At 42.3% G+C, this 60,965-nt stretch overlaps 1 protein-coding gene, 1 non-coding gene and 2 pseudogenes across 2 annotated transcripts; 2 read left to right on the forward strand and 2 right to left on the reverse strand.

Annotated features, from left to right (window-relative positions):
- The first annotated feature begins 6,852 nt into the window (after positions 1-6,852).
- LOC136160938 (intelectin-2-like) lies at positions 6,853-15,088 on the forward strand. Its single transcript, XM_065925232.1, is given in 9 exon segments — positions 6,853-6,864; positions 7,088-7,151; positions 7,766-7,876; positions 8,887-8,943; positions 8,946-9,127; positions 9,454-9,612; positions 10,016-10,136; positions 11,258-11,361; positions 14,936-15,088. Coding segments are annotated over 9 exon segments (963 nt in total).
- A 1,255-nt stretch (positions 15,089-16,343) lies between these two features.
- LOC136171810 (large ribosomal subunit protein uL13 pseudogene) lies at positions 16,344-31,341 on the reverse strand (annotated as a pseudogene).
- Positions 31,342-33,034: 1,693 nt separating this feature from the next.
- On the forward strand, positions 33,035-41,114 carry LOC136171879 (intelectin-2-like; annotated as a pseudogene).
- LOC136156669 (U6 spliceosomal RNA) lies at positions 40,013-40,119 on the reverse strand. The gene has a single exon (XR_010661158.1). It is a non-coding gene; the product is annotated as a U6 spliceosomal RNA (small nuclear RNA).
- Positions 41,115-60,965: the final 19,851 nt, after the last annotated feature.

Here is a 60,965-nt window from a genome sequence, read left to right on the forward strand (position 1 = left end):
GAAGATCCTGCAAGCCATGTGGCATGGCCACCGAGGCAGAAGTGATTACCATTATTTCTAAATTATTTTCTAGGTTTAGTAAAACTAAGAGCAAGATTCCACAAAGTCACCATTTTTCAACTTCATTAATAATCAAAGAAATGTAGATGACAAGTTTGCTTTTAAAAAAAATTGAAATTGACAAAAACATGATAAATCATAGTTTCTAGTAGCGAACTCAGCTCATCATTCCAATCCGTTTTCCCCCTTTCTTCTCATGTCAGTACAAAATATTAAAATTTTCAGACTCCTTAGTATCTAGAGTTGCCATGATACAAGTGCTCGTGAGTAGAAGTCTAAATGTTCTTTGTTCATCCTTTATTCTTCTTTATCCCTGGAAACAGATAGGATGATTGGAGAGACAGTAGCCATTCTGTGATCAGGAGGCTGAAAAAAAATTATGTGCAATAGAAGGTGAAGTAGGAATATCAAAGAAGTCAAGTATCCTCTTGAAGTAGTTGAGTCTCACACTAGTCCTTCATTGCCTGCCCCTGGAATTTTTATTTTGTGATAAATAAATCCACTGAATTATTGAAGCTGCTGTGATAGGTTTTTCTATTATTTGCAGCCGAATATAATCCTTGACAAAAGGTTCACAAAATGGACTCTTAGGAATTCCCTGGTGGTCTAGTGGTTAGGACATCATGCTTCCACTGCAGGGGGCATGGGTTCTATCCCTGGTTAAGGAACTAAGATCCCTCAAGCCACACAGTGAGGTAAAAAAGATAAAAAACAAAAAACAATGGACTCTTTTAGGACAGATTTTCAGTTGCCAGGGGAGGAGTGGGGTGGGAGAGTGAGATAGATGAAGGGGATTAAGATGTACAAATTTCTAGTTATAAAAAAAGTAAGTCATGGGGATATAATGTACTTAGTCATGGGAATAAAATGTAGGGAATTTGTTAACTTTGTGAGGTAACAGATGGTACCTAGACCTACTGTGATGACCATATTGCAGTGTACATAAATATTGAATTGCTATGTTGTATACCTAAAACTAATATTGCTGTAGTATATGTATATACTATACATATGTATAGTATAATATGTATATACTATACATATAGGATATGACTATAATGTCAATTATGCCTCCTAAAAAAAGAGAAATAAATGGATCCTCTAATTCTCTACAGGTAGAAACAAAAATTGGCAGAAATTTCCAGGTGGACAATACATTAAAAAATGTTCATAAGTGTATTTAGTCCAAATCATGGTTCCTAAAATTCACCTGACCCTTAGAAATTTATTCATATATCAGAGTCTTAGTTTTTTTAACTGAATACAGGTCATACAGACATTAAGAACGTACAGATAATAATAGTAGAGTCCTCACTTCTTTTTATAAATAATAAATGAAATAGCATTACAGCCCTTAAAAGAGTGCCTGGATTGTGATAACTGCTTGATACTTGTTAACTATTATATTCTTAAGAGTTTTGAAAAGTCTACTTCAATTCAGTTTTACTCAATTATTCAAAAGAGAATTTTGGGACACTTTTGCTGAATAATCACTATACTATGAATTGTGGTAAACTCTGAAACAAATGAAAACAATATGTTCATTGAGTTGTAGAGTACAGTGGAACGGAGGGTGAAGTCAAGGGAATGGCAGGGAGAGACATACACGTAAGCAAATTATTCAAACACTATGAGTATACTTTTTTTCCTATACAATTGAAGAGATTAATGCATTAAAAACATTATTAGTTTAAGTTTTAGGACACACAGTGTATAAAGCTGTAATTTTGTGACATCAGCAACAGAAAGGGGTGGGGGCAGAGCTATAAAGAAACAGAGTTGTATAATACTGAAGTTAAGCTGTTAAAATTCAAATATGGCATTATAACTTTAGCAGATTACATGTAATCTTCATGTTGAGCACAAATTAAATAGTATAGAATATACACAAAAGAAAATGAGAAAAGAATTTAAATGTTCCACTACAAAAAAATTACCAGCTGAACACAAAGGAAGACAGTAATGAGGTGATGAGAAAGGAAACTCTTTTTTTCTTTTTAGTTGGAGATTTGCTTTACAATGTTGCATTGGTTTCTGCCATACAACAATGGAGAAAGGGAAACCTGTAAGGTATACAGAAAACAAAACAAAATGAAAGGAGTAAAGCCCCCCTTGTCAGTAATTACTTTAAATATAAATGAATTAAATTTTCCAATAAAAAGACAGAGATGGCAGAATGGATTAAAAAGTCATGATCAGGACTTCCCTGGTGGTCTAGGGGTTAAGAATCTGCCTGCCAATGCAGGGGACATGGGTTCGATCCCTGGTACTGGAAGATACCACATTCCATGGAGCAACTAAGCCTGTGTGCCACACCTACCGAAGCCCACTCACCCAGAGCCTGCGCTCCACAAGCGAAGCCACCACAATGAGAAGCCCGTCACCATGAGGAGAAAGTAGCCCTTGCTCGCTGCAGCCAGAGAAAGCCCGTGCACAGCAACAAAGACCCAGCACAACCAAAAGTTAAAAAAGTCATGATCCAACTCCATGATATCTCCAAGATACTCACTTTAGATCTGAAGATGCAAATAGGTTGAAAGTGAATAAAAGTGAAAGGCAGGAAAAAGACATCCCATGCAAATATTCATACTAGTATCAGACAAAATAGATTTTAAATTAAAAAAAACAGTAGCAAGAGACAAAGGACATTATACATTTATAAAGTTCAGTACAGCAAAATTATACAGCAATTATAAACATCTATATAACTAATAACATACCATTACTAATATATAAAGCAAAGATGGACATAACTGAGAGATAGTTCTACAATAGGCATGCAACCCCAAAGGGAAAGAAGTGGGAAACTTAATAACCAAACCAGAACAGCCCCAGAATTCTCCTTCCAAAGAGCAGAGGAACTTTCCCTTCTCTCTCCCTCCTTTCATGAGCTTCTTGGAGTGAAGAATTCCCTGTTAAGTTGGGATCCTTCCCTTGTTTTATAAAGTCCCTGGGGATTGCTGCTGGGTCTTTTAGGAGGAAAAGCCGGTGGTGCCTCTGACCACGTATTTTGCCCCATGGAGATGAAGACAGGTTTTCTCAGGACTAGACCAGGCTCAACACAGAATCACAACTTAGGACTTGTCACAAAGTCTATGGAACTTCTATGGGAAACAAGAAAAAGTTGTTACAAAATTAAAAAAAAATTCCCATTAAAACTTAAAAAGCAAAAATAGAACATTTGTTATCAGTATTATTTTACATGAAAGGTATTTTAACAACACCAAAATAGAAAGGCCATAATCATGGAGTAAATGTAGTTTTTTAGCTTGAATATATCTAGTTCCACAGAAAACCTATATTTTTGTCCTTATATTTTTCATGTTGTATGCCTAACACTGTCATGACCTGCCCCAATCTTCAGATGGCAATTTGTGAATCTTTGGTTTAGTACAGACCCCTCTCATGATCAAACAGTGTGACATTATTCATACTCTGGAGACAGTGAGCTCTTCAAGAACAAATTTTTATCTCTCTTTTCCAGTGACAAACTCAACTACCTCCTTGTATGTAATTTCATAATTTTAAGACAAGCTTTTATTATGTACCTGATTTCATTGCATTTCAAATATTTATTTATCTTTTATGCAATTCTCAAGAAAACATTGGTTGTTTCCCTTGTTTGCTAAGGTAACATTTTCTATTTTGAGGACATGAAGGAAATGAATTAGTCAATAAGTATGGGTGAACTAACATAAAAAAGAGTTCTTAGATGTATAGGGGTAAGAATTAAACAAGTTGCAAGAATAGACTATAACTAGGCCTAAAACCTGGGTCTGCCACCAGGACGTAGTGACTAACAAACAAGCTTTCAGTATCCAAGTACACTGTTGTATTCTGTAAGACTGAAATGCTGCTGCTGCTAAGTCCCTTCAGTCGTGTCCGACTCTTAGCGACCCCATGGACCGCAGCCTACCAGGCTCCTCCGTCTATGGGATTTTGCAGGCAAGAGTACTGGAGTGGGGTGCCATTGCCTTCTCCAGACTGAAATGCTAGTGTGGGGTAAAACCAAGATGGGGTTTTAAGTGAAAAATGGGTATGGTGACAATTTTTTGAAGGAGTGTAGTTTTAATTTGAAATTTTAATGTAAATTGTTCCTTTGGATATATAAATTAAGATGTAAAAAATCAGATTTCATATTCTTGAAAAATACTAAAATATGTTATTATACCCCAAATATTGTTACTCTGGAACTTAAGAGCACAGTAATTCAGAATGTCAGTACGTGAATGAACGTCTGGAAACATGCTTAGTCTAAACGTAATTAAAAAGGTATTGCTTTAGTCTCCCAAATTTTACTAGCAAAATTTTAGAAGTTTGATATGTAGTGCAGGAACAATATTTCTCAGCTCCCTCAGTTGCTAGGTTGTGTTTTTGCCACTACTTACTATATTGCACATGAGATACTAAATAGTATATACTTGTTCTTGACTAAAGTGGATGGAGACAAAGATTTTGGAAGTGGTATATATCTATATCTTATCTATATCTATATATCTGGAGGAGTAAATGGCAACCCACTTCAGTATTCTTATCTGGAAAATTCCATGGACAGAGGAGCCCCCCAGGCTATAGTCTATGGGTCACAAAGGGCTGGACGCGACTGAGTGACTAGCATACGCACACACATATAATTCTGGGTGTGTGTGTCCTGGTAGAAGATGATTTAATGATTTGTCAAGGAAATTTTCCATACCATTTGCCTGTTGATGACCCAGGATTAGATATATTCCTTTCACTCCTGCTTGCAAGATGACCACCTTTTCTCCCAGACCCTCCCCGTTGTGATACAGAACCAAGACAGCCGCCTCGCAGTGCTGACACTGTTTCCGAGGCCTTCCTTTAACGCCCCAGTGCAGTCTGCACATCTCACAGCTCCTGAGACACCACAGGCAGCACGTTTAACATGTCCCCTCAAACAGAACACAGAACGCCATCCTTCCAACCTCCAAGATAAGTCACCTCCTCAGACATAAACGTGCCACCAAGCCAGGGCCCCGTGTTTGCCTTGCTTCCTGAGGCTGGAGAAAGGACGGTGTGGATTTGTGCCCTGTCTGGTGAGGGCTTCAGCCTGGAACAGACCCTTCCTGCTCACCTCACTTGGCTAGAACAGGTCCCAGGGCCCATTTAACTTCACAGAGGAGGGGGGCAGGCTCTCCTGTGCTCCAAACAGAGGGAATTAATCACAGTGAACAACCCAAATGATGACCTGAGAAATCCCCTGATTAAGGGGTGTTAGTGGTCATTTCCCTATGGCTGGAGCAAACAGCAGAGATGTATGGGTGATAGGTCAGTCCTCTCTCCATCTCCCCCTCCAACCTTGTCCTCTGTGAAAACAAATTCAGGTGGTTGTGATGTGGTAGAGTACACGGGTAAGTGTAAGTTGTGAATAACATTCCAGGCCTTGGATTAGATAGTGGTTTATGTGTGTGTAAAGCATTTGCCTTCCTCTGCACTGAACATGCTGGAGGGCTCCTATATCTTGGACAGCAAAGAGATGTGGGGCTGGAGGCCCAGGAATGAGAGGAAGTAATGTCCTGAACACCAGCAACTGATCCCCCAGAGCAGCCCCAGCAGCAGAGGTGGCGGAAATGAGGTATCATAGGGTCAGTGGTCAGCCAGAGTCTGGACAGTGGACAGTGCTGAAAGGAGTTGGGCTGGCTTGGGTGTGGAATGGAGATGTAGAACATTGTAAGCAGGTGTAGAACATACCCTGGGGATTATGGGCTTCAAATGTGGACAAGAAACCTCCTAATAATGGGAGGGAATGAAAGCCAGAGAAATTTCAGTTTACTATGGGTGCTAGTTGAACTGAGTGGAACTCCCAGGCTGGTGGACCCTAGCAAGTTACACTGTTACACTGAAAAGAGTTAATGATAATTGCACTGTGGTTATATATGAAAATATCTCTATTAGTAAAATGCAAACTTACCTATGGGCAAGAGCCTTCACTTATGTAACTTACTCTCAATTCGCTCAGAAAAAGTGTTGTGTGAGTTTGTGTACACGTATAGAGAGAGGGTATATATGATAAAGTAAATGGGTGAAACACAAACAATAGGTAGATCTAGGCAAAAGCTATATTTGTGTTTATGAACTATTTTTATTTTTGCAATATTTTCTAAATTTTCAATTATTCCTAACCCCAAATAAGTAAAAGAATGACATGACAGTATGACTTCACATAATTAGGGGTTGGAAAAAGCCCATAGTAGGACAGGAGAGTATCCATCAGCTTCTCCAAGGGGTGGTAGTGTCAGGGATGGCTTCATGGAGAGGCTTCAGGAGAGACTGGAAGGATGATGACCTGACAGGTGTGTGAGGCCCTGGAGCATCTGACTGAGGTAGGAGCAGGACAGGCTGCAGGGAAGAACCGTCCATCCTGAGAGTCTGTTACGGAAGGAACACTGTGTGCTCTGACCCAGCAGGGCTGGCCCTCCTCATGGCGAGTGTCACCTGTGTGCCCACGAGTGCTGCCTCGTGCCCCTCCAGCCGGTTACACAATCCTTCTCATTGCTGGGGGCCGAGGCTCAGGCAACTTCAAAGGAAGAATGCTCAAGGGTGGAGCCTGCAGCCCAAAGTAGGCTGGGATGGGAAGGGCCCATATGGTTTGCTCTCCCCAAAAGGCTCAGCACTTTACCTACCTCGGACCTCCCTGCAGAGGCAGCAGCTCTGAGACTTCTCCTGCTTGGGCGCTCTCCGCTCCTGGCATCTGCGAGGAATGAAGGCTCAGCTCTCTGTGCTGTGAGGAAGCTGAGTCTGAGATAAGATCCGAGTGTGTGGGGAGCCACGATGCCAGCTCAGGTCTGGTCTAAGGGAGGGGGAGTTTCAGAGAAAGGAGACTGTGGTCCCTTAAGGATTTGTAGGGTTGGATGGGGTGGGCTCTATTCCAGGAGGTTCCAGAGTGCCCAGAATCCCATCATTTTACATTTGAGGTTTTCCTTACTCAGAGAGTTCAAAGAGAAAGGATGGAAGGGAGAGAAAGGATGAACCAGCCAGTGACTGTGTGCATCTTCTTTCTACTTAGGGGACAGGAGTCAGGTTTTACCTCCTGCTGTTCCTCCTTGTGGCCACCAGAGGGCCGAGTGCAGGCAAGTCACTCGGGAGCAGCAGTTTCATCCGCTCAGGTGTGCAGAGGAGCAGAGAGAGTAGAACCAGGTTGGATGCTGAAGTTCTGGCCCAGAGGGGGATTCATGGAGATGCAGAGAAGCCACACTTTGCAGCCAAATTGAGCTGTGGCAGAGTGTTCATTGCTGGTCTCTCTGGATGTGTGGTCTGAAGCTAAGGCCTGTCCTGGGGCTCCATCTGTGCCTCTGTGTGGCTGCTTGGGCTCAGGGGACTCATAGTGATGAAGACTGCTTCCTTATAGCTGCTCCTGCTCCTACAGCCTTGGCCTTGGGGTTCCCAGAGGGTGCTTGGTGGTCAGGGCTGTGTCCAGGGAACATCCTTCCCTAGTCCTCATCCTCACAATTCCATTTATCACAGTAGGCATAATGAGGGTTTTCATGTTTAATTGGTTGTGGAGAAGAATGCAAGTGTTGAGTATGTACTAGATTGTGGTCAGCTATTCTTAGCTGAGAGAATCCTGACCTCTGGGGCCTCACAGTCTAGTGATGAGCCTGTGAAGTGGGAAGGGGCTAGGAGCCCATGGCCAGGAAGGCTGGTGTGACGGCATGAGACTGAGAATTATCCTCACATCCTCTAGCAGGGACACTTTCTGTTGAGAAGTTCTGGGACAAGGAAACCTGTATTCCTTACCTCTCTTTCCTTCCAAGAAGCTGCAAGGAAATCAAAGAAAGTTGCCATAAAGCAAGTGGTGAGTAATAACCCAACTCAGCATCCTTTCCTCTTAACCACTTTTTAGCTAAACAGATCTTGGTCATGGAGGTCGAGAGGGGGTGTGCCTACCACTCCTGTATGCTGTGACTCCAACTTCCAGCCTAGGAGATTTCTATTGGGAATTTTGAGGCTTTTGGATCCAACCTAGTTGTCAGAGACATGATCTTCTGAACATAGGGAGAATGTGCGGTTCCTGGTGAGTCTTAGCATGGTGACCATAGCTCCAATGGGTGTAAGATTTTCCCCTTCTTTAAAGCTAAGAAGTTAGTTCTGTCTTAGTGTCATAGATTCTGGCAGAGAACATGAGCCTCCAGAGGCAGAGACATAGAACTTTATTACTTACAATTACAGAAGTAGCCAGAGCATCAGTTTTTTCCTGTGCTGGTGTTCTGGGTCCCATCCCATCACAGTGATGTGAAAAGGGCCAGGAGATATCTGCCCATGTTGTTTGTTTGCCAAGCGGCTCATAAATTGGGTTTGCCAAGCAAATGTAAGCCTTTTCGGAGAAGACAGTTTATTTTCTCTGGGATTGAGTACAAGGAAGAACTCTGCATTTAGGGAATATGAATCTCATATAATGGGCAGTGATCATGCCTGCCCTTAGCTCTGGGTGCAGAGGCCACATCCTGGTGTGGACTTGAGATGTGGTTGGGCATGATTTCTGGCCTCTTCTGGCCAGAAGGAGGCTCTATCCCGAGGGAGATACAGTCTCTGTCTCCGGGATGTTTGCTCTGCAGTCTTTGGAAAGGTAGCATGTAACAAAGGCAGAGATACCATCTCCTTCTCCTAGGATGTTTGCTCTACTGAGTCTTTGAAAAGGTAGTATGGAACAAAGGCAGTCAGTGTCCATAGAGAATTGTCCTCAACAAGCGGGTATTTGTGGGAGCCTTCAGGATGCATTTCTGAATTCCCAGAGTCTTTCTGGTTGTGGGTCTGAGATGGACCCTATGCTCTAGACACAGGGTCTCTGACTGGTTCCCTCTGCAGATGGCCTGTATCACCTCCGCACTGAGAATGGTGTTGTCTACCAGACCTTCTGTGACATGAAGGTGGTGGCTGGACCCTGGTGGCCAGTGTGCATGAGAACAACATGCATGGGAAATGCACTGTGGGCGATCGCTGGTCCAGTCAGCAGGGCAACAGGCCTGACTACCCAGAGGGGGATGGCAACTGGGCCAATTACAACACGCTTGGGTCTGCAGAGGCGGCCACCAGTGATGACTACAAGGTACTGAGCACCCAGGTGGGAAGGGGTGGGAGCTGAGTGTGGCTGGAGCAGAGAATGTGGAAGGGAGGGTGGGAGATGGGGATGTGGAAGTGGGGTTGGAGAAGATGAAAGACAGAAGTCCATGTCTTGAGTGACAAATTCCTCTCACCAAGGTTGCTTGTGTGGGGGGGTCTCATCATCTGCTGGAGGGAGGTAGGGGTCTGAGCACTGCTGGGCACCTGTTCTCTAGAGCCCTGAGCTCTCAGCTCAAGGGAGCGCTGTGTGTGTGGGTCTTTGGCTGGAGGTACCTCCTGGGCTGGTGAGGCTGAGCGTGCGTCCCTCTGCAGAGCCCTGGCTACTATGACATCCAGGCCCAGGACCTGGGCATCTGGCACGTGCCCAACAAGTCCCCCCTGCAGCACTGGAGGAACAGCTCCCTGCTGAGGTACCACGCCAACACTGGCTTCTTCCGGAGACTGGTACAGAATCTGTTTGGACTCTACCAGGTATATGGGGCTGCTGGCTCAGGGTGGAGGCACTTATTTTAGTGAACAGAAAGCCAAGTATTTGGAAAGAGGAGTTAAGTCTGCTCTGTCCCTATCACTAAATAGTGCTTCTGTTTGGCTTTCTTCTGCCTCTGGGTCACTGCAGACTAGGGTGCTGCCTCTCAGAAGAACTCTGAGCCAGGAAGTGGAAGAAGCCTGGGGGAGAAAATTATGGGTGGGTAAAGAGGTGGAAAAACAAGGGTCTTGAGGCTGGTTAGGGTCCTAGCTATGATTGCAGATGGGAACAATTCACTGTTATTCAGTCTGATTTCTGAATATGACACCCAAGGGCTTTAAATCTCTTACTTCCCTACATGGCAGCTTGCCTACTGTCGCACACAACCCTGTATTTTGGTCCCTGCAGAAATTCCCAGTGAAGTACGGAGCAGGGAAGTGCTGGACTGACAATGGCCCAGCCATTCCTGTTGACTATGACTTTGGCGATGCTGAGAAAACTGCATCTTATTATTCACCAAATTGTCAGTGTGAGTATCTCCCTCCAAAACCCAGTCATCAGTCCTTCCCTCCTCTCTTGGGGAAAGTGTAAATAACAATTAATGATTGCTAACATTTATGGAACACGTAGCAATACAGTATGCCAAACTGTTTTCTAGAAACTTGAGATGGTTTTGTGTCCTTTAATCATCATGAAAAACCTATGAAGTTACAATTACTGTCCTTTCCATTGTAGAGGATATAAAGCCAGGCTTCTTAACCAATATACTCCATGACTTTTATAATAGTTAAGGAAAAGGCAAGCTAATGTTCACAGGTGAGAACAACTTGGAAAGTATTGAGAAAAATTTTTGTTCTCATTTTATCAAGAACACCATGGTTTATCTGGAGAACCTTCCGTTGAGAGTAAGATGATCAAGGCTCAGGCTCACAACAGTCACTTGTCTAAGGCTCATAGGAAAAATTTGTTTTTGTTCTTTATCATGTAAAAAGAACCCCATATAAAGAGGTAAGTTCTTTTTACATGAGGCAGGTGTAAAGGTGCAGATGTGAAATACTGAGAACCCGAGCCAGGGTGTTCTTGATAAAGTGAGAACAAAAACAAATTTTTCTTGATAAATAGATGGATAGCTATTCTTGAAAGAAGACATTTTTTTCAGTATGATAAAGCCATACAACATAAGTCTTTGGTGGGAAAATACAAGCCATCAGTTTTTACCTTTACTGTTTCAACAAGAACAGTTAATGGTAGGTAGGGCAAATAAACTCATGGTAATTGGATGGCCGGTGTGGCTTCAGAAACAGGTGGCCGCCTCTGATCTTTGCTTATTCCTGCGGGACCTCTCGGGGTCTTCTTGCTGATCTCTCAGTGGAGTCTCATTTCTCCTATGAACCTTAGCAGAAAAGTGACCCTCATGAGCCTGAGACTTGGTCCTCTTACTCCAGATGGAGGAAGGTCTCTTCCAGCCAAGTTCAGAACCTAGATGTAGCAGCCACTGTTCACAGAGGTGCTAGGCTTCATCCTTGCAGCTTGGAGTGTTGGGATATAACCTGACCTGTTGATTTAGGGAATCCCTGGTCTGATCAGTGGAAAGCCCTGTCTAGTTCCTCCTTTGCATACTTAGGCCTTTCTCTGCCTCTTCTTTTCCAGGGGAATTTGTTGCAGGGTTTGTCCAGTTCAGGGTGTTTAACAATGAAGGAGCAGCCAATGCCCTGTGTGCTGGGATGAGAGTCACTGGCTGCAACACCGAGCACGTGGGTTTGCGGACGATCCCCGGTGTGTGTGTGTGTGCGTGCGCATGTGTGTGTACATGTGTGTGCACTGTGTGCACATGTGTGTGCATGCATGTGCGTGTGCGCATGTGTGTGCATGTGCACAGGCACGTGTGTGAGTGTACACGTGCACATGTGTGCATGTGTGTGCATGTGTGCATGCGCATGTGTGTGCATGCATGTGTGTGTGTGTGTGTGTGTGTGTGTACATGTGAATGTCTGATTGGGGTGTTGATGTATGTTCCTTTGGCTTGTGTTTTTATTCTTTTGTTGGTATTTTGTGGACAAACTTTTAAAATTGCTAATATTATTAGTTTTTTTGTGTGTATAAATATTGTGCTTTAATGAACTCCTTAAACAGAAATGTCACGACAAAAATATATTTGGAAGAGATAGGGTGTCCTGTGTATACTCCATATCCATAGAAAACTATAAGGGAAGAAATAGAAATTGGAATTAAGCAGCAAGAGGAGGTGAGAAGGAGGTCTGTAGGCCATCTTGTTGGCACTGATAAACAATATACCTGATTATCACAATTTACTAGCGTGATATCCAAAATTTCCATCCCAAAGGCATGGCATTGCCCTGAAAAAAGAAGTCTTCTGAATTGTTTTTGTTTCGAACTATTTAAAAAAAACAAGGCAGGGTAAGAGTTGGATAAGGTTAGCACCACTCATCTGCAATAGAAACTCAGGTCAGTGATCTTGTTTATGAAAGTTGAGGCAGCAAGACCAGATAAGAAAAACCGAAATGAAGTCGCTCAGTCGTGTCCGACTCTTTGTGACCCCGTGGACTGTAGCCTAACAGGATCCTCCATCCATGGGATTCTCCAGGCCAAGAGTACTGGATAAAACTGTTAATATTATTTAAAAACTGAGATTCAATGGACATATGGCATTATACTAGTTTCAAGCACATAACATGATGATTCTATATTTTTATGTATTGTGAAATGATCATCACAGTAACTCTAGTCAACACCCACCGCTACACACAGTTGCAAATATTTTGTCTTGTGATAACAATTTTTAATATCTACTCTCTTGGTAACTTTTTGATGAACAAAATAGTACTATTAACTATAGTCACCAGTCTGTACATTACATCCCCAGGACTTATTTCATAACTGAAAGTTTGTACCTTTGACCAATGGCTATAATTTACTGTATTGAAGTCCAACTTATCTATATTCTCAATGTATGATTAGTACTTTTATGCTGTGCTTAAGAAGTATTTCCTTATTTGAGGTCCTGATGATATTCTCTCATATTCAACATAGAAACTTTACGTTTTTATTGTTTTTCTAGTATTGAGAACACCAGAGTTTGGTTAGTGGAGACTGTCTCTGAGGGACATTCTAAGGCTGGGGGCAGGAGGAGGAGGGAGTCAGAGTTCTAAGAGCAAGGATGCTCACTCAGCACATTTTCCTTCCACAGCTGTCACTCTGAAAAATGTGACCCCGAAGTCAAGGACATCTTCACTTTCCCCTGCAGTTATCAGTTTGTCCATCTGTCAGTCGAGGCGTAATAGCTGTGTCTTCATGGAAGGGCCCCTGGTTATGATTTGGAGGATTATGCAAGTGTGGGCCCTGGGAGTAGGGTGGGACGTGTTCCCCCTGCACTGCCTTTCAGTGAGCCTTATCCTGTTCATTAATGCTCATTTGCACGTACCCCTACAAGCACTGATTCCTTAAAATACATGCTAGGGAACCTACAGAGTGCAGCTATTAGAGATGCAAAGCTGACAGAGTCATCTTAAGGAACTCAGACTGAGAGGGAGAGAGATATAAATGCACAATTGCAATTTCATGTGGTATCACCTGAGATAGCAACATAAACAAGGGGCCCTGGGGTCACAACACAGGAGCTTCTACCTCTGCTAATGGCACACAGTTGATTCTCCAGGACGTGACATCTTTGCTGAATCTCAAAAGATGTGTGTAGAGTTCAACAGGCAGCAAGGGGCAGAGTAGTGTCCTTTGAGCATGAGTGGCTAACATGTTCTGAATCACTGGGATTTGATACACCATGGTGTGTTGAGGGGGACATGAGCTGTTGTTTAATTTTGGAGCATTGTATGCACATGGGGTAGAAGCAGGGAGCTATGCTAATACCTACAGGAAGCAGGGCAATCAGGGTGTTTACATTATATCCAGGACATAGATTTTATGTTGCAGATGATGGGACATATCAGAAGAGCTCAAACTGTAGTGACCTGATTCACTTTGGTTTTGCTATGATGATGCATAGCCAGGTGAGGGACCTAGATTCAACAGTAAGGAATTCAGAGGCAAGGAGACCATGAGGCAGGTGTAGAGGTGCAGATGTGAAATGTTGAGGACCTGAGCCAGGGTGGCCTTGATAAATTTGAAAGAGCAAGCATGGGTGCGTAGACAGTGAAATCAGCAGTTCTTCATGATTAAATGACCATGGGGGATGGGAAGTGAAGGAGACTACAGACTTCAGGGTTTTGTTTTGGGTGACTGAATGTTATCACTTAAGATGGGTGACAAGAAAAGGAATAGATTTAAGGGCCACAAGAGAGCGAATTAGTTTTGTTTTGCTTAAGTGGAGTTTTAGATCTAGTGATATGTAGGGGAGATCTTCATCTGGCAGTTGAACATGGGGTTTCAACCACAGAAAATACCTGGTTGATCATCCAGATTTAGGATGATTATGCTGGTTCTAGCAAAAGTCAAGGGAGAAGACAGGCCATCATCGGGAGACTGAGGTGTGGACAGAATTGTGAGGAATAGCATTTGGGGGCTCCAGGTGACTGCAGCCACAAAATTTAAAGGTGCTTGCTCCTTGGGAGAAAAGCTATGACAAACCTAGACAGCATATTTAAAAGCAGAGAAATCACTTTGCCAACCAAGTCCGTATAGTCAAAGCTATGGTTTTTCCAGTAGTCATGTATGGATGTGAGTTGGGCCATAAAGAAGGCTGAGCTCTGAAGAACTGATGCTTTTGAACTGTGGTGCTGGTGAAGACTTTTGAGAGTCCCTTGGACTGGAAGGAGATCAAATCAGTTAACCCTAAAGGAAATCAGCTCTGAATATTTATTGGAAGGACTGATGCTGAAGTTGAAACTCCAATACTTTGGCCACCTGATGTGAAGAGCCAACTCATTGGACAAGATCCTGATGTTGGGAAAGATTGAAAACAAAAGAATAAGGGGGAGACAGAGAATGAGATGATTGGATGGCATCACCAACTCAATGGACATGAGTTTGCGCAAATTCAGGGAGATAGTGAAGGAGAGGGAAGCCTGGCGTGCTGCAGCTCATGGGGTTGCAAAGAGTCAGACATGACTTAGCGAATGAACAACATAACAATTGAGGAAAAAGAGTGAGCAATGGGTCTGAGAACAAACATTAAGGAAGATAAAAAGGAATTCAGGAAAGCATGGTTTCAGAGTCCACTGGAGGGAAAGGTTTGTGCAGGGGAACGGTCAAGGCACATAGGAAGAGGGCTGCAATTACAGGGGATTCGACCATTAAGAGCTCACTGGTGTGTTTACAGCCAACCCCTTACTGCCTCTTCTCCCTGCCCCCCAGCACTGCATCGGCGGAGGAGGATTCTTCCCAGAGGGCAGTTCCGTGCAGTGTGGGGATTTCTCCTCCTTTGACTGGAATGGATACGGAACTCACTGTCGTTACAGCTCCAGCCGGGAGATCACTGAGGCAGCTGTGCTCCTGTTCTACCGCTGAGAGCTGTGTGGTGTGAGTCGTGGAACCCAGCTTCTAAGTCCAGACCCTCAGAAAGGGAAAAATGGAATGCTATCAGGGAGGGAGGGGTATAAACGATGTCACTTTGTGCTGTCTGTGGTTGCAAATTTCACTGAGCTCCGGAAAGATGTTTTAAAATGATGGCTCCTCTTCTGGTGATTTCTACTTCAGACATTCTGTTTGGAACTTCAAGTCTCAGGTATCCCAGACGTGTTTGCTTGTCTTTCTAGGGGACCCCTGTGGGAGACTGAGGAGCAGGGGAAAATCGTTCTCCTTAATTTCCCCACCATACTGTTATTGGTTAGTCAAATCAAGCCCTCAACACAAACATCTTAAAGAGGAAAAGCTGTCTATTATCTAAATTCAGTAGAAAAAAAGAGAAATTGAGGTCATAACTGTGTATTTCCTCTAGCATGACAGTTGAGACAGTGTCCCTAAAATGATTTGGTACTATTTGCAACATCTCTGTATTGGGGAGGGGTCTCACAATATCAAGAAGTTCACTGACACCTAGCAGGATGTCCTGCAACTCAACCCCATTTTGACCCAATCAGGGACCAGCACCATTCAAATCAGTTTTGCTCAAGGGTCAACTGTGTTTACTTTTTTTCAGTATCTTCCTTTTTTTTTTTTCTTTCACTTCCCTAATAAATCTTTTCCCCTTACTAGCTCATTCCAGATTTCTGTCCTTCTCCTTTATCCCTTCTTTCTTACTTCTTTCTGTTACTGCTTCTCTTATTTTTCTGTCCTTATGTCAGAGTGTTACATTTCCAAACTTCAGTCTGCTGGCCTGTGTGTGTAAATCCAACACACTGACACAGGGATGTGGTGAAGGAAAGTGCAGCATTTACTGCAGGCACTAACCGAGGAGTTTGGGTAGCTAATGCTCAAATCCTGGCCCCTGAATGCCCCACTGTCTTTCAGGGGAAAGTTTTTAAGGACAGGATGGGAAAGAGGCTTGTTCCCTGCAAGATTAGAAAGTCAACATTCTTCTTCTTGGTTGTTGGTGAGACTTGGGACTCAACATCATCAGTCTTCTTGTCCAGCTGATCTGGAGTCTCCCTGCTTGTGGTCAGCACACAGTTAACTTCTTCTATCTATTGTGGGTTTCATTATCTGCAAATCATTTTGAAGGATATGGCTCAGAAGAGATTTGTCATCTGGAAGGAATATGTTTGGAGTCCTGGCAAACTTTTTTTTTTCTTTTTTGAAAAATAAGCAGTCATTTTTATGGGGCTCAGATGAGTTATCCAGGGGTCTTGAGGACCTCTGTGCATTTGTCAGTTTTCTTCTCTATGTTCTTTTCAACCTGCTTCTGTAGCCTCATGAGCTGCTTTTTAAAATTTTTTTCCAGTAACGGATGTTGCTCTTCTTTCTTTTCTCCTCCAGTGTGGCTGCTACTGACTAGGACTTCCAGCCAGCCTCGTGAGCCAGGTAGAATAGGTAGGCAGACTTGCACGTGGTTGTTTGTTTGCACAATCTGGCACAGTCCTGAGGATAGCAGGAATCACCACCCACTTTTCTCTTGTCATAGGCTGGTGGGATCCCATAAAATACCCGAAGATAGTCCAGAGTGACCTGGCCTTGCCTGGTAGCTGGGGCACCGTGTTTTACAATGTCCCCCAGAAGATGCAGCTGGGGGATTGGATGTGGCAGGGGCTGTGTGAGGAATTGGTATTCATGTGCTTGCTGAAGAAGGCCGGACACTTCAGCTTGTTTCTGTAGAAACTGCCAGACGTGTTGGTTTCCTCACAGTGCAGGAATACTACCTTCTGGCCCAGAAGCACCTGCTTGCCCAGGATGGCTGCCAGGCGTCCCAGGTGATGGCCTTGTCGTCAGGCATCAGGACCTTCTCCTCCACCATCTTTGGCAGCCACCTGGGAAAGAAACTTTTACTGCTTAAACAGGAGGATGAGCCTCTAGGCATTTACTTTTTATAATTCATTAGACTGTAGATTTATGTCTGATATCCCTTTCTGCATGTTTGCCAATTTTTACAATATTCTTTTTAAAATTTATTTATTTATTTTAAATGAAACAAAGATGAATATTTTTAGAGATAAAAAGTACAATTCACAAAGAAGATAGATACCATAAACCATTAGACACCTTAACAACAACAACAAAAATAAGGCAAAAATCAGAAGAAATACAAGGGAAAAGAAAAAATATATAATCATAGTGAGACATATTAACATTTCTCTGAGAATATTTTATCAAATGCAGAAAAAAGAAGAATAGGAGCATCTTGAATGATGTCATTAATAATTTGAATATAATAGATTTATATTTTATTAATTTATATTAATCACATCCTACACAAATATATTTAAAATTTTGTATCTAATGCATTAGATGTCCATAGGACATTTAGAAAAACTGGCAAAAAGATAAATGTTACTAAATTTCAGAAAGTAGAATTCTTTCTTGGTGGTGTGATTCAGTTATACATATACACATATATTATTTTTGAAGTTATTTTCCATTTAGGTCAATATAAGATATTGACTATAGTTTCCTATGCTATACAATTAGCTTTTGTTGCTTATTACATATCTATTTTTTATTTTTTATTTTTTTTATTTTTATTTTTTTTAATATTATTTTATTAGTTGGAGGCCAATCACTTTACAACATTTCAGTGGGTTTTGTCATACATTGACATGAATCAGCCATATAGTTACATGTATTCCCCATCCCGATCCCCCCTCCCACCTCCCTCCCCACCCGACTCCTCTGGGTCCTCCCAGTGCACCAGGTCCGAGCACTTGACTCATGTATCCCACCTGGGCTGGTGGTCCGTTTCACCATAGATAATATACATGCTGTTCTTTCAAAACATCCCACCCTCACGTTCTCCCCCAGAGTTCAAAAGTCTGTTCTGTATTTCTGTGTCTCTTTTTCTGTTTTGCATATAGGGTTATCGCCACCATCTATCTAAATTCCGTATATATGTGTTAGTATACTGTAATGTTCTTTATCTTTCTGACTTACTTCACTCTGTATAATGGGCTCCAGTTTCATCCATCTCATTAGAACTGATTCAAATGAATTCTTTTTAACGGCTGAGTAATATTCCATGGTGTATATGTACCACAGCTTCCTTATCCATTCATCTGCTGATGGGCATCTAGGTTGCTTCCATGTCCTGGCTATTATAAACAGTGCTGCGACGAACATTGGGGTGCACGTGTCTCTTTCAGATCTGGATTCCTCAGTGTGTATGCCCAGAAGTGGTATTGCTGGGTCATATGGCAGTTCTATTTCCAGTTTTTTAAGAAATCTCCACACTGTTTTCCATAGTGGCTGTACTAGTTTGCATTCCCACCAACAGTGTAAGAGGGTTCCCTTTTCTCCACACCCTCTCCAGCATTTATTGCTTGTAGACTTTTGGATAGCAGCCATCCTGACTGGCGTGTAATGGTACCTCATTGTGGTTTTGATTTGCATTTCTCTGATGATGAGTGATGTTGAGCATCTTTTCATGTGTTTGTTAGCCATCTGTATGTCTTCTTTGGAGAAATGTCTGTTTAGTTCTTTGGCCCATTTTTTGATTGGGTCATTTATTTTTCTGGAATTGAGCTTCAGGAGTTACTTGTATATTTTTGAGATTAATCCTTTGTCTGTTTCCTCATTTGTTATTATTTTCTCCCAATCTGAGGGCTGTCTTTTCACCTTACTTATAGTTTCCTTTGTTGTGCAAAAGCTTTTAATTTTCATTAGGTCCCATTTGTTTATTTTTGCTTTTATTTCCAATATTCTGGGAGGTGGGTCATAGAAGATCTTGCTGTGATTTATGTCGGAGAGTGTTTTGCCTATGTTCTCCTCTAGGAGTTTTATAGTTTCTGGTCTTACATTTAGATCTTTAATCCATTTTGAGTTTATTTTTGTGTATGGTGTTAGGAAGTGTTCTAGTTTCATTCTTTTACAAGTGGTTAACCAGTTTTCCCAGCACCACTTGTTAAAGAGATTGTCTTTTTTCCATTGTATATCCTTGCCTCCTTTGTCAAAGATAAGCTGTCCATAGGTTCGTGGATTTATCTCTGGGCTTTCTATTCTGTTCCATTGATCTATATTTCTGTCTTTGTGCCAGTACCATACTGTCTTGATGACTGTGGCTTTGTAGTAGAGTCTGAAGTCAGGCAGGTTGATTCCTCCAGTTCCATTCTTCTTTCTCAAGATTACTTTGGCTATTCAAGGTTTTTTGTATTTCCATACAAATTGTGAAATTATTTGTTCTAGTTCTGTGAAAAATACCGTTGGTAGCTTGATAGGGATTGCATTGAATCTATAGATTGCTTTGGGTAGAATAGCCATTTTGACAATATTGATTCTTCCAATCCATGAACACGGTATGTTTCTCCAACTGTTTGTGTCCTCTTTGATTTCTTTCATCAGTGTTTTATAGTTTTCTATGTATAGGTCTTTTGTTTCTTTAGGTAGATATACTCCTAAGTATTTTATTCTTTTTGTTGCAATGGTGAATGGTATTGTTTCCTTAATTTCTCTTTCTGTTTTTTCATTGTTAGTGTATAGGAATGCAAGGGATTTCTGTGTGTTAATTTTATATCCTGCAACTTTACTATATTCATTAATTAGCTCTAGTAATTTTCTGGTAGAGTCTTTAGGATTTTCTATGTAGAGGATCATGTCATCTGCAAACAGCGAGAGTTTCACTTCTTCTTTTCCTATCTGGATTCCTTTTATGTCTTTTTCTGCTCTGATTGCTGTGGCCAAAACTTCCAACACTATGTTGAATAGTAGTGGTGAGAGTGGGCATCCTTGTCTTGTTCCTGATTTCAGAGGAAATGCTTTCAATTTTTCACCATTGAGGGTGATGCTTGCTGTGGGTTTGTCATATATAGCTTTTATTATGTTGAGGTATGTTCCTTCTATTCCTGCTTTCTGGAGAGTTTTAATCATAAATGAGTGTTGAATTTTGTCAAAGGCTTTCTCTGCATCTATTGAGATAATCATATGTTTTTTATCTTTCAATTTGTTAATGTGGTGTATTACGTTGATCGATTTGCGGATATTAAAGAATCCTTGCATTCCTGGGATAAAGCCCACTTGGTCATGGTGTATGATTTTTTTAATATGTTGTTGGATTCTGTTTGCTAGAATTTTGTTAAGGATTTTTGCATCTATGTTCATCAGTGATATTGGCCTGTAGTTTTCTTTTTTTGTGGCATCTTTGTCTGGTTTTGGAATTAGGGTGATGGTGGCCTCATAGAATGAGTTTGGAAGTTTACCTTCTTCTGCAATTTTCTGGAAGAGTTTGAGTAAGATAGGTGTTAGCTCTTCTCTAAATTTTTGGTAGAATTCAGCTGTGAAGCCATCTGGTCCTGGGCTTTTGTTTGCTGGAAGATTTCTGATTACAGTTTCGATTTCCTTGCTTGTGATGGCTCTGTTAAGATCTTCTATTTCTTCCTGGTTCAGTTTTGGAAAGTTATACTTTTCTAAGAATTTGTCCATTTCATCCAAGTTGTCCATTTTATTGGCATAGAGCTGCTGGTAGTAGTCTCTTATGATCCTTTGTATTTCAGTGTTGTCTGTTGTGATCTCACCCTTTTCATTTCTTATTTTGTTAATTTGGTTCTTCTCTCTTTGTTTCTTAATGAGTCTTGCTAATGGTTTGTCAATTTTGTTTATTTTTTCAAAAAACCAGCTTTTAGCTTTGTTGATTTTTGCTATGGTCTCTTTAGTTTCTTTTGCATTTATTTCTGCCCTAATTTTTAAGATTTCTTTCCTTCTGCTAACCCTGGGGTTCTTCATTTCTTCCTTCTCTAATTGTTTTAGGTGTAGAGTTAGGTTATTTATTTGGCTTTTTTCTTGTTTCTTGATGTGTGCCTGTAATGCTATGAACCTTCCCCTTAGCACTGCTTTTACAGTGTCCCATAGGTTTTGGGTTGTTGTGTTTTCATTTTCATTTATTTCTATACATACTTTGATTTCTTTTTTGATTTCTTCTATGATTTGTTGGTTATTCAGAAGCGTGTTATTTAGCCTCCATATGTTGGAATTTTTAACAATTTTTTTCCTGTAATTGAGATCTAATCTTACTGCACTGTGGTCAGAAAAGATGACTGGAATGATTTCAATTTTTTTGAATTTTCCAAGACCAGATTTATGGCCCAGGATGTGATCTATTCTGGAGAAGGTTCCGTGTGCACTTGAGAAAAAGGTGAAGTTGATTGTTTTGGGGTGAAATGTCCTATAGATATCAATTAGGTCTAGTTGGTCCATTGTATCATTTAAGGTTTGTGTTTCCTTGTTGATTTTCTGTTTAGTTGATCTATCCATGGTTGTGAGTGGGGTATTAAAGTCTCCCACTATTATTGTGTTACTATTAATTTCCTCTTTCATACTCGTTAGTGTTTGCCGTACATATTGCGGTGCTCCTATGTTGGGTGCATATATATTTATAATTGTTATATCTTCTTCTTGGATTGATCCTTTGATCATTATGTAGTGACCTTCTTTGTCTCTTTTCACATCCTTTATTTGAAAGTCTATTTTATCTGATATGAGTATTGCGACTCCTGCTTTCTTTTGGTCTCCGTTTGCGTGAAATATTTTTTTCCAGCCCTTCACTTTGAGTCTGTATGTGTCCCTTGTTTTGAGGTGGGTCTCTTGTAGACAGCATATATAGGGGTCTTGTTTTTGTATCCATTCAGCCAATCTTTGTCTTTTGGTTGGGGCATTCAACCCATTTACATTTAAGGTAATTATTGATAGGTGTGGTCCCGTTGTCATTTACTTTGTTGTTTTGGGTTCACGTTTATACAACCTTTCTGCATTTCCTGTCTAGAGAAGATCCTTTAGCATTTGTTGAAGAGCTGGTTTGGTGGTGCTGAATTCTCTCAGCTTTTGCTTGTCTGTAAAGCTTTTGAATTCTCCTTCATATCTGAATGAGATCCTTGCTGGGTACAGTAATCTAGGTTGTAGGTTATTCTCTTTCATTACTTTCAGTATGTCCTGCCATTCCCTTCTGGCCTGGAGGGTTTCTATTGATAGATCAGCTGTTATCCTTATAGGAATCCCTTTGTGTGTTATTTGTTGTTTCTCCCTTGCTGCTTTTAGTATTTGTTCTTTGTGTTTGATCTTTGTTAATTTGATTAATATGTGTCTTGGGGTGTTTCGCCTTGGGTTTATCCTGTTTGGGACTCTCTGGGTTTCTTGGACTTGGGTGGCTATTTCCTTCCCCATTTTAGGGAAGTTTTCAGCTATTATCTCCTCGAGTATTTTCTCATGGCCTTTCTTTTTGTCTTCTTCTTCTGGAACTCCTATGATTCGAATGTTGGGGCATTTCACTTTGTCCCAGAGGTCCCTGAGGTTGTCCTCATTTCTTTTGATCCTTTTTTCTTTTTTCCTCTCTGCTTCATTTATTTCCACCATTTTATCTTCTACCTCACTTATCCTATCTTCTGTCTCCGTTATTCTACTCTTGGTTCCCTCCAGAGTGTTTTTTATCTCATTCATTGCATTATTCATTTTCAATTGACTCTTTTTTATTTCTTCTAGATCTTTATTAAACATTTCTTGCATCTTTTCAATCTTTGTCTCCAGGCTATTTATCTGTACCTCCATTTTGCTTTCAAGATTTTGGATCATTTTTATTATCATTATTCTAAATTCTTTTTCAGGTAGATTCCCTATCTCCTCCTCTTTTGTTTGACTTGGTGGGCCCTTTTCATGTTCCTTTACCTGTTGGGTATTTCTCTGCCTTTTCATCTTGTTTAGATTGCTGTGTCTGGAGTGGGCTTTCTGTATTCTGGAGGTCTGTGGTTCCTTTTTATTGTGGAGGTTTTACCCAGTGGGTGGGGTTAGACGATTGGCTTGTCAAGGTTTCCTGATTAGCGAAGCTTGCGTCAGTGTTCTGGTGTGCGGATCTTGATTTCTTCTCTTTGGATAGCAATGGAGTGCCCAGTAATGAGTTTTGAGATGGGTCTATGTGTTAGGTGTGACCTTGGGCAGTCTGTATGTTGATGTTCAGGGCAATGTTCCTGCGTTGCTGGAGAATTTGCGTGGTATGTCGTGCTCTAAAACTTATTGGCTCTTGGGTGGTGGTTGGTTTCGTTGCAGGTATGGAGGCTTTTGTAGGGTCACTTATTACTTAAAGATTCATGTAGTCAGGAGTTTTCTGGTGTTCTCAGGTTTTGGGCTTAAGTCTCCTGCTTCTGGATTTCAGTTTTATTCTTCCTATAGTCTCAGGACTTCTCCAACTATACAGCACTGATAATAAAACTTCTATGTTAATGGTGGAAAGTTTCTCCCCCGTTAGGGATACCCAGAGAGGTTCACCGAGTTACATGGAGAAGAGGAGAGGGAGGAGGGAGATAGAGATGGGCAGGAGGAGAAAGAGGGGGACTCAAGAGGAGAGAGACAGATCTACGAAGTTGTCTGATCCCAGAGTGTTCTCCGTAGCCCAGACACCCACAAAGATTCACAGAATTGGATTGGGAAGAGAAGGGGAAAGGAGGAAATAGAGGTGTTCTGAGGTAGAAAACAGAGTCAAGATTGGGAGAGAATAATCAACACACTCGTGAATAAAAATGGGAGCTGAATATTGGATTCTTAAATGTTCACAATTTATATCATATACTGAAAAACAAAAATTAAAAATCTAGAGTAGAGGTTAGACTCTTAAAAATACTATATTAAAAACAAAAACCAAAACACACGAAAGAAATTTTAGAAATATATATGAAGTTTGGTATAAAAATAGGGCTTCTCTTCTTTTTTTTTTTTTTTTTTTTCCCTTTCTCTTTCTTCTGTAAGGTTATAGTGGATTGAAAATGAAAATTAAGGCGTAGTAAAAGGAGTGCTAGAGGGCTTTAAAAGAAATAAGAGAAAAAGAAAAAGAAAATAGAAGAGAAGAAAAAAGAAAAGAAAAAAAGAAGAAAAAAAAAGAAAAAAGAAAGAGAAAAAAAAATTGTTTTGCCTAATTAAATCGTAAAAATCTATGAAAATGAAAGTTAAGGAGTAATGGGGGAGTAATAAGGAATTTTTAAAGGAAAATAAAAGAGAACCAAGAAAAAAGAAAGAAAAAAAAAATTTTTTTTTTCCTTACTTAAAAAAAAAAAAAGAAAAAAAGAAAAAAAAAGAAAAAGAAAAAATATATCTAGGAGTTTCCCTGGAGCTGTTGCGGTCAGTGTGGGTTCGGCTCAGCTTCAGATAGCTCCTCGTTCCAGCTTACACTTCTCGATATCTACAGGCCCTTCCGGTGTAGTCAGTCCGTGGTTTCTTCAGGGATTTTAATCTGTTACACCGGTCCCTTCTGAAGCGGTTCCCTTTGTTTATTTGGGTTCTGTTGCCGGTCTCTCTTCCGCGCCTAATTTCCGCCCTGACACACGGGGCGGAGGTGGATTCTTATTCAGGTAGCTAGTTCCGTCGCGCTGAGGCGAGGGGCTGTGCGGGGAGGGACCGGCGCTCCCGGGAGAGGCTTGCGCTCTTTTCTCGATCTGCGCTGCTCAGGCTCCGGGCTGCTCCGTCTGAAGCGCGCGCCAAGCTGCGCGTGGCTCCAGCCCTTGGGCGATTCACAAAAGCGCGGCACACAAAGCCGGCCCGCGCTCCGTCCCCACGCCGCCCGAGCGGCCCAGGCAGCCAGGCGCTTGACGGGCGCTCTCTCCCCGGGTGCGGCGCGTCTTCTGCCCTGCGCGGTCCCAGTCTCAGTCCCCGCCGGCGCCAGTCGGGCGCGCGCGCCCTCCGCCCTCCGCGTCCCCAGCCTCAGCTCCCGCCCGCGCCGGTCGGGCGCCCGCGCCCTCCGTCTCGCCACGACCCTCCCGGCGGGCTTCGGCCGCCCAGAATCTCGGTCCCTTTGTTCTGCGAACGGCCGGCAGTGTGTTCGGGCCGGTTAATTTTCTGTCTCTTTTGCTGTCCCACAGTTCAAGTTGGCAACTCACAAAAGCTCCCTCCGATTGTCCTCAGGGCGCTCAGGCCCGGATCCAGCCCCAAGTAATGCCGCCCGCTCCTCTCCGTTCCGTCCCCACTTGCTGGTGGCGGATGCGGGCGTCTGGGGTACTTTTCTGCTGGGAGTTGCTTTTAGGCTCTTAACCTGTGGGTTTTATTTATTGTATCCCTCCCAGTCAGATTCAAACTCTTGAGATTCCAACACTTCCCCCAGGCCCGCCAGAGCGAGGGTTTCCCGGTGTCTGGGAACGTCCTCTATTAAGTCCCTTCCCGGGACGGATCTCCGTCCTTAGCTCTTTTGTTTCGCTTTTAATCTTTTATATTTTGTCCTACCTCCTTTCGAAGACAATGGGCTGCTTTTCTGGGCGCCTGATGACCTCAGCTAGCGATCAGAAGTTGTTTTGTGAAGTTTGCTCTGCGTTCAGTTATTTTTTTGATGAATTTCTAGGAGAGAAAGTGGTCTCTCCGTCCTACTCCTCCGCCATCTTGGCTCCTCCCCCATATCTATTTTTTAAATTAGAAATCTAGCATTCTATTCATACTAAGTCAAACAAGTGGAATCAAAATAGCATAAATTTTTTAGTTATGCAAAAATTCATGTTTCCTAAAATATATGTATTATACATATTATTTACATATATGTGTTCAAAAGTTTTTCTACTATGCTTGATAAAGGCTTGAGAAAGAACTTCAAAATAAAAAAAAAGAAGAGATGGAGGAATTGAAAATAAGTTAAATGAAATGGGAGCTCTGAATATGAAATAGAAAAAGTGAAACAAACTAGATAAAAGTAAAAGATCTTCATACAGTCCAGTTGTTTTTAAACATGGCTGCTCATTAGAGACATATCTGGAGCTATGGCAAAAAACAAAAAACCCAAAACAAGTAACACCTGGGCATTTGTATTTTTCAAAAAATTCCAAGGTAATTCTGATATGCATATGAATTTTAAAAAGTGATTACAGGTTCTTCTAGTAAATGGTAGCTTTGATGATGTACAATTCTATGGTTTTTCTGTTGACCAATCATGATACAATGATATTAAGTAAGTCGTAGTTACATAATCACAATAGTAAAAGATGTTTATCAGTTTTCACAATGAATATCCAGACAAAAAATAGAAGATAATTACAATTGCAAGCCATAATGAGAACATGATTAACCTAACAATATAAATAATTACATACAATTTTGGGGGGAGTCAAGCATAGTGATGTGGTAAGTAGAGGTGCATACATGCACCTGTTTTCTTCTGCTCAACCAGTCTGTGTCTTTTGGCTGGTGCATTTAATCCATTTACATTTAAGGTAATTATCAATATGATTCTTTGATCATAATAGGTATGATCCTATTACCATTTTCTTAATTGTTTGGGCATATTTTCTGCAAGTAGGGCTTTTCCTTCTCTTGTTTCCTGCCTGGAGAAGTTTCTTTAGCATTTGTTGTAAAGCTGATTTGGTGGTGCTGAATTCTCTTAACTTTTGCTTGTCTGGAAAGTTTTGATCTCTCCATCAGATCTGAGGGAGAATCTCGCTGGGTAGAGGCTGTCTTGTTGGCTGTACATTCTTCCCTTTCATCACTTTAAATATGTCATGCTGTTGCAGCTTGTATAGTTTCCGTTAAGAATCCATTGATAGCCTGATGGGAGTTCCCGTGTACATTACTTGTCATTTCCCCTTTGCTGCTTTTAATATTTTATCTCTGTCTTTAGTTTTTGTCAGTTTGATTACTATGTCTTGGTGTGTTCCTCCCTGGGTTTATTCTGCCTTGGACTCTCTGTGCTTCCTGGACTTGGTTGATTATTTCCTGTCCCATGTTAGTAAAGTTTTCAGCTATTATCTCTTTGAATATTTTCTCAGGTCCTTTCTCTCTCTTTCCTCCTTCTGGAACCCCTATAATGCAAATGTTGGTGTGTTTAATGTTGCCCCAAAGGTCTCTTAGGCTGTCTTCATTTCTTTTCTTTATTTTTTCTATATTCTGTTCTGTGGCAGTGATTTTCACTGTTCTGTCCTCCAAATTATTTATCTGGTCTTCTGCCTCAGTTATTCTGCTTTGGGTTCCTTCCAGTATATTATTCATCTCTGTTTGTTCTTTAGTTCTTGTAGGCCTTTGGTTAACATTCTTGCATCTTCTCAGTCTTTGCCTCCATTCTTTTTCTGAGATCCTGAATCATATTCACTATCATTATTCTGAATTCTTTTCCTGGAAGGTTGTCTATCTCCACTTCATATAGTTGTTTTTCTGGGGGTTTATCTTGTCCTTTCATCTGGGATGTAACTTTCTGCCTTTTCATGCCGATTGACTTTCTGTAATGTGGTTTTGTTTTAGTCACTGTGGGATTGTGTTTCTTCTTGCTTCTTCTGTCTGCCCTCTGATGGAGGAGGCTAAGAGGCTTGTGTAAGCTTCCTGATGGGAGGGACTGGTGGTGGGAAAAACTGGGTCTTGCTTTGGTGGGCAAACTTTATTTTCTTGGGCTCCAAAATCATTGCAGCTGGTGACTGTAGGCCTGAAATTAAAAGATGCTTGCTCCTTGGAAGAAAAGCTATGACAAACCTAGACAGCATATTAAAAAGCAAAGACATTACTTTATTAAGAAAGGTCCATGTAGTCAAAGCTATGCTTTTTCCAGTAGTCAAGTATGGATGTGAGAGTTGGACCATAAAGAAAACTGAGCACCAAAGAACTGATGCTTTTGAACTGTGGTGTTGGAGAAGACTCTTGAGAGTCCCTTGGACTGCAAGGAGATCAAACCAGTTCATCCTAAAGGAAATCAGTCCTGAATATTCACTGGAAGGACTGATGCTGAAGCTGAAGGCCCAAAACGTTGGCCACCTGATGGCCAAAGAGAGAACTGACTCATTGGAAAAGACCCTGATGCTGGGAAAGATTGAAGGTGGGAGGAGAAGGGGACGACAGAGGATGAGATGGTTGGATGGCATCACCGATTTGATGGACATGAGTTTGAGCAAGCCCTGGGAGTTAGTGATGGACAGAGAAGCCTGGAATGCTGTGGTCCATGGGGTCACAAAGAGTCGGACATGACTGAGCAACTGAACTGAACTGAGCTGACTGAACTGGTGGGCAGGGCCTTGCTCAGTAAAGCTTTAATCCAATTATCTGCTGATAGGTGGGGTTGAGTTCTTTCACTGGTAGTTTCTCGGCCTGCGGTGACCCAGCCCTGGGGTCTATGGGCTCTATGGTAGGGTTAACGGTGACTTCCAAGAGGGTTTACACCAAGGAGAACCTTCCCAGGCAGCTGCTGCCAGTCCCCTTGTCTCTGCAGTGAGCCCCTGCTGACTCTCCAATCCTAGCAGGTAGTTTTGGTTCAGTTTCCCATGGAGTCAGTGCTCTGTTCCTCTGAGTCTTGGTGTGCACAAAGTTTTGTTTCCCCCAGTCCTGTGGAAGTGTTATGATCAAATCCCACTAGCCTTGGAGGCCAGATTCCTTGGGGGTTCCCAGTTGCTTTGTTGGGTCCCCAGGCTGAGAAGCCTGACGTGGGGATCTGAACCTTCACAAGAGTGGGAGAACTTCTCTGGTATTATTGTTCTCCATTTTGTGGACCACTCATCTGGCAGGTATGGGATTTTATTTTATTGTGATTATGCCCCTCTTACTATCTCAGTGCAGCTTTCTTCTTTGTTTTTGGATGTGGGGTATCTTTTTTTTGGTAGATTCCAGTGTCCTCCTGTCGATGGTTGTTCAATAGATAGATGTGATTTTGCTGCTTTCACAGGAGGAAAGGAGCATACATTCTTCTATTCCATCATCTTGAAACAGAAGCCTACAACATTCTTTTTAATAATAGAGCATAAACAAGTCATTGGGAGAAGCTAGACTGGATGCATGTTTGGAATGGGGATGGCTTTCGGTTGTACTATTCTCTCTCTACACAGACAATTTTTTTTTTTTTTTTGGTCTACAGTGCATTTTGAATTATGTTGATATGGACTGGTGATTGATGATAAATCTGACTTCACAAAAAGCAATTCTCTCTCAGAATCAATTGCTTATTTCTTCTACTGCATTTTTTATCAATGCTTCTCTGCCTTACAAACATTTCTAGCATGTTACCACACACAATCCAGCTTCAGTCTCTTTCTTGTCTCCCCAGTTTAGGCTGTCCTGTCCTGGAAAGTTCAGTTGGCTGCAATCCCCACCTCCTAACATTTCCCTTACTTTCCCCAGCTCCTCTTCATGGCCAGTGCTCTAACATTCCTTGCTGCTTCTATAGTTTCCCTCTTAACTTTTCTGTCTAATTCCTAACTTCTGGTGCACAGGAAGTTCAGAGATGAGAGAAATTGATCTACAGGGCACAAGGGCACAAAATGGGGAAGAGAAAGGTGCAGAGGGCAAGTGCTGGGCGTTCTCACAATCCCACTGGCCAGCAGCAGTGTGTCAGTCTTCCTTCCAGATACATGAGCAATGTAAGTCTAAAGCCTGTCCTGAAAGCCTGTTTTCAGGTGTTATTTATCTTAGCCCGTGTCTTCCACACATAGAAACCTGAGGCAAAGATGAAGTTCTAACACGTGAGTTGCTAGCTATTGATTCAGAAAATAAGGGTTAGGGGAAAATGGAAGAGATGAAGAAAACATTAGGAACTGTGTGATTTGTGATCACTCTGCCTATCCTTCCATAGTGATGCTGGAAGAGAAATGAAAAAGCAGTGTCCTGACCAGAAATCATCCCAGGTCCTGTGGTGCGTTGTCCAGGGCGGGAGAAAGTTTGGTTGACATCTGCTATTTCTATATGAGGAACAGGAACAAGGAGAGGCAGAGAAAGAGGAACGGAGAGTGAAGGGGTCAGGGGATAAAGAAAGACCAGAGGAAAAGAGGAAGGGGGATTAAGGAAAGAGATAACCAAGTTGAGGTGCTGGGGGAAAGGTCATTGATGAAGGAGTGAAGGAGTGGGAAGGCCTTCAATTGTCCCAGTGACACCATATGCAGCAGAAGCAAGCTGTCCCCACTGAGCTCTGCTCAAACTGTAGACTCAGGAGCAAAAGGATCGTCACTGTGTTAAGCCCCTGGGTTTGGAGTGGCTTGTTGTGCCACAGTTGATAACTGATCCAACTCCACAGTGTGGAGGTTGAGCCTGGTGCTCTAGCTGATGACATGAGTATTCTTAGTGGGATTGCGGAGGAGCTTGTGGTTTACAAGGACCCTTGCTGGCAGCAATGCGGGGAAAGGATTGGAGGGGGTCAACATTGGACACAGTGAGGATAAGAAATGGTGCCTTGCAGGAGGCCATTTCAGGAGTGCAGGCCTCAGCATGAACTTGTTCTGTGGTCACCAACATCATCCCATGTCCAGATGATTAGTTTGAGGCAATCAAAGTGATTCCATGATGGATTTTTAAATGGGTAATGGATATGGTGACATTTTTTTCAGATGAGTGTAGTTTTTCTCAATTTGAATTTTAATGCACAGTGATCGTCATGATTTATATTATGATATATAATTCAGATTTCATACTTTGAAAAACATGAAAGTATTTTATTTTATCCCAATATTCATATTTTGGAACTTAAGCACACTGTATTTCAGAATATAAGCATGTGAGAAACCTGTACTGCCATCATACCTCCTCTCAACCAAGCCCAGGTTGTCAGGCTGCTTGAGGTCTCATCCAGCAATTATACACCATTTTGGAAGAGGTCACTGAATACGTATTTAGCCACATATTCTCAATAGTCCCATGTTAGAAACAGTATTCGGCAGAGGATAAAGCCATGTACTGATGCCCAAATAATGAACATCTGGAAGATGACTCAAGCCAAATGTAATTAAAAATGCATTGTTGTATTACCCTAAATTTTGCTAGTCAAATTTTAGGGGTTTGATGCACAATGTAGGAACAATATTTCTCTGCTCCTTCCCTTGGATAAGGAAGATATCTGTCACTGATTATTATAATGCAGAAGAGATACCAAATAGCAAATACATGCTCTTGACTGAGACAAAGATTTGGTTGGAGACAAAGATTTGGTAGCAGTATTTTTGTATATATAAGTATATAATGGTTGCCTCTGTGTGTGTGTGTATGTGTCCTGATTGGAGATAATTTATCAGTGAAATTTTTCACACTGTTTGCCTGTTGAAGACCCAGATTCAGTTATTCTTTTCATTCATGCTTGCTAAGCAGACCAACTCTTTCTCCCTGAGACATTCTCCTTTGTAGCACTGAACCAAGGCAGCTGACTCACAGTGCTGACGCTGTTCCCCTGAGGTCTTCCTTGAACTCTCCAGCTCAGTTGGTAGATCACACACCTCCTGAGACACCACAGGCAACACTCTTAGCATTTTCTTACAACAGAACCTGGACACCATTGTTCTAAGCTGCAAGACGAGTTTCTTCATCAGCTGTAATCATATCACCAAGTCAGTGTCCCACGTGTGAATTATTTCCTGATACTGGAGAAAGGACGACATGAACTTGTGCTCTGCCTGGTAAAGGCTTCAGCCTGAAAGTAACTCTTTCTACTTATGTTTCTCAGCTAGCGTAAGCCCCGTGCCCTGTTTATCTTCACAGAGAAGAGGCACAGTCTTACATGTGCCTCCAAAAGAGAAGAGAATGAATCACAGTGAACAGCCCTAGTGATTACCTGAGGAATTTCCTGATGAAATGATATTAGTGGTCAATTCCTTATGGTTACAAAACAGCAGAGATGCATGGGAGACAGGTCAGTCCTCTATCCATCTCTCCTTCTCTCTCTTCTTTTCCCCAGCACTAATTCAGACAGAATGATATAAGGAAGCACATGGGTGTGTGTAAGTTATCAATAACATTACCATTCTTGGGTTGGCTAGTGGTTTCTCAGTGTGTAAGGCGTTTGCTTTCTTCAGGGCTGAACATGGAGAATGACTCCTATATCCTGGACAACAAAGAGAGGTGATGTTCCAGGTCTGGGACTGAGAGGGAGGGAGCAGTGCCCTGAACATCAGCAACTGGTCCCAGAGAGCAGAGCCAGCGCCAGAGGTGATAGCAACGATGAATCTTAGGGTTTGTGGTCAGCCACGACCTGGGCAGTGGACAGTGCTGAAATGAGTCAGGCTGGCAAGGCTATGGAATGGGGATATTTTGCTTGTTAGCCCACACAGACCATCCTCTGAGGATTATGGGCTCCAAGGCAGAAAGGAACTCTTGTTGTAATAATGGGAGGGAATGAAAACCAGAGACATCTCAATACCATAAGTGTCAGCTCACTAGAACTTCTGGGCTGGTGGATCCTAGGAAAGTTCCAGTTTCATGAAAAAAAGTTAACGATAAGAAGTAGATGAATGCATATGGCCATATACGAGAATATCACTATTAGGAAAATACACTCCTATCTATAGGAAAGGACCTTCATGTATGTGACTTACACTTAATTTGTTTATAAAAAAAGTTTGTGTGAATTTGTGTATGCCTGTAGAGAGAGGGCATACATGATAAACCAAATGGGGTAAAATATGAACTCTAGGTGAATTTAGTTAAAAGCTGAATGTGTACTTTTGTACTGTTCTTATTTTTTCAATGTTCTGTAAATTTTCAATTATTTGTAACCCAAAAGTAAGTAAAAGAATGAAGTGACAGTGTGACAACATGTCATAATTAGGAGCTGGACACAGTAGCCTGGAGAGGGATACTCTGGGGAGAGAGGACAGGGGACCCCCAGCTTTGGGTGGGGATGGGGGTGTCAGGGCAGGCTTCACGGAGAGGCTTCAGCAGAGACTGGAAGGATGACGACCTGACAGGTGTGTGAGGCCCTGGAGCGTCTGACTGAGGTGGGAGCAGGACAGGCTGCAGGGAAGAACCGTGAGGTCCCGTCCATCCTGAGAGTCTGTTACGGAGGGAACACTGTGTGCTCTGACCCGGCAGGGCTGGCCCTCCTCATGGCGAGTGTCACCTGCGTGCCCACGAGTGCTGCCTCCCGTCCCTCCAGCCGGTTACACAATCCTTCTCATAGCCAGGGGCCGAGGCCCAGGAACCTTCAAGGGAAGGCAGCTTGAGGGTGGGGCCTTTGGCCTGAAGTGGGCTGGGATGGGCAGGGCCGGCGTGGTTTGCTCTCCCCATAAAGGCTCAGCACTTCACCCGCCTCAGGACTCTGCAGAGCCAGTAAGTAGCTCGGAGTCTCCACCTGAGCCTCAGCTCCTGGCACCTGTCGGAAGGAAGGAGGGACTCTCTGAGTCTGAGACAAGATCTGAGTGTGTGGGGAGCCATGATGCTGGTTCAGGTCTTGGTCTCAGAGACGGAAATTTTTAGAGAAAGGAGGGTTGGATGAGGTGGGGGCTATTCCAGGAGGTTCAAGAATGCCAAGAATCCCATCATTTTCCATTTGAGGTTTCCTTACTCACAAAGTTCTAAGAGCAAGGATGGAAGGAGAAAAAAAATGGACCTGCCAGTGACTGCGGATCTCCTTTCTCTTAAGGAGCCAAGGGCCAGATTGTATCTCCTGCTGTTCCCCTCTGTGCCCACCAGAGGGCCGAGTACGGGCAAGTCTCTCAGGAGCAGCAGTTTGATCAGCTACCCAGGTGTGCAGAGGAGCAGAAATAGAGCTGGGCTGGATGCTGGAGTCCTGGTCCAGAGGGGGCATCATGGAGATGCAGACAAGTCACACTTTGCAGCCAACTTGAGCTGCAGTCTGAGTGCTGATAGCTTGTCTCTGCAAGGTTCCTGGGGCCCCAGTGTGTGCCTCTGTGTGGCTGAGGGGGCTCAAGGGAGCCATGGTGAAGACTGTGCTTCCTTTTAGCTACTCTGGCTCATATGGCCTTGGCCTCTGGGTTCTTGGAGGGAGCTGGTGAGGGTTGTGCTAAGGAGGTGAGGGTTGTGCCAATGTGTGGTACCCATTCTCACAAGTCCATTGGTCAAGGTGGGCATAATGATATTAATAGTTTTCATTTTTAATTAGTGGAGCAGAACAATGCAAGTGTAAAGCCTTACTAGATCGGGAGTCCGTTAGTCTTAGCAGAGAGGACCCTGACCTCTGTGGCCTCACAGTCCAGTGATGAACTGGTGAAGTGGGCAGGGGCTGAGAGTTGATGCCCTGGAAGGCTGGCGTTGAGTGGCTCCAGACTAATAATGAGAATTATCTTTCCTCCTCTAGCAGTGTCCTGTTCTACTGAGATGTTTTGGGAGAGTAAAACCTGTGTCCCTTTGCGGTCTTTCCTGCCTCAAAGCTGCAAGGAAATCAAAGAAATTTGTAGTGAAACAGGTGGTAAGTAATAAACCAACCTCGTACCCTCTTATTTTAGGCACTTTTAAGCTGAACAGATCTGTGTCATGGAGATGAAGAAAACTATGCCTATCTCTTCTGTCTTTTCTGACTCCGGCTTCCAGCCAAGGTTATTTCCAGTGGAAATGTTGAGGGTTTTCTGTCCAACCCAAGGATAGCAAACATGATCTTGTGAACACAAAGAGAAATGCAGTGTTCCTAGTGACTCTTAAGGTGGTGGCAGGAGCAATGATGGGTCTAAGCTTTTCATTTTCCCCTTCTTGTAAGCTGAAGATTTTGCCAGTCACAGTTTCACAGATGCTGGTAGAAAATGTGAAATTCCTGACAGTGAGACAAGAAAATTTATTATTCACATTCATAGCAGTAGTCAGAGTATCACCATTTTCTTGTGCTGGTTTCCTGAGCCTCAGTCCCAACAGAATGATGGGAAGAGGGCCAGGAGACAGCTGCACAGGTGGTTTGTCTGCCAAGCAGGCCGACAAATTGGGCTTGTCAAGAAACAACCACCATTTTTTCCATCAGAGAATTTATTCTCTCAAGGGCTGGGTCCAGGAGAGGAACTCTGTACTTAGGAAATCTGAATCTCATGGCAGTGACCATGCCTGCCCTTTGCTCTGAGTCGCAAAGGCTACTTCCTGATGTAGACTTGAGATGTGGTCAGGCGCTGATTTCTGAACTCTCCTGGTCAGAAGGAGGCTCCATCCAGAGGGAGATATCATCTCTGTCTTCTAAGGATTTAGTTTTTGGAAAGGTAGCATGGAACAAAGGCAGTCAGTGTCCACAGAGAATTGTCCTCAACAAGCAGGTATTTGTGGGAGCCTTCAGGATACATTTCTGAATTCCCAGAATCTTTCTGGTTGTGGGTCTGAGATGGACCCTGTGCTCTAGACACAGGGTCTCTGACTGGTTCCCTCTGCAGATGGCCTGTATCACCTCCGCACTGAGAATGGTGTTGTCTACCAGACCTTCTGGGGGTGTTGGCTGGACCCTGGTGGCCAGTGTGCATGAGAACCGCATGCTCGGGAAGTGCACGTTGGGCGATCGCTGGTCCAGTTAGCAGGGCAACAGGGCTGACTACACAGAGGGGGATGGCAACTGGGCCAATTACAACACGTTTGGGTCTGCAGAGGCGGCCACCAGTGATGACTACAGGGTGGGTGGCACTGAGCACCCAGTTGAGAAAGGGTGGGGAGCGGGGTGTGGCTGGAGCAGAGCATGCAGAAGGGAGGGTGGGAGATGGGGATGTGGAGGTGGGGCTGGAGAAGAAGAAAGACAGAAGTCTGTGCTTTGAATCCCAATCTCTTGGAAGCAAGGCTGTTTGGGTGGTGGGGCCTCATTGCCTACTGGAGATGGGGGTATCTGAGCACTGCTGGGCACCTGTTCCCTGGAGCCCTGAGCTCTCAGCTCAAGGGAGGGTTGTGTGTGGGAGTCTTTGGCTGGTGGCACCTCCTGGGTCAGTGAACCTGAGTGTGTGTCCCTCTGCAGAGCCCTGGCTACTACGACATCCAGGCCCAGGACCTGGGCATCTGGCACGTGCCCAACAAGTCCCCCCTGCAGCACTGGAGGAACAGCTCCCTGCTGAGGTACCACACCAACACTGGCTTCTTCCGGAGACTGGGACAGAATCTGTTTGGACTCTACCAGGTACATGGGGCTGCTGGCTGGGGGTGGGGGCATTACCTTTGGTGGACAGAGAGCCAAGTGTTTGGGGTGAGGAGTAAGTCTGCTCTGAGTCCCTGATCACTAGCAGATACTCATGCTTGGCTGTTTCTTCCACCTGTGGGTCAGCTGAAATCATGTGCTACCTCTGCTGAGCAAGAGAAGAAGCCTTAGGGGAGGAGAGAGGGTGAAGGACAGGGGTCTTGAGGTTGGGCTGAGGGCAGGGAGAAGGCGTCACTGCGGAATGATTTCTGCGGAATAACACCTGAGGGCTCTGAATTCCTTACTCCCAATGTGGCAGCTTTTTTTCCTGTCCTCACACAACCTGTATTTTGGGTCTCTGCAGAAATTCCCAGTGAAGTACAGAGCAGGGAGTTTTCAGACTGACAATGGCCCAGCCATTCCTGTGGACTACGACTTTGGTGATGCTGAAAAAAACGGCATCTTATTACTCACCATATGGTCAGCGTGAGTGTCTCCTTCCAAATCCCATTCATCAGTTCTTTCCTGCTCTCTTGGAGGAAATTATAAATCACAACAGTGATCAGTTTGTAGCATTTACTGAACACTTATCAACACAGTGTATCTCTCTCATTTCCAGGAACTTGACCTTGTTCTGTGTCATTTAATCATCATGAGAAAAGTATGAAGTTAGAATTCTTATCTTCTCCATTCTGCAGGATGTAAACCCAGGCTTCTTAACCAACACCCTGTATGATTCTTAGAATAGTAAATACTAGGCTAATATTCCCTGGTGAGAGCAACTATCAAAGTGGAGAAGAAAATTTTTTTTTTTTATGAAGGATAAACATTAAAGAAGACATTTTTTCAGGTAATAAATCCATAGAACATAAGTCGTTGGTGTGAAAATAAGAGCCATCACTTTTAAAAATTTTATTTATTTTTTAATTGAAGGAAAATTGCTTTACAGAATTTTGTTGTTTTCTGTCAAACTTCGACATGAATCAGCCATAGGTATACATACATCCCCTCTCTCTTGAACATCTGAAGAGGTTCTCCCTCCCATCTCCCTCCCCATCCCACCCCTCTAGGTTGATACAGAGCCCCTGTTTGAGTTTTCTGAGCCACACGGCAAATTCCCATTGGCTATCTATTTTACATATGGTAATGTAAGTTTCCATGTTACTCTCTCGATACATCTCACCCTCTCATCCCCTCTCCCCATGTCCATAAGTCTGTTCTCTATGTCTGTTTCTCCACTGCTGCCCTGAAAATAAATTCTTCAGTACCATCTTTCTAGATTCTGTATATATGTGTTAGTATAATATGTTTATCTTTCTCCTTCTGACTTACTTCACCCTGTGTAAGAGGCTCTAGGTTCATCTACTTCATTAGAACTGACTCAGATGTGTTCCTTTTTATGTCTGAGTAATACTCCATTGTGTATATGTACCACAACTTCTTTATCCATTCATCTGTCGATGGACATCTAGGTTGCTTTCGTGTTCTAGCTATTGTAGATAGTGCTGCAATGAACAATGGGATACATGTGTCTCTTTCAATTTTGGCTTCCTAAGTGTATATGCCTAGGAGTGGAATTTCTGGGTCATATGGTTGTTTTATTCCTAGTTTTTTAAAAAGAATCTCCATACTGTCTTCCATAGTGGCAGTATTAATTTACATTCCCACCAACAGTGCCAGAGTGTTTCCTTTTCTCCACACCCTCTCCAGCATTTACTGTTTGTAGGTTTTTTGATGATGGCCATTCTGACCAGTGTGAAGTATTATCTCATTGTAGTTTTGATTTGCATTTCTCTAATAACAAGTGATGTTGAGCATCTTTTCATGTGTTTGTTAGCCATCTGTGTGTCTTCTTTGGAGAAATGTCTGTTTATGTCTTTTCCCACTTTTTGATTGTGTTGTTTGTTTTCCTGGTATTGAGTTGTATGAGCTGCTTGCATATCTTGGAAATTAACCCTTAGTTGTTTCATTTGCACTATTTTCTCTCATGCTGATGGTTATCTTTTCACCTTGCTTATAGTTTCCTTTGCTGTGCAAAAGCTTTTAAGTTTAATTAGGTCCTACTTGTTTCCTTTTGTTTTTATTTCCATTACTCTAGGAGGTGGGTCATAGAGAATCTTGCTTTGATTTATGTCATTGAGTGTTCTGCCTATGTTTTCCTCCAAGAGTTTTATAGTTTCTGGTCTTACATTTAGGTCTTTAATCCATTTTGAGTTTATCTTTGTGTATGGTGTTAGGAGGTGTTCTAATTTCATTCTTTTACATGTAGCTGTCCAGTTTTCCCAGCACCATTTATTGAAGAGACTATCTTTGCCCCATTGTATATTCCTGCCTCCTTTGTCAAAAATAAGGTTGCCATAGGTGCATGGGTTTATTTCTGGGCTTTCTATCTTGTTCGATTGATCTGTATTTCTGTTTTTGTGCCAGTTGCCATACTGTCTTGATGACTGTAGCTTTGTAGTATAATCTGAAGTCAGGAAGGTTGATTCCACCAGCTCCATTCTTCTTTCTCAAGACTGCTGTGGCTAGTCGGGATCTTTTGTGTTTCCATATAAATTGTAAAATTTTTTGTCCTAGTTCTGTGAAAAATGCCATTGGTAATTTGACAGGGATCACATTGAATCTATAGATTGCATTTTGTAGTATAGTCATTTTCACAATATTGATTTTTCCTACCCAGGAACATGGGCTATCTCTTCATCTGTTTATTTCATCTTTGATTTCTTTCATCAGTGTCTTATAATTTTATGTGTACAGTTGTTTTATCTCCTTAGGGAAGTTTATTCCTAGATATTTTATTCTTTTTGTTGCAATGGTGAATGGGACTGATTTCTTAATTTCTCTTTATGATTTTTCATCATCAATGTATAGGAATGAAAGTGATTACTGTGTATTGATTTTGTATCCTGCAACTTTGCTAAATTCACTGATTAGCTCTAGTAATTTTCGGATAGTATCTTTAGGGTTTTTTATGTTAGTATCATGTCATTTGCAGACAGTGTGAGGTTTCCGTCTTTTCTGATCTATATTCTTTTTATTTCTTTTTCTTCTCTGAGAGCCATCGCTTTTTTACATTTACTATTTCAATGAGAGCAGGTAATGGTACGTGCATGTGTGCATTCCTGCTAAGTTGCTTCAGTCATGTCTGACTCTGTGTGACCCTCTGTCCATGGGGCTTCTCCAGGCAAGAATGCTGGAGTGGGTTGCCATGACCTCCTCCAGGGGATCTTCCCAACACAGGGATCAACCCATGTCTCTTATGTCTCCTGCATTGGCAGGTGGGTTCTTTACAATTAGTGCTACCTGGCAAGCCCCAGGTAATGGCAGATTGGGCAAATAAAGTCATGATAATTGGATGAGAAGTGTGCTAGCAGAAACTGATGGCCACTTCTGATCATTGCTTATTCCTGCTGAACTTCTAGAAGTCTTCTACTGTTATCTTCTTCTGCAGTTATATGAGCTTTAGGCAGAAAAGTGACCTCTTGTGACCTGAGCCTTGGTCCTCTTGACCCAGATGGAGGGAGAGTCTCTTCTAGCCAAGTTCAGAGCCAGTATGTAGCAGCCACTCTCTAGAGGTGGCTCCAATTCCCACAGATTGGAGTGCTGAGCTGTAACTTGATCTGTTGACTTAGGGAATTCCTTGGCTAGTCAAGGACTTCCCTGGTAGCACAGACAGGTAAAGAATCTGCCTGCAATGCAGGAGACCCAATATTCATCCCTGGGTTGGGATGATCCCCTGGAGAAGGGAATGGCAACTCACTCCAGTATTCTTGCCTGGAGAATCCCCATGGACAGAGGAGCCTGGCAAGTTCCAGTCTTCCTCTGTAGCCTGGCAGGTTACAGTCCATGGGTTTGCAAAGAGTTGGACATGACTAAGAAACTAACAATTTCAGTTCATTTTGGGTTTGTCAAAGATATTTCCTGTTTGTCCTTTTAGTACTTGGCCCTTCCTCTCCCTCTTCCTTCCCAGGAGAATTTGTTGCAGGATATTTCCTGTTCAGGGTGTTTAATAATGAGAAAGCAACCCATGCCCTGTGTGCTGGGATGAGGGTCACTGGCTGCAACTCTGAGTTTGTGAGTTTTGAGAAGATACACGGTCTGTCCATGTGTGTGTCTGTATGAACATAGTTTTTTTTTTTTTTTAAATAAATATGGAACGCTTCAGGAATTTGCGTGTCATCCTTGCACAGGGGCCGTGCTAATCTTCTCTGTATCGTTCCAATTTTAGTATATGTGCTGCCGAAGCGAGCACTGAACATAGTTTTTACATTGTTACTACTCTTTTAATTGAGATGCAGTTGATATATAACATTATGTTAGCTTCAAGTGTATGCCATACTAATTCTATATTTTAATATATTGTATGTGATCACAGTAAGTCACAAACATATAGTCACAAATTTTTTTCTTGTGATAAGAAACTTTAATATCAACTCTCTCACAACTTTTCTTTGTACAATATAATATTATTCACTATAGTTATCATGCAAGAATACTGAAGTGGGTTGCCAAGCACTCCTCCAGGGGATCTTCCCAACCCAGGGACCAACCTGCATCTCTGGTTTTGGCAGGCAGATTCTTTACCACTGAGCCACCTGGGAAGTCCCATTTGCATGAACCCCTGCAAAAACTGATTCCCTTAAAATACATGCTAGGATACCTACAAAGCAATAGATATTAGACATTCAAAGTTGACAGAGTCATTTTAAGGAACTCAGATGAAGTGGGACAAAGATATAAATGCATGACGGCAATCTCATGAGATAACCACCTGTGATAACAACATAAACAAGGGGTCCTAATTTATGAAGATGATCCAGCAACCAGAGAGTGAGGTGTGGACAGAGCCCTGAGGAATAGCACTTAGAGAATCGATTGAGGGGAAAATGTGTGCTGACAGGGCTAAGAATTAATGTGAAGCAAGGTCAAAAGGAATTCAAGAAAGTGCATGGTTTCACAGTCCACTGGAGGAGAGGGGTTTGTGGGAGGACAAAGCCAAGTAAGAATAGGACCAAAGATTCTGGAGGATTCTAAGATAAAGAGCTTAGTGGTGTCCGTAGCCAACCCCTCACTGTGTCTTCTCCCTGTCCTAAAGCACTGCATCAGTGGAGGAAGATTCTTCCCAAAGGGCAATCCTGTGCAGTGTGGGGATTTCTCCTCCTTTGACTGGATGGATACGGAGCTGATTGTGGTTACAGCTCCAGCCGGGAGATCACTAAGGCAGCTGTGCTCCTGTTCTACCACTGAGAGCTGTGTGGTGTGAGACACGGAAGCCCAGACAGTCAGAGAGGGAAAAATGGAATGTTAATAAGGTGGGGAGGGGAATAAATTGCATCACTTTGTGCTTCTAAGTCTGAATTCTTTTTGGAAATTGGCTGAGACCGAGAAGGTCTCATTATTAAAATAATGCCTCCTATTGAGTTTGATTTCCATTTTACATGTTCTGAGTTTGGAACTATAAGTCTTGGGTCCAGAACACAAGTTTGCCCCTCTTTCTTTGGACCCATGAAGGAGATTAAGAGCAGGGGAAAATCATTCCTTAATTTTCCTACCATACTATTATTGGTTAGTCAAATCAAGCCCTCAACATAAACATCTGAAAGCAGAAAAGATAACTATTACTTAGATTCAGTAGGAAAAAATTAGATTGAGGTCACAACTGCCGTTTCCTTTATTCCTCCAGCTTTGACAATCAGGACAGTGTTCCTAAAATGATTCTAGTACTAATTGCAATATCTCTGTGTTGGGAAGGGTTATCACAACACCAAACAATTCACTAACAGCTAGTTGGGTGTCCTCAACGCAACTTAATTTTGACCCAATCTACAGGAGAAATCCTCAGATCCCTATATGAAGGGCTCAGTCCTGCCAGTCTGCACCTTGAATCCTCCACTCCAGATACCAGTGGGTGTGGGGGTGGCATGATAACTACCTGGATAGAGGTCAGGGCTGCTGTGAAACACCCTCCAGGGCTGCTGGGAAACACTCTCCATTCCCCAAATGGAGAGTGATGTGATCTGATGTGATCTGAAATGTCAGTTTTGGTCACTGGGGTTCAGAGGAGGGGGAGTTAATCCTACTAGTCACAGGGGAATTCTGTTAAGTAAGACCCAATCTTCTGATATTCCTTCCCAGAAGTTTCTACAGCTGGATGAACTTCCGACCCCACAGAAAGGCTAAGTTCGTGGCCTCTAGCAGTAATGCACTTCCTGTTTACCAGGACAGTGTCAGGTTCACATCAGAAACAGTGGTTGAATGTAGCCTACACCAACTAAACTAGAGCTGTTGGTTTTTGCGGAAACAGATGCAGTGAAACCCAGATGATATTTAGCTGTAATGACCAAGTGAGTGCAGCTGGTACCTAATATCCAAGCAACATTCACCCAAATGTCAAGATGAATTTCTTTCTGATAAATGGATCCTCCAAATTCTGTCCCCAGAATCACTGACATTGAATTTAGCTGGAAATCCCCAGCCCTGTAATGCACTACAAAGTTATTCCTTGTCAGCTTGGATTTGTCACTGTCCCAAGTCATGGGCTGGAACCCAGAAAACCAGTCCTCACACTCAAAGACAGCTCAACCATGGATTGTAGGTCCAAGAGAATCCAAGTCAGCATCATAACCAAGGTTTATAGACTCTCTTTTATAAGAAAACTTGATATTAACATTATTCTTTACCATGTTAGTGTGAGAAGGTAGTACCAAACTCAGATTCAAGCCTTCACAAATCTGCTCTTCATTTTAATGCAAGTCTGCTCTGAGTGTCTTCAGTTGCATTGTTCTGTGATAGGTGACACAGTGTATGTTTTTGGTTCTAAGCTGCCAGGCACTTGACCCATGTTTGTGTTAGATGATCCAAATGTTGAGAATGTTGTGTCAGTGCGTGATTTTGTTTTCACATCCAGACAACCCCAAACCAATCCTTCCTTGAAAATGTCTCTGGCAGTCTTCCAATGTCACCTCCTGACAGAGGAGTACACATCATTTACACACAGCTCACTGTGTAGTTCTCAATGGCAAGCCTGTGCGAAGAGGTCATCTGGTGTCTACTGAGGGGGACGCTGCAGCCACAGCTGAGGCCGCGGACTTGTCATGGGTTGGGTGGCAGCTGTCCCCGCTGGAGGGTGAAGTGAAAGCCTTGCGGTTGCTCTTGGCTAAACCTGATTTGTATGTTGTTTGTCAGCTACTGTTAATGTACAGTTGACTCTTGAACAATGTGTGGGTTGTGGGCACCAACCCGCCTCATGGTCTAAAATCCATCTATAAATTATAGTTGATTGTCTGTACCCATAGATCCTCCATATATGAAGTTGGTCTGTTTGTGGTTGGCATCTGCACATTCAACAAGTAATGAATTGTGTAGTACTATATTATTTAATATTGGGGAGAAAAACCCCATGTGTAAGTGGATCAGTATCAGTCAAACCTGCTTTGCTCCAGGGTCAACTGCATTTGCTTTTTTTTTTCCCCCGATATCTTTTCTTTTTTTCACTGCCTTATTAAGTGTTTATTCCTTACTAACTCACTCCTGATTTTCCTTCCTGCTCATTTCTTTTTTGTTCTCTACTTACTTTTGTTACCTCTTGCCTTATTTCTCTCTGCTCATGCCAGGGTGTTACTGAACCAAACTTGGGTCTTCTGCCTTATGTGCAGGAAAACCTATCTACCGACACAGGGTTGTGGTGAAGGAAAGTGCAGCGTTTACTGTAGGTGACAGCAAGAAGTTTGTGTAGCTAGCGCTCGCCACCTCCACCCCCCGCCCCCAGCCCCTGAACTCCTCATTGGTTTTCAGGGAAAAGGTTTTAAAGACAGGAAGAGGGAAAATGTTGCAGGGTGCAGGATCAGCTAGAGGACATTCTTCTGATTGGTTGTTGGTGAAGAAATTGAAAGTCAACATCATCAACCGTCTGCTTCCAATGATCTGGACTCTACTTGCTTGTGGTCAGCATAGATACCTTCTTTTACCTGTTGGGGGTTTCAATATCTGCAAATCATCTTGAAGAGTATGACTCAGAAGGGATTTGCCATCTGGAAGGAATATGTCTGGAGTCCTGACAAAATTTTAATTCTTATGGAAGTTGATAAGTCCATAAGTATTTGCTTTTTAAAATTCATTAAATGGTACAATTCTATTTTATATCCTTCTCTGTATGTGTGTTAATTTTTTACAATGAAATTTTCTTTTTAACAATAAAACGTAAGGAGGTCACTTGGAGACGCTGGGTTGGATGTGATGTGGGGAGGGGGCAAGGTTTTCCTCCACATTATTCTCTGTCTTTGCACACACATACTGTCATTTTTTTGGCCTAATGTACATTTTGAATTCTGTTGACATGGACTGCTCGTTGGTGGTGCATCTAAATTCACAAAAGCAATACTCTCTCAGAATCAATTACTCCTTTTAATTCTTCCAACCCATTCCAGCATATCATCACACAAAATCCAGCCTCAAATTCCAACTTGTCTCCCTAGTTTGGGCTGTCCTATACTGGAAAGATCAGTTGGCTGCAATCACTACCTTCTAATATTTCCCTCACTTTGCCCAGCTTTTCTTTATGGCCAATGCTCTAACATTTCTCGCAGCTTCTACAGTTTCCTTCTTAATTTCTCTCCCTGATTCCTATTTTCTGGTGCACGGGGATGTTCAGTATGAGAGAAATTGATCTACAAGGCACAAGGGCACAAAATGGGGAAGGAAAAGGTGGAGAGGGCAAGCACCAAGGCGTTCAAGCAATCTGACCAGTAGCAATGGGTCACCCTTCCTTTCACATATGTGAGCAATTTGAGTCTAAAGCCCATCCTGACATTTCTCCAGGAGCACTTCTGGGGCTATTTATTTTAGTTTGCGTCCTCCACACATGAAAACCTGAGGCAAAGATGAAAGTGCTAACATTTGACTGGGGAGCTGCCAATTCAGAGAGGTGAGGACTAGGAAAAAATGGAAGAGATGGAGAAAAACATAGAAGCTATGTAATTTTTGATCACTCTGCCTGTCTCTTTATAATGATTCTGAAAGAGACATGGATGAGGCAGAGGGCTGACCTGAAATCTCTCCTGAGTCCCATGGTGCATTGTCTAGAATGGGACAGTGAGTGGGTGATGACAGTTGATACTATATGAGAAGCAAGGACAAGGGTGGACAGAGAAAGAGGAAGGAAGGAAAAGATGGAAGGGGTCAAGGGATAAAAAAAAAAGCAAAGAGAAATAGAGGAAGGTGTCAGGAAGCATTTAACAAGGTGCTGTTTTGGATCTGTCAGGAACCTTCTGGCCCTTATTGATTCCTGAATATTCAGGAATTAAGAGGAGAGGCACACCTTTCCCGGGGCTGAGGAATCCAGGCATTTCTCATTACGGTGATAAGTACCCTCTTCCTTTTTATGAGCCATGCGGTAAAAGGTGATTGCGACTCTCTTTGATAGGGATCATCTTATGTTTTGTAAGTCTGGAATTTTAATTTTTATCTTTGCTGAGAATAACTATAGTATATATGCCCACACCATGTTGATTAAAACACCTTTGCTCCATCAGAGCTTTGGTCCCCGTGTCTTTCTTTCTTTCTATTCCTTCTTTCTGTCTTTCTCTCTTTTTCTATTTCTGGCTAATTCCTTGGAGCGCGGAGGCCCGCTGAGCTCACTTTCTTGCCCGGGCTTCTAAGACCCTCTCGAGAAGGCGCACTGTGCCTTCACCCACTCGAGAGGGCACCTGGTGCCTATGTGCAGCAGCGCGAGCCCTAAGAACAGGGCTCTATTGGCTTTCCACGTAAACCAGGGGATATCAGCCAATTTCTCTCTCTTGCTCTCCGGACCAGCAGGTTCTGGTCCATTAAAGGACCAACAAGCGCTATCAGCCTCTTTCTCTCTCTTACTTTCTTAATGTTGACTCCGGACCACTAGGTTCCAGTTCCTTAAAGGACCAACAAGAAGGGAGAGTAGGAAGAGAGAAGGCAAAGTTGAGATACTAGTAGGGGGGAAGGTCACCGAGGGAGGAGAGAAGGAGAGAGAAGGTCTTTAAATGTCACAGTGGCACCAGGTGTGGTAGAAATACCCCCCACCCCCCCATCACCAGAGCTCTGCTCAAATTGTAGACTTATAAGCAAAAGAAATGATTGTTTCTTTGTTAAGCCACTGGGTTTGGAGTGGCTTATTGTGTACCTGTATATAATGGTTCCATCTTCCATGGTTGGAGGTTGAGCCTGGTGCTCTGGCTGATGACATGGGTATTTTCAGTGGGATTGTGGAGGTACTTGTGGTTTACAAGGGCCCTTGCTGGCAGCAGTATGAGGAAGGGATTGGAAGGGGCCAACACTGGACACAGTGAGGATTAGGAAGTAGCAGGAGGCCATTTCAGGAATGCAGGCCTCAACCAGACCTTGATCTATGGTCACCAACACCATCCCAGAGGATTAATTTGAAGCAATTAAGGTTGTTTCACTCTCCTGGCCAAAAGCTGATTCAAGAGGTGGCATATGTCTTATCTCTGGCCAATGAGAAATGAGGAAAGGTGTGCTGGGCTTCTGGGAAATCCTTCATTTCTTCTGAAAAAAAGCCAGAGGAAGAGAATCTTCTTTTCCCTCTATATATGTCTTACAATTATAGATTATTATGGGTTGAATTGTATTCTCCCCAAATTCATACCAGAACCCTAACCCTGAGTACTTCAAAACATGACCACTTTTGGGGGTTCAGTGCTTAAAGAGGTATAAAGCTAAAATGAGGCCATTAGTATGGGTCCAATCCACTCTTATTCATATCCTTACAAGAAGAAGCCATTTGGATATACACAGATCACTAGGGAGGCATGCAGAGAGTAAAGACCGTGTGAACATACAGTGAGACAGTGGTCATATGCAGGCCTATGAAAGAGGCTTCTGAAGAAACTAGGCCTGCCAACACTTGACCTTGAACTTCTACCTTCCAGAATTCTGAGAAAAAAACATCTTCTGTTTAAGTTCCCCTCTTCCCACCAGCCCGTGGTATTTTGTTTTGGTAGACCAAGAAGACTACTGCACGCATGCTGCTTAGGACAATAGTCAGCATTCTATCCTCAGGTAAACGATGAGCCAGGGCAGAGAGCCTGAGAGCGCCTAGATCCTTGAAGACCTTGAGCTGGCGCTGAGTCAGTCAAGCTTGACATTGCTCTGCCCCTGTAGTCCCTATTTCATGAGGTGATGTATTTACTTTTTAAGTCACTTTGACATGAGTTTTGCATTAGTCCTAGCTGAAAGCCTTATAACTGATATAGACCTGAACTAACCATGTGCTGGGGCAGTGAGACTTGAGGGTAGTGGTGTAGGACAGATTTAAGAGGAAGCAGGAAGTAGAATGAAATGGACACAGTCACTGGTTATGACTGAATGGAGGTGGTTAGGAGTGATGTCCCTAAGGCTATTTGTACCATTTCCCCAGATGCTTATGTGCTGTCAGCTATAGGTTATTCCTTAATTTCATACCACATAGGATGAAGGATGAAAGGTACAATGAAGTTAAAGATGTCAAAATATGAAGAGCTATGTCTTACAAGTAACAAAAGAACATACTTTAAGCATAAGATTTCTTTGGTGTTTTCTTCTTGGGCGGTGTCTTATTTTCCTTTATCAAGCTAGCTAGTATTTTGTGTAAATCAGTACTTTGAACCTACAAAGATAGAAAATGTTGGCTTAACAATAACAATAAGCTCAATCTTTTCTTAAGGCTTGAGATGTCATCAGTGGTATAATGAAGTTGTGTGGTATCACTGTGAAGGAACTGATTAACTATTATAGTGAAGGAAGAATCTGAGAACAGAAGAATGCCACTGGGATAGAAATGACTGAGGAAGCTTGAAGCATCAGGGTGGTTTGTACTGATTTATCCTCACATGCAGTTTCTTCATTTGCTCATCTGTAATAAATGTTCACTAGTTTCTGGGAAAATGAGAAGATAAAAGGCAAAGAAGTGTTTTGTGTGAAACTAAAATTTATTTCAATTGAAGATTTTTATATATTCTGAGATGATCAGTTCCAATTTTGTTCTTAAAGTGTGTTTTTTCCCCCCTAGGAAATGGTGGTTGATGATGGTCCATGTTTAAATAAAAACATTTTTTTTTTTGGTATTTTTTAAGAAAGAAAGACACAAAGAAAAAAGCAAAGCCATCACCAGCTCTCATTAATCTTATCTTCATGTGTTTTGTTTGGAAAATACACAGGTCCATGAAATCCCCAGATCTGAACACTGTGCTAAGAAGTGAGCTTCAACATGTGTCTTTTGGAGTCTGTGGAGATTCTAGAGAGAAAGCTCCCAGGGTCCACCTAGCTATCAATTCGCAGCTCCTGGACCCAGTTTGAGGGAAGAATGGGGGTCGATGTGCTGGAAGTAAGTGCTGCTAGGGTCTGTGAGTGTGGGAGCACAGATTATAGCCCAGAGTTGTGTGGAGGGCAAGGGATCCTTAGCCTTTGAGTCTTTGTAGGGCTGGACAGGAATTGGAGGGTGCCATGTTAGTCACTCAGTTGGGTCTGACCCCATGGACTATAGCCCACCAGGCTCCTCTGTCCATGGAATTCTCCAGGCAAGAATACTGGAGGGCGTTGCCATTCCCTTCTCCAAGATTGGAGGCAGAGACTGAGGAAAAAAAGGATCTAACCTGGCATTTCTGTTGGCAAGAATCCCTTAGAAGAAATGGAGTAGCCATCATTGTCAACAAAAGAGTCTGAAATGCAGTACTTGGATGCAATCTCAAAAATGACAGAATGATCTCTGTTCATTTCCAAGGCAAACTTTTCAATATCATGATAATCCAAGTCTATGCCCCAACCAGTAATGCTGAAGAAGCTGAAGTTGAACGGTTCTATGAAGACCTACAAGACTTTCTAGAACTAACACCCCAAAAAGATGTTCTTTTCATCATAGGAGACTGGAATACAAAAGTAGGAAGTCAAGAGCTACCTGGAGTAACAGGCAAATTTGGCCTTGGAGTACAGAATGAAGCAGGACAAAGGCTAACAGAGTTTTGGCAAGAGAATACACTGGTCATAGCAAACACCCTCTTACAACAACACAAGAGAAGACTCTACATATGGTTATCACCAGATGGTCAATAATGAAATCAGATTGTTTATATTCTTTGCAGCCAAAGATGGAGAAGCTCCATACAGTCAACAAAAACAAGACTGGGAACTAACTGTGACTCAGATCATGAACTCCTTATTGCCAAATTCAGACTTAAATTGAAGTAGGGAAAACCACTAGACCATTCAGGTATAACCTAAATCAAATCCCTTATGATTATACAGTGGAAGTGACAAAGAGTTTCAAGGGATTACATCTGATAGCCAGAATGCCTGAAGAACTATGAACATTGTACAGGAAGCAGTGATCAAGACCATCCCCAAGAAAAAGAAATGCAAAAAGGCAAAATGGTTTTCTGAGGAGGCCTTACAAACAGCTTTGAAAAGAAGAGAAGCAAAAGGCAAGGAAGAAAAGGAAAGATATACCCATCTGAATGCAGAGTTCCAAAGAATAGCAAGGAGAGATAACAAAGCCTTCTTCAGTGATCAATGCAAAGAAATAGTGAAAAACAATAGAATGGAAAAGACTAGAGATCTCTTCAAGAAAATTAGAGATACCAAGGGAACATTTCATGCAAAGATAGGCACAATAAAGGACAGAAATGTCATGGACTTAACTGAAGCAGAAGATATTAAGAAGAGGTGGCAAGAATACACAGAAGAACTGTACAAAAAAGATCTTCATGACCCAGATAACCATGATGGTGTGATCACCGACCTAGAGCCAGACATCCTGGAGTCAAGTGGGCCTTAGCAGGCCTCACTACAAACAAAGTTAGTGGAGGTGATGGAATTCCCGTTGAGCTATTTCAAATCCTAAAAGATGATGCTGTGAAAGTGCTGCACTCAATATGCCAGCAAATTTGGAAAACTCAGCGGTGGCCACAGGACTGGAAAAGGTCAGTTTTCATTCCAATCCCAAAGAAAGGCAATGCCAAAATATGTTCAAACTACTGCACAATTGCACTCTTCTCACACGCTAGTAAAGTAATGCTCAAAATTCTGCAAGCCAGGCTTCAATATTACATGAACTGTGAACTTTCAGATGTTCAAGCTGGATTTAGAAAAGCCAGAAGAAGTAGAGATCAAATTGCCAACATCTGTTGGATCATTGAAAAAGCAAGAGAGTTCTAGAAAAACATCTACTTCTGCTTTATTGACTATGCCAAAGCCTTTGATTGTGTGGATCACAATAAACTGTGGAAAATTCTTCAAGAGATGGGAATACCAGACCACCTTACCTGCCTCCTGAGCAATCTGTATGCAGGTCAAGAAGCAACAGCTAGAACGGGACATGGAACAACAGACTGGTTCCAAATCGGGAAGGGAATACGTCAAGGCTGTATATTGTTTCCGTGCTTATTTAACTTATATGCAGAGTACATCATGAGAAATGCTGGGCTGGTTGAAGCACAAGCTGGAATCAAAATTTCTGGGAGAAATATCAATAACCTCATATATGCAGATGACACCACCCTTATGGCAGAAAGCGAAGAAGAACTAAAGAACCTCTTGATGAAAGTGAAAGAGGAGATTGAAAAAGCTGGCTTAAAGCTCAACATTCAGAAAACTAAGATTACGGCATCTGGTCCCATATCTTCATGGCAAATAGATGGGGAAACAATGGAAACAGTGAGGGACTTTATTTTTTGGGGCTCCAAAATCACTGCAGATGGTGACTGCAGCCATGAAATTAAAAGACACTTGCTCCTTGAAATAAAAGTCATGACCAACCTAGACAGCACATTAAAAAGCAGAGATATTACTTTGCCCACAAAGGTCCGTCTAGTCAAAGCTATGGTTTTTCCAGTCATTTATGGATGTGAGAGTTGAACTATAAAGAAAGCTGAGCACTGAAGAATTGATGCTTTTGAATTGTGGTGCTGGAAAAGACTTCTAAGCACTTCTTGAACTGCAAGGAGATCCAACCAGTACATCCTAAAATAAATTGGTGCTGAATATTTATTAAAAGGACTGATGCTGAAGCTGAAACTCCAATACTTTGGCCACCTAATGCGAAGAACTGACTCTTTAGAACAGACCCTGATGCTGGGAAAGACTGAAGGCAGGAGGAGAAAGGGACAACAGAGGATGAGATGGTTGGATGGCATAACTGACTTGATGGACATGAATTTGAGTAAGCTCCGGGAGTTGGTGATGGATTGGGAAGCCTGGCTTGCTGCAGTCTATGGGGTTGCAAAGAGTCAGACACGACTGAGCGACTGAATCGAACTGAACTGAACCTGGGTTCCTGGTATTTCTCATATTGGCCACGGGCCACCAGAGGGCGCAGTGCAGGAAATTGTCTTCTGGAGCAACACGTCCTCCTTTCTAGTGTCAATAATAGAAATGGGCTGGACGGCTGGTGTCTCTGGGGCAGAGGGGATGTCTTTCAGCTGCACAGAGGCCACTTCATGCTGTAGACTTGAGGTGTCTGTAGGCCGAGCACTGATTTCTGTTGGCTAGTGGGATCTGACGAGGGGCAGTAGTGTGCTGGGTGAGGCAGGTCCTGGGTCCCAGTTCTGTGCCTCTGAGTGACTCTCAGAGTGGCCTTCAGGGGCCTGTGTTAAGAACTGTGTCCCTTCCCAATCTCTTCCCACTCCCGTGTGCTTGGTCTTGGGATTTCCAGAGGGATTTGAACGGTCTGTTTGTGCCCAGGACTACTTTCTTTCCGTCCTTCTCCCCACAACAAGAAAAAGAATGGAATTTAGAAATCTGTCTTTGTCTTCATTGTCATTTATGCTTCTTTTTTTTTTTAAGTAAAGTGTGTTGCTAAATATCATTTCATTTGATCTGCACTAATTTCTAAATCACTCTTTACTGGCTTCATTTTTGGCATAAGGAAACCATCAGTTATGTTAAATATAATTGAAAGTCTCTTGACTGTTGTGAATAATGTTCATTGAACACTGGTATATAAGCATATGAGTGTCTGTCTTATTTCTTTCTCTTTTAAAGTTGACTCAAATTTTTCTTTTGGTCACATTGAGTGACAGGTGGTATCTTATTTCCCTGACCAGCTATTGAACCTGTGCCCTCTACAATGAAAGCATGCATGGAGTCTTAACCACTGTACCACCAAGGAAGTCTGAGACAAGGTGCTTAGCTGTGGCAGGTGACTCTCAAGATTTATTTCTTCTTCCTCCTCAGTCTTCAGCTTGTCCTTCTCCCAGTCAGAATGAGGCAGCTTCCCTGTCAGGGAGAACCTCGGATCTGATGGGGAATGGTGAGAGTGAGGCCACTAAAAGGGCAGGTCTGTGCATTTCTCCTGCTTGTGCAGGTCTGTTCTCCATGGTTCCCTCCAGTCCTGGTCCAAAGCATGTGTGAGGTTGCGTGCACATGTGTTTGTGTGCATCTTAACAAGAGTGCAGGGGGCAGCTACACTCTGCTGTTGTGGGAGAGAAAAGCACATGAACAGCATGTGTGGTGCCCAGTGTTTGGCAGGACAGACATCCACACAAACACATAATTATAATCTGAAGCATCTTAGGTATGATGGAAATATTACTGAGGGTCTACATGACACCCTAACTCTGCTGTGGTCTCAGGGGTGGTGACTCGTGAAAGGTAACTAGTGAGCTGTGTTCTGGGAGCTGTATAACAGTCTATGGGAAATCAGTGCAATTTAGGTTGAGTGAATAGTCTATTCACTATTCATTTTGAATAGTTTATTCAAAATCACGACTGTTTCAGAGAGAGCATCTTATGGCAGCAACTTGGTTTTTAATTTTGGAGCATGGAATATTTGTTGGGTAGAGGCAAGAGGAGATGCTGGAAGTATTAACAGGACCCAGGTGATAGGGGAACTTTTGCATGATGCCAGTGATTTTGGGCCTTGTGCTGTATTGATGTGAGTATTAAAGGATTTTAAAGTGAAGATTGACCTGTTTTTTTTTTTTTGTTTGTTTGTTTCTACAAAGATCATGCTGGTATCACAATGGTGACAGGTCTCAGGGACAGAGACCAAGGACAAGGAGGTCAGTAATGAATAGATTCAGTAAACCACATGAAGGCTTGAGCCATGAAGAGGAATGGTGGGATTTGATGAATTCAAAGATTTTAAATTTATGAACAGTGGCACAGGGAAGATGGGAAGGGAAGAAATTTAGAATCACCACTTGATTTTCATTTGGGTGACTGAGAGTTTGGATGTCTAGACAATGAACTGGTTTGGGATCAGCTAGGGATAGAGCTAACTGTTTTGGTCATGTGTGGAGTTGAGCTTCCTTGACGATATCCAGGTGGCTGTTGGATTTCTAGATTCAGCCCAAGAAACATCTGGACCAGAGATAGCGATCTGGAGGCCATCAGTGAAATTTCCTGAAGCTAGGGCGGGGGTGGATCATGCAATCTTTTAGTGGGGATATGTGTCCTCTCGGGGAATGGTCTTACTTGTTGTTTGGGTGAGGCATCCTGCTCTGTGTGCCGCCAGTATTAGGGTGACGCTGGTCTTGTAATCAGGTGTTGGCCGTCATGGGAGTCCTCACTAATTATGCTCTCTAGGTTAGGAATCTCTGGTACTTTATGGGGTTGGACTCATCACTCCCACTCCAAAGGCTCCATCTCTGTCTGGGAAACTGAGACTCCACAAGTCATTTGTTATGGCATTAAAGGGGATTAAAGCAAACATACAAAAATGACAAAACAAGAAACAAAAAATGAGCCCCAGACAAATGGTGAATACAAAATCAGGCAATAATAACAAGAATAATGGAATATAAACACACACATATACCAAAACAGTTTAAAGAAAAGAACTTACAAGAGATTGACTAACGAGCAAAGGGAACCAAAAATATCAACCAGTTAAAAACAAAACTATCTGAAGTACAAACCGAAAGCAAAACCAAAGCAAGGTGCCAACTGGGGAATAAAGCAAAGAAGACAAAACTAACATGATGAAAGAAAGAAAAGGAAGAACAGAGAGGAAGAATTAGAAAAGCAAAGTTAAATAGAAGTATATAAAGAAGATTATGCATATTAAGGAATAACTACAGCAAGAAAAGAGCATTAAGAAAACAAACAAAAGAAAAAATCTTAAAAATAATAAATCAATAATAATAATAAATAAAAATAATTAAAAAAAAGAAATAACCCCAGAGAATCACTAAAGGCCACTTTAGAGGTAGCAGTATACAAAAGAATTAAAAAGTGTGATTAAAAGAAATTTCTCAAAAGCTTAAACAGAGTTATTAGTACTATTAAAATCAACAACAACAGCAACAGAGGAAAAACAAAACAAGCAAAACAGAGGAAGAAAAAAATTCCAGAACCAATTGTAGAGCAAGTCAATATGTAAGAATAATGTGTTTTTGTCGGATCTTAGCTCTCAGCGTCCTTTCCCTCACTGTGAGTCACAGCCCACTGCACCTCCCTGGGATGCCGTCCAGTACCGGGCTGGTCTTTGAACCTGCTATAGGGGCAGCTCAGACTCTAATTTGGACCCACTCCTGCATCTTCTTGCCTCCAATGTCCACAGCTGCCAGAACTAGAGCATTTTCTTTTGTGGGAATCCTATTGTCCTTTTATATATTCCATAGACACAGGTTCTGCCTAGTCGATTGTGTGGATTTGATCTGCAACTTGTATAGCTGGTGAGAAGGCTTTTGGTTCTCTTCCTTAGCCACACTGCCCCTGGGTTTCAACTGTGGTTTTATCTCTACCCCTGCATGTGGGTTGTCCACAGGGATTTGCTCCTGAGGCTGCCCTGGAGGACCTGGGTCTGCCAGAGTGAGGATTAGGTGTGGAGTGCTGCAGCTGCTTGGATTGCAGGCACCTTTGCAGCATCAGGTAGGCAGGGAAGCCGGTGGCTAGAGAAGTGGGAGATACGGTGCTCTTAGGGTTTTTCCTAGACTCTGGCAGCTCAGTCCCGGTGGAGATTGAGTGTGGAGGTGGCATGGTTGCTTGGATTACTGGGACCCTGGCAATGCCACTACACAGGAGTGCCAGCAGCTATTGTTGCAGGAGATAGGCACTATTAGGCTTTTTCCCAGCCTCTGGCAGCTCTGCCCCCGTGAGGATTGAGTGTGGAAGTGTCTCAACTGCTTGGGTCTTGGGGACCCTGGTAGAATCAAGTGGACAGGGACACCGGCTGCCTCAGCTTAGGGGCTGTGGCATTATTAGAGTCTTTTTCTAGCCTCTGGCAGCTGGCATTCAAAGGGCTTATTTGGCTGGTCCTTCTCTGTGGCTCGGTGAGTTAGGCACTAAGGGCCAGCCTCTCTGGGGGTCGTTTTCTATTGTTTAGCTGCCAGTCTGGCATGTGGGGAGAGAGAGGGAACAGTGATGGCTTCACCTCCTGCATGTGACTCAGCATTAATTCCTTGCCTCCACGGCTGCCTTGCTTTCCTCCACTGGCATTTCCCACTGCAATCTCCTCCCTCACATCCCCTCAGTCTGGCTCCCCCGCAGTCAACAGCAGGCCTCTCCCTGGGATTGCTCTCCAATCCCTATGCTCCAACTCCCATCCGCCAAGCTTTCTAGCAGACTTGTGTCCCTGTCCCGAGTAGGAAGGGCTGCAGCAAGAATTGTCCGCATGATTCTCATTCCATTCAGCCTGTCACAGAGCAGCCTCTGCCCTCTCCAACAGTCTCATATGCTTCTTGTCTGTCCCAAACAATTGCCCCGATGTGGGGACCTGACCCCTGCTTTCAGTAGCCCCCCACCTGGCCCCCCTCACCAGGTGCAGGTCCAGTCTGGCTCACCCGCCTCTTTTTCCCCTCCTTCCTTCATCCTGCTGAGTTCTGCGTGGTTCTGTATTTTCTTTTCTGGTTGTCAAGTACTCCTGCCCATTCTCAGCAGGTGTTCTGCAAGATCTGTGTCTGAAGGTGTCTTCCTGATGCATCTGTGGAGAGAGATGTACTCCATGTCCACCTACTTTCCCACCATCTTGTCTCTCTCACGGTGATTCTTGTTTTAGGGGAAATGGAATGAGTTCTGTTTCTTGAATTTCCAGGGCACATTTTGCAATTTAGTAGAACAATTCTTATTTCCCAGTTTTTAATCACAGATAAAATAAATAATAAATAAGTCAATAATACTGGGGTGATACTGAAAACATATTTACTAATAAATATAATTGAAACTTATTTGTATGCTTTAATGTTTTTTGACATTTTTATACAGCTGTTTTCACATTAGTTTTTAGACACATTTTATACTGCGGCATAGCTCTATGAAGTTAGCTCTGTTGAGAATTTTGTTATATTGCCAGAGAAATATCTTGAAATTTTGGAGGACACCACCATGATAATTTATAGTGTGGGAAGGCATTGCCTTTAAAAACTAAAGGACCAGCTGGAAACAGGGACACTGTGTGACATCTTGGGCTGTGGTGGCATCCCCAGATCCCGGGCCCTTTCCTCCCCTTCCAAGCCCATAAGCCATTAGACACAAAGTCATATGACTTCCAGCAGGAATGGTCCACTTCTGCAGGTGTGGGTGCCTCCTGGGAATTTTGCAATTCTCATACTACATCATGGAAATATTATTTATGGAGGATATATTCAGGACAAAAGAACATAAAATTATTTTTTGCAATCAAGAGGGCCCAAGTGGGATAACTAGTCTGGGGAGGTAGAGGACCAACTTACAAACAGACTTCAGATTCATTGATTTGATAGTATTATACTGAGATTTTACTGATGTCAAGTTATGTGATAAATTCCAAGAGGGGTCAAGTTTGAAAACAGAGGCAAATAACACTAATGCTTTATTTTTGTTAAAATAAAAAACAAACCATTGCCTATGGCCTGGTTTTGTATGGCCAATGAGCTGAACATGGTTTTTTATATTTAACGATTGCTAAAAATTGGGAATTTCCTGGTGGTCCAGTGGTTAGGACGCCAAGATTTCACTGCTGAAGGCTTGGCTTAGGGAACTAAGATCCTGGAAGCTATATGGCATGGCCAGGGAGGTGAAAGTGATGACCATTATTTCTAAATTGTCTTCTAGGTTTAGTACAATGAACATCAAGATTCCACAAAATCACCATTGTTCAACTTTATTAATAATCAAAGAAATATAGCTGACAGATTTGCTTAAAAAATCAAATTGACAAAAACATCATAAATCACAATTATACTACTGAACTCAGCTCATCATTCCAATCTGTTTTTCCCCTTATTTCTTCTAATGTCCGTACAAAATATTAAAATCCTCAGCCATCTTAGTATCTATAGTAAAACATGATACAAGTGCTAGTGAAAATGTCTAACTGCTCTTTGTCCATTTTTTTTTCTTCTGTATCCCTGAACTACAGATAGAATGATTGGAAAGACAATAGTCATTCTGTGATCATGAGACTGAAAAAAAATTATATACAAAGGAAGGTGAAACAGGAACATCAAAGAAGTTAAGTGCCCTCATCTTTTATATGTATTTATTTAATTTTGGTTGTGCTGGATCTTCGTTGCTGCTTGGACTTTTCTCTGTTTGTGGTGAGCAGGGGCTACTCTCTAGTTGCTGTGTGAGGGTTTCTCATTGCAGTGACTTCTCTTGTTGCAAAGCAGTCACTAGGGTGCAAGGACTCAGTAGTTGCGGCACATGGGCATAGTTGCTCCGTGGCACGTGAGCTCTTCCCAGACCAGGGATCAAACCTGTGTCTCCTGCACTGACACGTGGACTCTTTACCACGGAACCACCAGGGAAACCCCTCAAGTACCCTCTTGATGTACCCTCTTACATCTCTCCTTCATTGCCTACTCCTGGAATTTTGTTTTGTGATAAATAACCTACTGATATGATAGGTTTTTCTATTCTTTGCAGCCAAATATAATCCTTGGCAAGGGATTCAAGAAATGAACTCTTGGGAATTCCCTGGTGGTTCAATGGTTAGAACTCCATGCTTCCACTGCAGGAGGCATGAGTTCCGTTCCTGGTTGGGGAACTAAGAGCCCTCAAGATATACAGTGTGGCAAAAAGAAAACAAAATTAATAAGAATTGACTCTTTAAGGAGAGACTGGTTGCTGCCAGAGGAGGAGTGGGGTTGGTGAGTGAAATGAGTAAAGAAGATCAAGAAGTATAAATATCCAGTTTATAAAAAACGTAAGCCATGGGGATGTAATATACAATATAGGGAATATATTCCACAAATATTGTATTTATCATAAGGTAACAGATGGTAACTAGATTTATTGTGGAGGTCACTGTTCAGTGTACATAAATGTCGAATGACTATTTGTACAGCTAAAACTAATAAAATATATTATGTCAATTATACCTCTAAAAAAAAAGAGAAAGAAACGGGTCCTCTAGTTCTCCACTGGTATAAATAAAAATTGGCCGAAAGTTTCAGGTGGACAATGCATTAAAAATTTTTCGTGTCTGTATTTAGTTCAAATCAAGGCTCCCTTGACTCTAGGACATTTACTCATTCATCAGAGTCTCAGTCTCGTCAGGTGAATGCAGGTCATACAGGTAATAGTGAATTACAGATAACAATAGTCAAGTCCTCACATGTTGTTTTTATAAATTTAAGTGAAATATCATTACAGCCCTTAACAGAGTGTCTGACTTATGATAACTGCTGGATACTTATTAATAGATATTATTCAGAAAACTAGCCAAAATGATCAAATGGATCATAGTCTTGCATAACTCTATGAAACTATGAGCCACACCATGCAGGGCCACCCAAGACGGACAGGTCATGGTGGAGAGTACACTGGAGAAGGAAATGGCAAACCACTTCAGTATTCTAACATTGAGAACTCCATAAACCGTATGAAAAGGCAAAAAGATAAGACACAGGAAGAAGACCCAAAGCGGAAATGACGTCAAGTTGCCTGGGGATGAAAACAAAATCCAATGCTGTAAAGAGTGATCTTGCATAGGAATCTGGAATATCAGGTCCATGAATCAATGTAAATTGGATGTGGTCAAACAGGAGATGGCAAGAGTGAACATTGAGATTTTAGGAATCAGTGAACTGAAATGGATGGGAATGGATGAATTTAATTGAGATCACCATTATATCTGCTACTGTGGGCTAGAATCCCTTAAAAGAAATGGAGTAGCCCTCATAGTCAACAAAAGAGTCTGAAAAGCAGTTCTTGGATGCAGTCTCAAAAATGGCAGAATGATCTCGGTTTGTTTCCAAGGTAAACCATTCAACATAACAGTAATCCAAGTCTATGTTCCAACGACTAATGCCAAAGAAGTTGAAGTTGACCAGTTCTATGAGGACCTATGAGACTTTCTAGATCTAACACCAAAAAAAAAAAAAAAAAATGTCTTTTTCATCAGAGGGGACTGGAATGCAAAATAGGAAGTCAAAAGGAAGGTACTTGAAATAACAGGCAAGTTTGACTGTGGAGTACAAAATGAAGCAAGGCAAAAACTAACAGAGTTTTGTCAAGAGAACACACTGGTCATTGCAAATACCCTCTTCCAACAACACAGAGACGACTACTAAACATGGACTTCACCAGATGGTCAAAACTGAAATCAGAGTGATTGTATTCTTTGCAGCCAAAGATGGAGAAGCTCTATAGAGTCAGCAAAAACAAGACCTGGAGGTGACTGTGACTCAGATCATGAGCTTCTTATTGCAAAACTCAGACCTAAATTGAAGAAAGTAGGGAAAACCACTAGGCCATTCAGGTATGAGCTAAATCAAATCCCTATGATTACAGAGTGGAAGTGACAAATAGTTTCAAGGGATTAGATCTGATAGATAGAGTATCTGAAGAACTATGGATGAAGGTCTGTAACATTACATAGGAGGTGGTGACTAAAACCATCCCAAAGAAAAAGAAATACAAGAAAGCAAAATGGCTGTCTGAGGAGGCCTTACAAATAGCTGAGAAAAGAAAAGAAGCAAAAGGCAAAGGAGAAAAGAGAAAGGTAAAGATATACCTGTTTGAATGCAGAGTTCCAAAGAATAGCAAGGAGAGATAAGAAAGCCTTCTTAAGTGAACAATGCAAAGAAATAAAGAAAACAGTAGCATGGGAAAGACTAGAGATCTCATCAAGAATACTAGAGATACCAAGGGAATATTTCATGCAAAGATAGGCACAGCAAAGGATAGAAATGTTAATGGACCTAACAGAGGCAGAAGAGATTAAGAAGTGGCAAGAATACACAGAACTGTACAAAAAAGTTCTTAATGACTGGAATAACCATGATGATGTGGTCACTCACCCAGAGCCAGACATCCTGGAGTGTGAAGTCAAGGGGGCCTTAGGAAGCATTACTGCAAACAAAACTAGGAAGTGATGGAATTCCAGCTGAACTGTTTCAAATCCTAAAAGATAATGGTGTTAATGTGCTGCACTCAATATGTCAGCAAAATTGGAAAACTCAGCACTGGCCACAGGACTGGAAATGGTCAGTTTTCATTCTAATCCTAAATAAGGGCAATGGCACAGAATGTTCAAACTACCATACAGTGGTACTTATTTCACATGCTAACAAGGTAATGCTCAAAATCCTTCAAGCCACTCTTGAGGAACAGTATGTGAACTGATAACTTCTAGTTGTACAGGGTGGATTTAGGAAAGGTAGAGGAACCAGAAATCAAAAGGCCAAATCTGTTGGCTCATAGAAAAAGCAAGGGAATTCTAGAAAACATCTATTCCTGTTTCATTGATTATGCTAAGGCCATTCACTGTGTGGATCACGACAAATTGTGGAAAATTCTTAAAGAAATAGGAATACTGGACCACCTTACATGCCTCCTGAGAAACCTGTATGCAGGACAAGAAGCAACAATTAAAACTGGATATGAAAAAATGGAATTGGTCAAAATTGGGAGAGCAGTACTTTAAGGCTGTGTATTGTCACCCTGCTTATTTAACTTATATGCAGAATACATCATGCGAGGTGCCAGGCTGGGTGAAGCTCAAGCTGGAATCAAAATTGCTGGGAGAAATATCAATAACCTCAGATATGCAGATGATACCACCTTTATTGGCAGAAAGCAAAGAGGGATTAAATAGCTTCTTTTTTTTCCTTTTCTTTTTATTTTTTTATTGAAGGATAATTGCTTTACAGAATTTTGTTGCTTTCTGTCAAACCTAAACATGAATCAGCCATAGGTATACATATATTCCCT

The sequence above is a fragment of the Muntiacus reevesi genome, chromosome 1 (assembly GCF_963930625.1).
Source record: "Muntiacus reevesi chromosome 1, mMunRee1.1, whole genome shotgun sequence".
Classification (NCBI taxonomy): Eukaryota; Metazoa; Chordata; class Mammalia; order Artiodactyla; family Cervidae; genus Muntiacus; species Muntiacus reevesi.